General features: G+C 44.7%; 1 protein-coding gene across 1 annotated transcript; it reads left to right on the top strand.

The window, feature by feature from the left end:
* Nucleotides 1-35,920: 35,920 nt before the first annotated feature.
* Nucleotides 35,921-43,571, top strand: btbd10b (BTB (POZ) domain containing 10b). The gene is given in 11 exon segments (XM_030095460.1): nucleotides 35,921-36,195; nucleotides 38,216-38,280; nucleotides 38,283-38,339; nucleotides 38,342-38,410; nucleotides 38,824-39,105; nucleotides 39,108-39,138; nucleotides 39,314-39,416; nucleotides 40,130-40,250; nucleotides 41,200-41,397; nucleotides 41,491-41,601; nucleotides 42,526-43,571. Coding segments are annotated over 10 exon segments (1,323 nt in total). The 5' UTR covers nucleotides 35,921-36,195; nucleotides 38,216-38,261; the 3' UTR covers nucleotides 42,858-43,571.
* Nucleotides 43,572-72,089: the final 28,518 nt, after the last annotated feature.

The following is a 72,089-nucleotide window of genomic DNA, read 5'->3' as shown; positions in this document are numbered from 1 at the left end:
TGGAAGGGAAATCCCTCCATGCCTCAGAATCAGAATAATATTCAGTCAAGCAGACCAAATTTGAGGGTTTATGCTGTGATTGCTACAATCCCTACAACGTGAACCCAGAACCACCTAGCTGCCTCTTACTATCAGCAACTCCAAATTTATCAAATGTGGCAGCAGTAATGTTCGGGAAAAATATACAGTCATTTATATTGCTTGTTGTGGGATTCATCATGATTTTGTGCGTCAGTCCATCCAACAAACTCACATTCTGTGATCCGGCTGCAAAACTGGTGCAATCGAGAAATGGAGAATGTGTTTTATTGCCATTTACACCAGTGAATCAGCCGTAGTTTCCTTGATAGCAAAAAGTGATCGGGGTTCAAAATGAGTGCAATACAACTGTTTCCATGTATCTACGGTTTCTTGTTTCCATCAATATGTTTTGCTTTTGTTTTTTTAAGATAAAGACATTTGCTGCAATGCTGCCGTCAAAGTTTAAAGCACCATGCCAAGACATGTGAAACTCTGTCAGAGTAACAGTCTGCCATCTGTTTAATCTGCATGTGTACATGTAAGAGAGCAGGGTGCTCCGAATCTCTTAATCACATTGATTCATATTATTCATACTGAACAAGTAGCTCATGCTCTCACAGTTTTACTTTCTGTGGCTTTTCATGATGAAAAACCTTGTCCAGGTGTAGGGTGCAATTCCTGTCCTGCATCCCCATTTCTAACCTCATTTTCCGGAAAAAAAAAGAAAAAAAAGAAAAAAAAGATGGAGGGGCTCTACCCTGCATGTTTGCGTAGTTTACCTGAGAGGAAGGCTGAAAATAGCCTCACAATATTAATGAGTAGTTTGATGGGCATTATATATGAGTGTGTGTACCTGCACACACAGCACTTTCAGTCCAGTAATGGCAGTCATATCCCCCCAGTGGGATAAATGACCGCCTCTGATTAGATTTTATACTGTGGAAGTGATGTAAGAGAGGATGGCCTGGCCGGGGACCGAGAATGAGCGATGGGGCCGTTTGAACCTCCACGGGGCGCACATAAGTTATTTGAAATTATTAGCCTTTGAATCAGCGGCATTTGTTAAGGAGCTTGGTTGTACCTCAGAGACACCGCAGGAACGACGACACTTCCCGGCTTTCATTTGAAAGTTCAATAAGGAGATTATTCATTAAATAGCTCAGCATAAAACATGACCCTGCTAAGAAAAAGTTGGAGATGTTACAGAGTGTCCTTCATGCCCTCCTTCAAACCTTTGTCTAGCTTTAAATAAAACAAGATCTCAAGAAATATCACAATTCTTTCTTCTCTCTTTGTTTTGTATGTGTGCGTGTGCATTTGTGTGTGTGTTCTGGACTTTGTTACTATAATATAATTTAAAAAATATTGGAAAGCCTGGCATTCACTCAAACGTGAAAATGTCAGACACTGCATGTTTACAGCATTTCAGCCATACAGGGAGGATTTTTTTTTCCCCTGTGTTTTTTCATTTTAGTATTCACTAAAGCAAACCATTTCATGTTTCACACAAGTGGTACAGTGTGTGGTGCTTTCACTTCACAGTGACAGAACCTCTGGTTCAATTGAAGGCTTGAAAAACTTTCAGGTATAGCGCCCAACAGTGTAAAACTTTCCAACAATATGTATCCATCTAAATGTAATCAAGCCAAAAAACATAATAACTTGTCAATTTGACAAAAAACATTTTGCCAAGTTATATTGGCTGGTTAGTACTTTATTAAAATTGCTTTGAAAAAAACCTTCAAAATGTCACAACTGCAGCCAACAATGTAGGGTGATAATAAATAAACCGAACTGCTTTTGTTGGAAATACTTTTTTTTTTTTTGTGAGTCATAAAAATGCATAGTGGAAGACAGAATGGTCATATTCATTCATTGAGGATATGAAGTACTGTATGCAGCACTCTTTCTCAGTTATGGATGTATTTGTTTTTTTTATTATTATTACATTCATTCGATTTAAAATGGCAAAAGTGATGTGATTGCCTCAGTGGCAGGTATTACATTCTGGTTTCTGCAATAAAAAATATTACACTCGTGTGTGTGTGTGTGTGTGTGTGTGTGTGTGTGTGTGTGTGTGTGTGTGTGTGTGTGTGTGTGTGTGTGTGTGCTAGCCCTGCGGTGCCCTTGTGACCTGTCCATGGTGTAGCCTACCTTTCAGCTGGGTGAAACTCCATCTGCCCTCAGCAATTATTCAGATCAGGGATCTGAGTGAGGCTCACTAACATTTCATCATTAGTACCAGAGGACCAAATTATTAACCATCTTCAAGTATGTATGAGAATTATGAATGCACATTTGATGAAAATAATTAATTATAAATGTCTTAATAGAGTCATTTAGAGTCCATTTAGAAACCGGACTCAAATGTGCTTAAAATAACTATCATCCTGATTCCTGTGACTACATGTGAAAACAATGATCTGTTCGTTTTTGGAGTCCGGTTTGTCGGCTGCATGTGGATGCGGGACATGTGCTTCCCACAGGCTGCAGGTCACCTGTGTCTGACTTAGATAAATTATACAGAAGATGGATGGCTTATATAGTTCATACTAAATAGCTTATATATATTCTAGCTCAGTAATAATTGCCCTTTAAAAATGCATGGATTTTCATGATACAGCACAGAAAGTATTTTGGAGTTTGTGCAAAAGAAATAAGATTTTTTGGGTTTTTTTTTTTTTAATGTTTGTCTTTTCATTTCATTTAATTGGCTCTCGCTCACCTTCCCTATGACCTCCAATGACACCCTTGAATAATTCCAATTAAAGCAAATGCTCTCTGGGGAAGGACTAATTACTTTTCTGTTGCCACTGCTCTGATGACGGGTCTGGAACTTTCCCTCGGGCTTTGAAAGAAGAGCATCAACCATTGTCTTAACTTCCTCTTTCAGTCATCTCGCTTTGCTCCCGCATGTTCTGTAGTTTTCATTTCCCCGGTGAGTAGCTTGTTTGCAGCCAGCGTCTCCACCCCGAGGCGCAACTTATTTGTTTCCCATACGAAATGTCTGGTGTGGCGTCTTCCACACTGCAGAATGGCGTTCATCTGGAGTCGTGCTTATTATCTCTTTCCTGTATTCACCCCAGTGTCTTCATCGTCTGCATCACATCCCTGTTGTTACATCCTCATCCTCAGGCGCAGCGGTTCAAAACGGAGGGAGTCCGAGGCGAGTCCTCGCCAGCCAAACTATGTGCTGAACTTCTGCGTTGAGAATCTGTGTCACTAAATGGTTCTTACCATGATAAAATATATGCTGGATTTTTTTGGCATTGCTTGAAAGGAATGTGTAGGACAAGAAAACAATTCCCTTTCGTCTCTTACAGAGCAGCATGCACTTCTTAAACTCTCCATTTGACACAGAGATTGTTAAAGCATTAGTCAAGGCAGTAAACGCCACAAATCGAAATGCTATTTTTGGTTATTTGAATTACAACTGAAACACGGTTTTACAAGTTGATATCGAAGACAAGAACATGAATAACATTTGTATTACTGCTAAAAATCAGTTTATCTCCATAATGTCAACCTGAATCTTACAGGAATGCCGCAGAGATGTTTAGATATGACACACGGCTTGCTCTCTGTGAAACTCTGCTTTAGCTGACTTTTGCAATGGGAGAAAGACAGTAACTTCTAAAGAGCGCAATGAATATCAACTAACCAGTGTCTGCTGTGAGTTCAGGTATAAACTTAACCGTGAGACAATGGGATCTGTTCTCAAGGTCCTCCTATGAGCTTTCTCTAAAGCTCTGAACACCATTCCCGTATATGAAGGCAATTTATATAGTTTTTCTGGCCGATGTTGACATTCCCCTGGATAAATGTTTTACAGGATATTCACAGGATGTAAAACACAAAATGTGGTTTGAAATTAAACTTTATCTTTCTCTTGCTAAAATGAAAAATAAAAGCAACTCTCTGAGTCGGTTAGATTATTCCACATAAGCATAATAGTAAACAGGATCATGATGATGAGGGTTGGAGACTGCTTTCCCGTTTTTCAAATGAGAGCTACGTATATGCATCACATCAATGATTCAAGGCGGCGAGACAATGTCACGGTGATATATTAAGGTTTTGGTTGAATCTGACGTTTCAGAAGAACAGGAGGACAAGATCCTCATCAAGCTGTCCTCTTTAATCCATCTTAAGGCACTATATGGTGCATTCCTGTATAAAAGTTAGGATAAGTTTCCAAGTGGAATCCTCTGGCTGTGTGTTTGCAGCTCCAGACTTTGTGTCTTTCAGACTTCTGTCTCTTCCTAATCAGCTTGTGCAGAAGGCCTGGAGACAGAAGGGAACCTCTGACCCCTTCTTTTTTGGCCACAGTTGTTGTGTCTGCAAGGCACATGGAAAGATGAAAGCATGTGTGTGTGTTTTGTTTTTTTTTTGTCTTCCGTGTGTCTGTTCATCCAGTTCAGGGTTTCTCTCAAAGCAGCTGGAAGACCAAAAAGGGAAAGATTAAAAAACAAATCATGGTGTTATTATTGAAGGTGCAATTTGTTGTTGGAGGGGGAAAAACCCCCTCAATATTAATTTTTGAAGTTTTTTTTAAGTACACTCATTCAGGTTCATCACTTTAGAGGGGGAGGCTTGCAAGAGGAAAACAAAACTCAGTCTCAGAACAGTAGTACAACACTACAAGCCTGAATGTTACAGAGTTCCGGCCGTCTGAATGGAACTGCCTCACAAAGGAAGCATTCACTGTATCCACAAGCTCTCGTACTCATATTGTCTGTCTATACTCCACAGATGTGGTGATAGCAGTTACTGATAGGACAAATCATGAAGAGAAGTCTAATCACCATCTCTGTTTGCAGCGATTCAGGTTTGTATGAAGCTTAAATTTGCTTTGAATTTCACAACCGGCTGAGAGTCTGACTGCTTAGCCCACGCTTAAATCTTACAATCTGCTTTTCTATACTATTTTGAGAAAGATTGTCTTGTAGTCCTGATTTGCTTTGCAATTCGAAAATGTTTTCTGTCCTTTTCAACTTGTGTGTGTGCTTGTAGTATTTGAAAAAAGGTCGTGTGCTCAGATTCGGGGGAATCCCACGGTGGGTCCTCCAAGCAGCCCACTGCTCCCACCATGTATGGAGGATGAGGACAGGTTAAATACCAAGAAGTAATTTACCCAAGGGGATCAGTGAGGTGTGCTTTCTTTCTTCCATCATTGCATATTGGTTTGCTTCCTGCAATCGGCATCATGATGCCCAAACACGAGGTGCACGTCTGATATCCACAGTATTCTTGTCAAAAATGGAACTTAATGTATTCAGGATTTTGAAAATGTTTCATGCAGTATTCTTGACACCTTTGATGAGGAACTTGTTTTCTATTTAGTTGATTCTTCGGTTCCTCACTCATCTTTCCCACAGAGTCACAACCTTTGACAAAGACTTCCATTTTCATTTTTAGAGAAAATATTCTGGACATCACAGCCAGAATTTGATGAATTTAGACCAACAGTACGTAATACTATCACGTAATAACTGCTGGGGTTTTATTTGCTTTCAGTCATGGCGTATTTACATGCATTACACTGAATAGTTTTTTTTTTTTTTTTTGACGAATTGCCATTGTTAGTGGACGAGTTTCAGCTGAGCTCTGCACTTACAAGAGGAATTTCCATTTATTAAGATAACTGCTTTGAACAGCTTTGAATAGTTTTGTGTCCACCTCTGTATATGCATGTATAATTTGAATTTGGGATGGAGCTGAGTTGCTTGACAAAAATGGACTGGGAACTTTGAAACAAACAATTACTTTCAAACGAGCAAATTTATGTTTTACACCTCCGTCCCAACCAATGTAATGAAAAGTTGCAGGCAGAATCATTGCTGTCTTGGCTCTCTTTTGTTTCCTTCCGACGCAGTGGTGTCAGTGAAGTACACCATGTCTGTGATTCATGGATAGTGCAAGTTGCCACACTGCATTAAAAAATGACTCCCTATCTGCAAATTTTAACCAGCAGGCAATTTGTCGTCTAACTTTTAATTGCTGATTGTTCAAGCTGTAGTGTGGAGTCATTTTTTAAACAGAGGTGAAATGGGCTCATAAAACTGCCCTGCAGATTTTACAATGTTTTGCTATTATTCAAGTGATAATTCTCAGCCCGAGAGAAATGGGAACCACAAAGTAACCATAGATTCTCAAATGTTTAGTTACTGCGATAAAGCTTGGATGAACTCTTTTCATTCAACTCACTAAATGAAAAACCAAAGGAAAGTTGAAATACCTCAGGTGATGTTTGTAATTTCCCAAATACCTTGCTTTGACAATCTAACTTAATCATCTTAACTATTTTGTGTGCTTTCTTTCTTTCTTTCTTTCTTTTTTTTTTTGTTAGGGTCCATATGAAATATTAACTGGAAATGCAGCAACTTCAGCAGCACTGATTAGATACATTGATTTTCCTCGAATTAACAGGCTAATAGCACAGTGTTAGTGAGTTAAAAAGGTATTTATAAAATACATAATCATTTTTTCAAGTACAAATATTGATAAACTTTTAAAAAAAAACAGAGAGATACTTTGGGAGTTTTACAGCACAACAAAAACCATTGAAGCTTTTTTTTTTTTTTGAATTATTGCTGCTGCCCAGTTAGGCTCCAATAACTCTGTGCACATAATAAAGCAGTTAGAATAAATGCAGTGGTTTAGTCTGTGCTGTTTCTAAATCCTTCCGGGTTTTGCATTTATACTTTTCAGCATTATGCTTCAAGCAGTGTTTAGTAAATGCTGGCAAGAACTCCAGGTTTATTGTGCCTTATTGCTCATGCCTGCACAAACTGTTTTTTGGACTATCATCATGTTGCTATTACGCTCAGCACTGCAGGGAGGTGAGCTCGGCTGCACAGCCTGTCACTGTGCAGTAACTCCAGGCTGCAAACAGGCAAAAAAGTACTCTCAGAAAAGAGCAAGAGGAACTTTATCCTATATACAGGTCGATGTTTTGGCACAAGAGTGGAAAAAAAAAATCAGAGCAGCACCGGATATTTAAGAGGCCGTATGCATGACTCTATATAGTGCAGACTAAAGGCATAAACAGAATTCATAAATGTTATAACAGCACAGCTGCTCTTGTGAGAGCAAACATCTAAATAACCCTCCTCTGGGAGGCCGGAAACATAAACACGTCCATAACGTATCACAGAAATCACATTTCAGAACAACATCATAAGCTGGAAAAGATCAATGCTGTGCAGGACACACAAATGACTGACATAAAGAAAAACTATCAACCACTTTGAGCCATTCAGAGCAATGAGGTTTTCACCACCTGAGGTTATGGACAAGTGTTTTATGCAATACTTGTTCAGCTCCCCTCACTTCTCAGCCATTTTTTTTAATACTTTAAAGAATTTGAATACTGTTTGTACATTAAATAAAAGTCGATTCACTTTATTTTTCCATTACTTACTTTTTTGTTAAATACTGGAGTTTAGCCACTATGAATTATGTGGTGATTGGATTTAATGATATTTCTATGATTGTGTGTCCTAAGCTGGAAGATGAACTCAATGACCTGCTGTCAGAGGGAAGAAATCTGTGTACAACTGCAGCAATTAAAATCCATGGTCCATGTATCCTGCTGTATGAAGCAGACATGAGCATCATTTTACAAGGACAGCCATTACAGTTTTCTGCATCATTGAAAGGATGAATTCATAGGTTGACAAATTCAACGAGATGCACAACTTATTAACTGAAACCCGACATATTTTAGAGGCAACAGAACCACAGCTGCAAGTGAGTTAAAAGGAGAAATCACAAACGATAGAGATAAGAAGGACTGGATTTGTATTTTTAAAAATGCAATGTTACAGTAACTTCTGTCATATTAGTCATAGAAATGAGAACAACATGGCATAATTGATGTAGTGCTGAAAAGGTAAATGCTATATGGGTTTTACTAATATAGTGCTTTCTCGTCCCATGAGCACACACACACAAACTTAAATCTTTTGATGGTATAATACACAAGATTTACTGTAAGTATGTGTGTGTCACTGTTCTTACAGATGCTGCAGTTTTCTGTTGGATGCTGCCAAGACTTTCAACTATTTTTTTATCTTCCATTTTTTTGAGTGAACTTCTCTAGCTTGTGAAATAGGAACGGCTGTCTTATTAGTGATTCTTAAAAACGTCACATTCATTTTGTTGTGTATTTCATGTGGTGTACGGTGTGTGTTTTATCTGTGGCGAAGCCAAATGCAAAGACTCAGGTTAATGTCGAAGTATTTCCTATCTGTGTTTACTGATATTTGTCGGCTATGTTTTGTAACTCTGTGCGTTCCAAGTATTTGCCTGTGACTTCAGAGAACGTATAGATACGCTTGGTGATGAATTGCTGTAGTTCACAATTTGCTGTTCATTGCCGATAGAAACAACAAGAAGTAAAAAATCTTTTCCCATAATGAGGTTTCTCTACTACTGAACGGGACACTGGCTGCATCCTCGAGTTGTTGCGGGAAGATTATTGATTTCACGTCGCACCAAAGGACCAACAATCAATAGTTAACAGTAAGGAGTACAAAGCCATTGAAAAATGCCAGGAATCTGTTGCACACAGTATATATTTAAGTAAGATTGTACAAGATGTAGGTCTTCTCTGTAATTTCTCACTTGTGGGAGTAATAAAGGTTCATCTTTTCTTATCATAACTTATAACCTTGAAACCCAGCACCTCTCTTCATGTAGTGAACTGCGCTGAATGTAAGTCAACCTGAAAACGACCGCAGTGACATAAAACATCTGCACATCATCGCTCAGTGGTCTCAGCTGCCTTCACCTCCAGTTTGTCATGATGGATGTTTGTTAGCGGTCTGTGCACAGATGACAGAGGGAAGGTCATGCTAAAGCAGCTGCTCTTATTACAACAAGCACAGAGAGGTTAGCATACAACTTTCCACACCGTTAGAACCACTTATTCTGACCTCCTAGCTTGTTGTTTTGGTTCAACTTTTGGCCATTTGATGTACTTTCGGTCAGCTATTAATAGTTTTCACTACTTTTATTTTCCCTCACACATTGTGTTGCAGTGTTGCAGCGCTCTTGACTCCCTCCGATCTGCCTGGAGTCTGCATGATCTGCTCATGTGTGCACGGGCTTCATCTGCTAGCGTGGCCACACAGTGTGTGTTCTCCTTTTGTGTGTTTGGGGTTCCTCCAGACACCTCACTGTCCAAAAATCCCAAAGCAAAATATAAGATGGATTGATGGGCTCCGACTTCCTCCTACAGTACAGAGACAGACATGTTAGGTCTCTAAATGGCCTGTAGGTGATCGTAGTTGTTGAGCTGCGTTGGTCCTGTTGTGGGCTTGTCAGCTCGCGTTGTCAGCTGTGAAAGGCTCTCGCTTCCTGTGCTCCAAGGCTGCATGAAGTGTGGAGAGAACATAGATGAGCTGTTGAATTGTGTTCAAGGTTCAGAAATTTAAAACCAGTTTAAAAAAAAAAAAAAAAACTATAATTAAAATATAGAAATGGATGTAAGTATTCATGAGAATTAACATTCACTTTGCAGAAGAGTAGCTCTGTTGTCACTTAAACTCTCTGCTCGGCTACATTTTATCTGTTCATTCACATTTGGTGTGTGCGTACTGTGAACCTTTTCTGACATTGCCTTGGACGCTAAACTCATTTTAATGAATTGCTATCATCTAACCCTCCTTGCTGCTTTGCACTGTGAGAGTTCCTCTGCCTCAAATCAATATCTGCATTATTTTCGTGCTCTGACTGGAGAATGATAATTTTTATGAGACAAAGCTTTGGAAACACTGTTGTTAAGTCTCAACAAGCTCACAGGTCGTTTTCACAGATTTAAGCTACAGTTTGAATATAAATCATGCAGTTTGACATGTCTGTAAATCATTAAATGAGGAGCAGCATCTAGAAAACTAAATAACTTTTTTACTAACTTTTGATCTATGAGCAGAACTGTCTTGATTTCACTGAAGTATTTCAGCATATTTTGTTTTCGATCTATTTCTTTAATATTACAAACTGTTGTTGTCAGTTATAGGATTCATAATTCAGAGCCAATTTGTTGAAAAGTATATTCATCTATACTTATTAAGACTCTTTTTCATTAACTGGTGTAGCGTAGCTCGGGGGTGAGCTCCCTGTGGCACTGCTGAGGTATTATGACTTCGGGGTAGCATAGACAGTGGCCTTCTATTTGTTATTTTAAATTGTGAATCTCTCATAATTCTTTCAACACATTCAGATTCTCTTTAAATTTCGCATATAATTGGAGTTGTTAAGTCAATCAAGCACATTGATCCTCAGCAGACCGATTGGAAATAGTTGTGGCGCTACGAGCAGCTGTACAGTCGAGCATGCCTGACAAGAAAATTACTGTATCACGAAAAGCTTTTCTGCAGACAGAAGCCCAAAGTGCCTGAAAACCTCCATGTAGGTGGAGGTGGTGCTTTGTACTTGAGAAAACACAGCGGACCAGTCAGAGCAGATGACATGGCGTCGCTGACTGACACATCTCGCAACTTGAATTCTGAAATTCTCGACTCACCCTTCAGGCTTTTTGACTGTGTTTTTTTCTTTTTCAGCTAATTCAGTATATTCTCACCTTTTATGCTGTGCAGCTCTGACAGAAAGCGTTCAGCAGCTTCGGGGCCCCGACCTGCAGTCTTGACACTCTGCACGCAACCTTTTCAAAAAATGTTTTTTACTGCATAGCACCAGATTTACTAAAAATAGTCAACATCCCTCTTGAGACAGATACATTCCCAAAGGCTCTAAACACAGCAGTAATTAAACCTGCTTTAAAAAGAGTAATCTGAATTCATCAGTAATTAACTAGTCCAGCCAGGCCCATATAAAAACTGCCATAAGTAAGTTTATACAAAAGGCAGTTTTCACATTATGTACTACTTTTAGAACACAAAACAATTCCTTTAATGTTTTTCAGATTGGATTTAGGTGAATTAAACTGCATTAAGCTGCTTCAAATCTTACTTTAGGACTGTTCTGTATCAGTAGCTAATTATGTATTTGACCATTTGAAAATCACTTGTGGCATTCCTCAGGGCTCCATCCTTGAACATCTTTTATTTAGCATCTACACGCTCCCACTGGCTCAGACCATGAAATATTACTCTCATAATTATGCATATGAAATACAAGTGTCATTATCAGTGAAGGAGCACAGCCCCGGCACTGCTGAGTGGATGTGTCAGATTTCAACAAATTAACCCAGAAAAGTTTGATGCAGGTTAAAGCTCAACACTCATCTCGACTTCTGCTTTGTATCTTTCAAATGATTGTCACTACAGAAAGGTTATGTTTGTGCTATCCTACTTTTTCTAAAAATTCCCCCCCCCCTTTTTTTTTTTTTACCAGTTTCAACAGAGCTCTTCAGAAAACCGTCCTGTCTTTGTTGACTTCAGGCCAGACTCCCTCAGCTCAGACTCCTCTGAGAAAATAAGAATGATCAGAGAGGGCAGTCACTTAATGTGTGCAGGTATCTCAAATTTAAAATACTTTTGGAGCCGTGGAGGGCCTAATTTAAAAGCCAGGATCCTCTCCAAAGAAAATTATTCACCTTCACTGTTTGAAGATTAAAATAAAATACTGTAAAGACACGCATAATTAACTGGATTTAAGTGCGTGGCGGTCAAACCAGAGACTATGACAAATTAACTCTAACCAAAGAATTTGTGGTTCCAGTCATGACTGCATTAACGTAAGAAGTTTTTTTTTTTGTTTTTTTTTGGGGGGGGGGGGTTTTGCTCTTGGAGTGACTCTCAATGTATTGTGCATTCTGAAGGTGAGTGTTGTGCTCTAATATCACACACAACTGATAAATAATTAAATCTATTTTTTTGTACATTGTAATTAAGTAATGTTTCATTCTTCTTTAATAATTACAATCAAGAGTTAAGCTTAGCCTCAATCACAAAAATTCTAAATATTTTGTACTATTCACGCCATGCTAAATGCCAACATTTCTCTACATCTCCTGATCTTTAGCTGCTGTGATAATCTGTTTTTTTTTTTTTTTAATAACATGCTTCACTCATCTTTAAGACATAATTCTTCTACCAACGGCATGACTGCAGATTTTGAGTATGCAGAAAAAAGTGGTTAACAGGAATTGTGTAGAGAAGAAGATCACCTTTGTTTACCGGGAAGTCTCTTTTGAAAGAGTCAGGACTGGTTCACACACAGAGATCCTGAAACGAAAGAAAAGCCAGCGGATTTACTGTCTCAGACAGCTCAGCTGCCCAGACCACTGGATCCCCATTTTGCAGCGCTTACATAACAGCAGGTGCAGAGCCGGAGTTAGTCGGATTATGAAGGATCCTCACCACCTCAGCAGTAGACTGTTTCAAATTCTGTTCTCCTTCTGTGCTCCTTTTAGTCCAGTTCATAGGCACAGATAAAGAGGGCAAACTCTAACTCATCAGACGGGACACCCATACTGAAATTTGAAATTTCTTTTCTGTTTAGAATTTGCATGAGTTCTAAGAAATGCAAAAAAGAAAACCAAACAAAACAAAACAAAAGCCCATCAAATTAAAAATGTGAACCATGCTCCATTTTCCCAAAATATGTCCAATGGTGCTATTTATCCACTGTATTGTACACAGACAACCTAGAAACATAGATAAAACACAATGTAAAACACCTGTGTGAGTTCGACAGTGAACATAATGTTTCAGCTGAATGCTTTGGTCGGACTCATTCAAAGTGATGAGGAGGAGGACGACAGAGGAGGTGAAGGCCTTGTGGAATAGCGCACCGGGAGCATTTTGACCCTGAATATGGAAAAAAAAAAAAAAAAAAAAAAAAAAAAAAAAAGAATTAGTCACTGGCTTCAGGCAGAAACAGCCAGTGCACACTCTGGTCTACAGCACAGACACTGAAGTCGACATAGTGCAGGTAACCAAATTCCCGGGGGTGCATGTAGCTGACAACCTCACCCGGTGTCTGCACACTTCCTCCATCGCCAAGAAGGCTCCTCGGTGCCTGATCTTCCTGCAGAAGCTGCAGAGAACTCATGTGAGCACGTCACGCTAACCAGCAGCAACTCTCTGAGGCATGGCGGCAGCAGTGCCTCTGACCAGAAGGCATGAAGAGAGTCATGAAGGCTGCTGACACGATCGTTCTGGTGCCACCTGTAAGGGGCTTTGCACAACAATGTTGGCCGCCAAGGTCATTGAGGATCACTGAGGACTCCACTCAGCCTGCCCGTGGACTGCTTTTTCTCCTCCCCTCAGGCAGGGAGAATGGCAGACTGAGATGGAAAACTGTTAGTTTCAGGAACAGTTTCTCTCCCATCACCATTCCTCTTTTAAACAGACACTAAATATCAACACAGGCACTCTGTACTGCCTTTCACATGTAAAATTACCCTGGGACATGTGGAAAAACTCATGTATACTGTTATTCACATTTTTTTTCCAATCACTGCATGTATCAGGTATTTTTTTAATTGTTTTTTTTTCTAATCACTGACCCTGCATCGTCATTTTGTTCTCACAGTGCATCTCTGATATAATTTTCCTGTATGACAATAAAGAAATCTGAATCTTTATGTTGGTTTTCCATTGTTTCAGATGGGAGAATCTCCTTGAATATGGCTTGAAATCTGTTGTCTTAGTGGTGAGACAGACTCACAGACGGCCGATGTTACGGTGGTGTGACCACAGACAGCCTGAGATTCTCTTCTGACAACGTCAGAAATTTCTCTATCGCCGTCTCACTACGCTGCACAGTGTGACTGCTGCTCCGAGCTACGGCTGCCAACAATGTGGCAATCAAAGAGAAACCAGGATTTCCCAAAAACAGTAGTTTACACATCCCCAAGAAGGTAAAAACACTTTCTGTGTTTGCCACACCAAAATTTTACCCAACATATAAATGCTACTAGTACATCAACAGTTTGATTCTTGGCTTGTTTCTGCATTTCCTGAAGGCGTAGTTGCCAGACGTAGATGTTATTGAAGTATTAATCATCACCTCAGTAGTTAAGTGGAGAGCAACAATATTGCACAGTCAAACGCAGTGTTGTAAGCAAGTTTATGAGATCCCCAATGTACACTACGGAAAGTAATAATCTAAAAAAGACAGCTACAATCAGTAGAAAATCTCATATTTCATTTTCAGTGTTTACTGTGATTCTCAGGGCGTTGGGGGGGAAATTTGCCGGCACATTCTATCCTACAGTATTTCACGTCATCCATATATATATATATATATATATATATATATATATATATATATATATATATATATATATATATATATATATATATATGAGAGATTTTTGGGGGCATGTAATGTCATTTTCTTTTAATCAATGACTGTACAAGAGAGTCAAATTTTTCAATTTTTCATGGTTTATGATCCTCCAGGATACAAAATGTTCTCACTGGTTTTAAATGGCACATAAATCCTGTGAAGTAAAACCATTCTATGTCCTGCAGACATCATTCACCACTTCTACATGATGTTCAGATCACAGTCTGTTCAAACAATTTATCATAGCTTTCATTTTCCAACAAAATCAAAGACTTTCAAACTATGCTGCATACTGCCATTCAGCGGGAAATTACTGGTGGATTGCAGCCTTTTGCTGAGTATAAGTGGCTGCCTTGCCTTCTTTAAAACGCTGTTGCCACAATTTTGCATGTCCCACTGTCTGATAAGAAGAGGACACTTTCCCACAATAGCTCGAGTGTTGGGATTTATGTCTCATATTGAACTATAAATCCAAATTTTCTAGGAAATAGTAAAGCTCTCAGCGTTAATTCAAGAAAAAAAAAGCAGATCGTGAAAACATAATACTGAAAAATCACTCAGACAGACATTTATATTTTTATCCGTGGTGATGTAATTCTCATGCACAGAGCAGCTTCTGTACTCAAAGTGCTGGGGACAGTTTGCCAGTAAGCTCTGTGGTTTATTCAAGTTGACAGCTCTGCAATTTATTTCAGCCACAGCGCTCATCTCTGTCACCTGCTCGAGTCGGCAGGTTGGGAATCAGTAGTGGTTTGAGGAGTGCAGCACAGGCAGCATTTTTTTTTTCCCTCATTGCTTTTCTCAAACATAAGCTGCAAATAACCTCTGCTCAGTCTTGATTTCTGCTTCACCCGTTAAGAGGAGCAAACTAAAACCCCTGCAGTTGGACTGAACTGCACTTTTAAAGGCCAATGACTGTTGGATGAATTCTTACATTTCTTTCCATTTCGGAGAAAAAGGAAGTCATTGTATTGAATTCAACAAAAACAAACTCCAGTTTTATGCAAGAATGTAACCGGGTAAAGGTGACTCTGTTGCTTGCTCACAGCTCAGATAGTAATTACAAACCATGGTTACAGGGCTCTTGTAGTCACCATGGAGACAGTAAGCCGTTTTTCATCATGTTTTTCTTGAATATCTCCGGAAACATGTCAAACAAAACTGTCCATGGCAGAAAACTGAGCTCCACACTCGTACACATTGTGAACATGGGTCAATAATCTGAAGTAGGTCACAGTCCTGCTGTATGACATTCAACTGTATTCCTCTCATGAATATCTGGAAGTCTATAATAAGCATATACTTCTAAATCTGTCAGTGATTATAAACCTCCAGATGCATAAGCAAAATTAATGACTGGGCATTTTATATATGAAATTTATCTTTAGTAATCATCTGCAATTGTTCACATATTTATTACTGAACAGTGATAAATTATTCTGTCTTTGAAAGGATCTCAAAAAGTGGTTGGATAAATCTGTAGGTCTGAGACAGAGATGAGTTCCGCCCACCTAGAAGAATATAATATGAGGACACACACGTACAATTCTGTTTGCCTCCACCGGCAGGAGATTCCAGCAGCACTCAGTGGCAGCCTCATACATACAGCAAACTGCTGTAGCATTGGACCCATTTACACCTGGCATTAACATGCGTTTCGGGTGATCAGATCACATGTGGCGAACCCCGACTGTTTACACTTGTCGCCTTTCGTACATTTAGGGCAAAACACAGATGGTTCAAACTGAGTAAAATAAAGGAAGATGTCAGATTATCGATTATCAAGAGGAGCCTTACACTCATAAGATTCCTCTAGAAAAGCAAATTTGTTTACCACAGTACAGCAGCCATAACCCTCATTCTGTTTGCTTTGATGCTGGACTGGACAAAAAAAGTTATTTTCCATAACTTTCTTTGGAAGGTTGGAAAATTGGAAGGTCAGAAAGTCAGACCAGCACATTCTCTTAAACAGAAGCAACAATGCACTACGTTTGATGTGTTTTCCTATTATGCCACTATCCCGCAGCACATTCGCAGTGCAACTGTTTGTACCACAAAGCCTATGTAGTCAGATGTCTCCCAGTCAAGGAAACAACCAATGATTGTTTCTTTAAAGATGTAGGACAAATCGAAAGTTACAAATGTAACTACGGTTCTGTGAATCCCGGATGACTGCCAGAGGCGGTGCTTAAAGCACTGGAATGTTCCCTTCGCGCATGCGTAGTTCGAGTATGTATAACAACAAAGTCACTCGTGACCCCTGGGTGACCCAGGAACTGTATAAGTTCGGGGCTCCACCCACAATTGTCTCCTACGGAATCTTCTCGCGTGACCACGAGTATTCCGAATGACAGAGTGCTCTGGCAGTCATTCGGGATTCATAGAACTGTAGTTACATTCGTAACTTCCGTTCTATTTCATCCCTACTGACCGCCAGAGGCGGTGCTTAAAGCACTGGAATGACGTATGCCAACTTGGTCACGAGGAATCCCAGAGACCAATCCCACTGAAAAGCCTCTGCAGGGCCCAGTACCAAACACAGTGGATGCGGAGGCACTATGGCCAACCTGTAGGACCTGGAAAAGGTGTCAGGCATCGCCCTGACGGTGACAGCCATAGCTTGCCCAGGGGCACCAGGGTGACCCATGGCGCGGACACTGCCCTGGTGGAGTGGCAATGCACACCCTCAGGCAGCGGCCGCCCTGCGGCCTGATAGGGATGGCAAATGGTGTCCACAACCCAGTGGGACAGGCACTACCTGGAAAGAGCAGAGCCCCAACTAGGGCCTCCGTAGTAGACAACAGGCTGGTCAGATGTCCGCACATCCGCCGCAGCGGCCATGTAGCTTCTCAGAGCTACAACTGGACACAAGAACTCTGGCCGGCGTGCCGCCCGCCCCATCCAGGTGCCACCGGAGGCATGCCGGGCGAATAGACAGAGCGCGGAGGCCCCCACACGCTACGCCGTGGTAACGGCCAGGGTCTTACGTAACACATACTGCAGCTCTGCTGCTGTCAAAGGTTCAAAGGGAGGCTGACACAAGCTCTCCAGCACCAGATGTAGATCCGAGGTGGGTGCCCGCGGGCTCCAGCGGGGGTGAGCCTTGTGCCCCCCTGAGGAAAGCCCACACCAGCGTGTGGTCTCCAATCGCACCGCCTGCAACCATTCATGGCGGGCTGGCACTGCCACCACATCCACTCCCAGGGTGAACGGGGACCGGGCTACGTTCAAAGACTGCAAAAATCCAGGACCACAGGGAACCGGGCAGGGCACCGGGTCCTCCCCACGGCTGTTGCACCACTGTGAAACCAACCTCCACCACTATCATACAGCTGCTGGTAGATGGCGTCCCAGCATCTGAGGCGGCTCGCCCGACAGGCTCCGAACAGCTGCTCAGCAGCGAGTCGAGCCCCTCAGTTGCCAGGCACAAGACAGAAACAGTGAGGACGGGGGTGCCACACCCAGCCACCGCGCTGAGACAGCAGAACCCTCCTGCTGGGCAGGTGCCATGGTCTGCCGCAGAACAACTGGCAAAGCAGAGGAAACCAAGCCCGCACCGGCCAGTAGGGGGCCACCAGCAGCAGTGTGTGTGTGCCCCTCCAAAGCCCCCTGATGGGCGTCAACCAAGGAGAGGGCCAGCAGGAACGTCCACTGAAGGACTTGTGGCCAAGAGTGCTTGAGTGCCTCTCGGCCCAAAGGCCAGCGGCTCTTGGGGGGTTAGATGGAAAGTGGCCACCTCCTAAGCAACCCCCAGTGCACATATCCCCCATGGAGGCACCACCCCTCTGGTGGAGGATTCCAACAGGAGAGGGAGTCCGTCAGCGCGGTGAGGCCCCTGCAGGCACACAACCTGCAGGCCAGCCAGACAGGACGCCAACCGTCCACAATGCCACTGGGAGGCCTGCCATCACCAGACGGGCTTGCCCATGAAGCCCGGCTGAAGCTATGCAGAGCAAGGTAATGGACCCCCCCCCCGGTGGGAACCGCGGCCACCGCCCTAAGCTGGCCTCGTAACACCACAAGCAGGGTCCGTACAAGCCTGGGAAAAGGCGAAGCACAGCCGTCACCAGCTAGAGGCTCCGGGCCGACACCAAGAGTGCGGCTCAGTAGGACAAGACGGGGTCAGGGCGTTAAGCTGCAGGAAGGGGGCACACACCACCTGCACAGCTGATGCAATATCGCCACGTCAGCAAAGTAGCGGAGCCACATCTGGGAGAGGGAGCGGCTGCATGGCGGCCCCCACTCCCCTCCGTCTTATACGACGGCACCTGCTGGGAATGAGGCGGGGGCAGATACTGCCGAACCGACACCCACAGTGTCGGTAAAAGGGTCAGGAGACAAGGTCAGTGCAATACGCTGAAGAAGGGGGCATACGCCACCCATCCAACCGGCGCACGACAGCAAGGCCAACAAGGGGTAGCTGCACTACACTCAGGGGAGGGAACGGTGGCACAGCAGTGCCCTCTCCCTCCTGCCCCCTCGCCAGAGGCACCCTGCTCCAAAGCAGGCACCAATAAGCCAGAAGAACACAACAGTGCTTCCACTGGCAGCGCCCAAACCAACACTCATTGCGTGGCGACCGCCACTGCGGGGTCCAACAGCGGGGCAAGCAGCACATGTGGCCTATAACCCTGCACACCCAACCTCAACCTCAATCACCAGCCAGCAAGCCGGCAGAGTCACACCCCAGAGAGGGACGGCTGCCCCTGGCAGACCCGCTCCATCAGCTGCCACTAGTTCCACTGCCAGGGGCGGGGGGGGGGGGGGGGGGGGGGGGGGTTGGGGTGGTCACAGCACCCAGAAGGCAACAGGACAACAATGAGGGAAGCTGAGGGAAGGCAGCCCACGCCACCTGCACAGCAAACGCTAACCACCAGCCAGGGTCCCAGCCAAGGCCACGTCGAGGGGAGGGAATGGCTGCCGGGACACCTGCTTCTCACTGCTCTGCAGTGGTGCCATCAGTCAGAGTATCAGATGCCCGGGACGGTGGTGCGGTAAGTCGAGGGAAGGGGCGTATACGCAGCCTGCATGGCAAACCAAGTGGGTGCGGGGGGAAAACGATCGCCCCGCTGCTCCTGCGGGACCGGCTCCACACACCGAGCAACAGGTGTGGGGAAAAGGACAGGACGGCAGGCAGGAACGCCGGCCGCACAGCAACTACTTAGCACCAAGAACAGAAGGCTGTGCTGCCGCTCGCGCAGAACACGGAGCGATCAGCCGCACAAATAGTGTAGACAGCACAATAGTGTAACACTGCACCAGCGGACACGCTGCAACCTGGTGGCAATCCGACGAAAACACTGCAACCTGGTGTTGCGGAAACACCGCAACCTGGCGCTGCGTAAACACCGCAACCTGGCGGAATCACCGCAACCTGGTGGTGCGGAAACACCGCAACCTGGCGGAAACCCCGCAACCTGGTGGTGCGGAAACACCGCAACCCGCGTAAGCGCCGCCACAGCGGAAACACCGCAACCAGCGTAAGCGCCGCTACAGCAGAAACACCGCAACCAGCGCAAGCACCACTACAGCGGAAACAGCGCAACCAGCGTAAGCGCCACTACAGCGGAAACACCGCAACCAGCGTAAGCGCCGCTAAGGCGGAAACACCACGACCGTATAAGTACCGCTAACAGCGTCCTCGCACGGAGTACCCGCAGGAATGGCGACACCACCATACACCAAGGCATGTATGTGTGTAGAATCACAGCAGGCTAGCATCACAGCAGGCTAGAGAGAATCACAGCAGGCCAGTGTGGGGTGGTGGGGGGGTGCCCACGGCCGCACGCCAGTTACATGCATGTAGCGAACCACCCACAGTCCCTCCAGGGGGTTGCATGCAGGCTCGAAAACAGAGATACACCCCTGGCCTGCACAACAACGTAGACACCAGAGAATGCTACTAGCGGAGAAGGAGCGTGGGGGCTCCCTCCGCCTGCTAGTGGTGCCGTCGGTCCACCAGCGGCGTCGTCATCCGCTGAAGCAGGGGTGACACACAGCAGACACACAGACATTTTGCAGCCGGTTGTAAGAGGCGGCTGGGCCTCCTACACCATAACACACATCACAGGCTAGCTGCTCAGCCGAGCTAGCGGCCGTAAGCCGCCACCCGCCGTGCCCCGCAAGCCACGCCCGTCAGCGCAATAACAAGCCCATGCCAGCCGCCACGGTAAGCCTCGCATGGCGTGGGAGCTCAAATGCGGCTGCACAACAGTCAGAAGCACAGTAGCACACCAGCCAGACTGCTGTTTTGCTACCTGAAGCTGGGTGAGGAACGCCAGCGGCGTCTCTGAGCCCAAAGTAACACTGACCACGCCGCAACAGCCGTGGTCATCATGTAAACAAGCCTGGGGGGAGCAGCCGCTCCCCTCATCACTTACCATGAGGAATAGTAGATTCAGCAACCTTACCGTCTGCTGGTGGTATGAATGAATCTCTCACCACAGGCGACGCGCAGCGCCGCCGAGTCAGGTGAACGGGACCGCAACACGTCACAGCCTTTGGAGAGCATAAAGCAACTCCGACCGAGGTCACAAGGCTCCCAGCAACGGTGCATCACGACGCCGTACAGGCTCGTTCCGTCAGGTGTACACAAACTGAACGCGAGAAGAAAATAGGAGACGATTGTGGGTGGAGCCCCGAACTTATACAGTTCCTGGGACACCCAGCGGTCACGAGTGACTTTGTTGGTATACATACTCAAACTACGCATGCGCGAAGGGAACATTCCAGTGCTTTAAGCACCGCCTCTGGTGGTCAGTAGGGATGAAATAGAACTTCACTTCCTATCTGTTTCAATACAAGAGACAGGAAGTGATGTAAAACAGACAGAAGGTGAACATTTGTCCTTAACATTGTTTTGTTGTTAACTATAATGTTTAGGAATAAAGAAACAATATAGAATTTGAGCAACTTTTTCAGGGTTCAAATTGTGATGCAGCAAGTCTGGATCAGAGCGTCTCTAGAGCAGCTCAGGTGGAGCGCTCCCTGTCTGCAGTAGTCAGTATCCAACAGAAATGATCCAAGGAAGGAACAGAGGTGAATGGCAACAGCAACATAAGTGGCCATGGCTGGAAGTTCCATGTGGGGCGGCTGTGGCTCAGCTGGTAGAGTGGTCATCTCTCAATTTTAAAGCTAAAAGTTTGATCCGTCTTCTGTCCACGTGTAAAAGTGTCCTTGAGCAAGGTACCAAACTCATATTGCACCCAATGGATGGATTGAATGCCTTGCTTGGTATCTACTTCCAATGCTGGGTAAATGTAAAGTGTAAAGTACTTTGTTGACAGCTCAAGCAGTATATACATAAACTATACAAACCCTTTTACCATAGAAACCTTCTTAAACTGCCAGGATACCATAGAACACCTTCAGGTTTTTAGTGGAGTCCATACCTCAGGAGGTCAGGGTTACCCGCACAATGTCAGGGATATGTTACAGCACTGCTACGGCTGATCAGTGTTATGGACTGTTATGGACTACAGCTGATTTACTCTATTATTGTACACTCTGCAACAGAAAACAGACTTCTACATACCCGTGCAAAAAAACATTCCATGTCTCAATAAATAAAGAGTTTCTATTGATTTTTTTTTTATCCTTTAACATATACTAGTTGAAATTGTGCTCAATGTTCTCAGAACATACTATTCATTGAACTACTGTACTTGGTATCTTAGAATGTATCTTTTGTTCCAAGCACCTTGAAAAAGACACACACACACACACACACACACACACACACACACACACGGTTACATACGCTTCTCACTTTGATGGTGAGTGCAGCTACTTGTTCTTTTAATCAACTGAACACAAACTGTACAGTTAAAAATAAGTGCAGACTTGCCACTTCCTTTACCCATGACAGATTACTACAGTGCAGAATGTGACATCGTTTATGATCCCTCCAGTAAAGAAAAGGACATTGATTACAATCTCCCCACAACTTCCACGTGCTACAGTGCACATCATATGATACTTTTTATTGCTAAACACGTTACTATGATTACGATTAATGATCTAATGAGTGAAAACAGTGAGAAACAACCATCATGGCTTTATTTATAGGCACCAAAATCCACCTCTGCTGCTCACTAATTACCATGCTGTCAACAATTAATGCATTTAAGCTCTTCAGAATAATGCATTTCGGTTTTATAGAGATGTTGCGTGGCTGAGTGCATTAACCTCCTTAGGTATTTTCATCCCTGTGAGGTTGCCAAGCAGCTAATATGTGACGGTTGGAGAAGCTGGAAGCATTTTTTTTTTTTTTTGCTCTATTTTTCACCTATAACCACAGTTCTTGCTTCCTTTGTATCCACGGTGTTCTTTGGGGGTAGATCTCAGTATGTTAGCCAGTTTGAGGAACTCCTTGGCGCTGAACTTCCAAGTAAATCTGCAAAGACACCATTTAGTCGATATATCTTTCTCTTGAAATGATCTTAAATTCATATCTTCATACAAGATACTTAAGTAGCTTTTGTTTAAAAGAAGATACATTGATTTTTTTTTCAAGCATTGAAACATTACCTACTGAACTAAATCACTGGGGTTTTTTTCTGTCATGAAAAGAAAAAGATGGAGAAAATGTATTAATTGCTCAAAGAAAGCAGATTTAAACAATTTTGATGCTTTTCAAAATAAAGAAGTGATTTAGCTTTCCATCACAAGTAAATCCAAATCTCAAACTTTAAATGCTATAAAATTAACTATTTCCATTAACTGAAAAAATGATGCAATAATATCTTTCAACAGGTTACAATTAGAGTTTTTACTGGGAATGATTGTGATGAAATGTAATTTAAACATATGCTACACAGTAATAGTTGAAACAAATGTGTGAACATATTAATTACATATATGCAACATTGTTCTTGTAAATTTTCTCTCATTTTCAGGCAGATTGAACAAAAGGGTTTGTTTGTTTGTTATTTTCTCTGAAACTAATGTAAGTGCTGCTTTGCTTTTTATTTAATGAACCAAACATGATGAAAACATGATGTTGACAGAAGGGGAACAAATTCATAATGATGTTACTTTTAGTTTTACCAGAATTCAGATCTCATTTCTATTCCATTTTCTGAGAAAATCATTTTCACAAAAGTCTTTGATTATGAAAAGATTTGTCAGTCCTTCACAGAATGTGGAAAAGTAATTCATCCTCACCTTCTATTGTTTCTGACTCATTTTTCTTCTCTTAGAAAGCAGCAATTGTGGGATTTTGTTGTTAGCATTGGATTGAACAGTCATGTAAGCCTGGTCATTGTAATAAATTTCCTCCCGGCATTAATAAAGTGTTTTCCATTCTATTTTAAAATCAATTTCCTGATAGTACATGCTCATCATCTCTTGTTGTTGCTGTTCTTTCCAATATTGAACACAGCAATAATGAAATCATATCTCTTGACGGGTGAAGGTCCTTAGTGTCACATCGTACTTGACTCTGATGAAACTGCTGTGTGTTGTTACAAAACTCATTTATGTGTAAAATTCAGTGTGTCACATGAACAGTCAAAATATAGCAGATGTGATTTAGTCTCAGCATATCCGTCAACTTCTTGAAGTTTTAAAAAAAAAAGTTAAGAGAATGGATGTCTTGGGGCTCATCATGATGAACTGTGCTTTCTTCTCAAACCCGATGGGACAGGAGCTTATCAGGGTAAACAATGGCAAATTGTCTCGAGTGTGACTAGCATCACTAGCAGCAGCTGTCATTGTGTGCAGAGGTTAACGTCCAAACGCTTGAGGCAGACGTGGTTCCACATTGCTCCTGGTTCCTCTTTTATTTTCCCTGACACTTTTTTTCACTTTCCAGAGGGAGCTGCTGTTAGAACAGGCAATTTTACAAAAAAAAAAATTAAAGTGGATGTGTTTTTGTTACCTTTATATCTTGCACAGTCACTCTATCGAATGTTGTTCAAATATTTAAAATCAGGAGGTTGGATAACAAAGCATATTTTAAGGATACACAGGAAATTGCAAATGACGTTGTGGTTGAGTGGAGTGCAGACAGCCTGTAGCCTTCTACCCCTGTTTTGACCTCCTGTGTGTCGGAGACAGCTTGCAGACAGGTCCATGGTTCACCGTGTGATTTACATATTCAGCTCCAGTTCAGCAGCTACTGTCTGCTGCTGTTAACTTCACAAACAATGCAGGTTTTCTTGCACAGTCTCTCCTCTTCCTAGCGGCACAGTGCAGCAGACTATCAAGATCACTTGTTTCTTCATTTTTTTAAGTACTTGCAAGTAGTTGAGTTGAAATCCGAAAGAATAGGCATTTATAATTCCTGAGAGACTCAAAAGGCGTTATTTTTTGTCTCCAGGTTGCTGTTCCCAAGGTGACTTTTGCATCATGAGTAACAGTGTGTAGTGCCAAGTTTATTTTTTCTTTGTTGTTTTTTAAATGTGGCATCCTGTCACACCTGCAGTAAGCTCTCACTGAAGTAAGTCTGTTATAGGGCTTTAGAGAAAGGATTTTAACTCAGCCAGTCTTGTTTTTGTATGTCCGTTTACTCTTCTGAGTTGGGCTCCACACCCCCACTGATGAAAATAATTTTATTGAGCTCATCTCCAAAAGCTGCTGACTCTAGTTAAATAGCTTGTTGTTTATTTCTGACATGAAAATCAAGTAAAGTAATAAAGTTGACAGTCTCAGTCCACTAAAAACAAAATGAATGCTTAAATAATGCGAGTCAGCCAAAAAAATCAGCTTCCGTAAGCAATTTCACTTTATTTTGTAACATACATGTGCAGATAAATTTGCCCTGTACTCTCTTTTTCTCACTATTTTCCTTCCCGCTTTATTTAACTGTGCTTTTGTTTCTTATAGTTTTCATGGACTGATATTTTCCCTCGAAAGCAACAGAAACCCCTGAAGAACCTGCTGGTACCGGCCTGTCTTCGAGGGACCTGCACTCCATTTTATTACAGAAACCTTTTTCGAAATTAAATATCTATTGGCTTGAAAGAAAATGTTTCAATTGTCATTAAAAAAAAGATGTGGCAAGTTTTCAATCTCCTATTTGAAGGAGTGACAAATATTTAAGTGAGGCATTCTCCGTGGGTTACTTTCGGGAGAAACAGTTTATTGAGGCTGAAAACTGACTGAGAGCATCATTTATGTGCACTTCAAAATTCATAAACATTCAGATGATCAAAAACTCAAGGTTTTCAAATGATGAACCATACACTAGACGCATCTGCTTTCAGCTTTGTTCACTGTAGGAGTGCAAGCGGATGAGAATGCCACCCAAGCATCACCAAACAACTACAGAAAAATGAAAGTTACAAGTCAAATATTTATACATGTTAGTGTCTATATGGATATAACATGTACACACAATGTACCAGCTGATTAGGCATGTTAAACAAGGACGCTAACGGGTTGACATCTCACCTGAAGGTTGCAACACTTCATCATAGAATAGTAGCCATACCTCCGATGTTGAACATACTGATCACAAGTGATTACACTCCCCGGCGTGAATTACTGTCATAACAACATACAGTCGCTCCCGAGTGCTGCAGTAAGACACGGCTACTGCGGTCAGCTGAAGACTGGTGACTTGACAGCTGGTGAAAAATGATGTTATTTAATGTTCACTTAATTTTGTCATTGACAATTGTGCAACCTCACTCTGTTTATGTTTCAGGGATATTATCAAGAGTACGCCCATGTCTTGGAATTGACAGTTATAGTCCAACACACAGCAGGTAAATGGATTTCACAAATTTAACTGCATCACCAGCCTCAAGTCGTTTTACTTTTTTTTAAGAACTGAAAGGGGAGATTGAGTAATCAACCTTTGGATTGGAAGAGGACCCCTCTTCCAACTCAGCAGTTGACCCAGATAAAAGACATGTTTCTGTGGAGTTACAATACATCACAGTCTTTGTTGTTATTTTACTTCTACTTTTTTGCTCTGATCTTGGCATAAACACATTTGAAAAGATGGATCTGGAAGTATGTGAGTGCATTTAGTGTTTGAAATAAACTTTTGTGTATGTCAGAATGTTTTAATGTGCAGTGTCAAATTTGTCCAGTATGTAATGGAACTTTTAAAAATGTAGAAGTTGACCTGCTGGATACCAGCGCTGCTCCTGTACATTAAAGCCATGTTAAAAAAAAAAAATGGTTGTAAAACTTGCTGGTTGAAGACTCCCGTGGCTGTTTTGTGACCTTTAGTGTAACTCCAGATCTGAGGAAAACTTCCAGCCACAGTTATCACTCTAGAAGTTGAGACCATAAAAGGAGAAATCCTGAGATTTTGTGAGTCAAACACTGATTCTGAACAACAATCTTTCATTAACTCCTGATGAATCAGGCTATTAAAACCGAGGCTACAATAGCAACGCATTATAGTAAGGTGGATGGTGTGATTTAAATGCAATCATTTATGTCTCATTTCACTACATTTTTCTTACTTTTAAGCCACCATTATTTCATGTATGCAAAACCTACATGACTATGAAGATTAATTCAAACTTTCAATACTCAGATCTCCTACTCTATATGTGCTGGAAAACCACAAAAAAACATACAAAGTTTTCCGCATTATCCAATATCTACAATTCATTTTAAAAACAATAGTCATCTATCTGTGGAGAGAGATTTGCTGGAGTTCAGAAGTACTTTTTCCTTCGACTGTACATATATGTAACATCCTATAGGAGGTGGCATTACTCAGAATAACAAGCCACCATAATCTCTGCTGCTCTGCCAGGGAATATTTTTACCCCGTAGGTTACAGCATCTGTCTGCAACGTGGAGCTGTTACATGCATGCACAACACAGTAAAACGGTGCAAGAAATGAGCAGCATGGTCGACTGGAAGCGTACTAGGCTCCAATGGATATTTTCTAAAAGTCTAGCAACGAGTTTGTGCCTTAAGCCATGACGTTTACGGTAAAGTACTGCGGCCGGCAGTTGCAGGTTGAGCAGAAAAACTCTCATAATGCAGTGAAGTCAACAACTACACCCCAATCACGCACTCATGTTATCCTCCTTAAGCATGTGCAGTCAACTGTGCACAGCCCACATGGCTACAGAGTCTGAGCTGCATGTAAATTTTCGTAGTGAAGATCTTGGAAAATGGACCCTTATCAATGCTGAAACCACAGTGTGGTGTTTGCTGCTTAACGTCATCGGGAATGTTATTCATTATGACAGTTTAGTGAGATGTAACCAATTTTATGCCATATTTTGAATCAACTTATGTAAATTGTAAGCAGACAATTACAATGTTTTACAAGTGTGATCTGGTTTCTGCAAACATCATCTTCTGTGAATTGGTTGTCTTTGTATCTAATTTGACTGCACTATATTTTTAATGATTTTATACACACTTTTTCTGACATACAAGCTGGAGATACTGCTGCATGGGATTGCAGCTAAACAACATTCAGCTGTGTCCTGTGCAACAAAAATAAAGCTTCTTTTTGTCTTTCTGCTCATTATTTGCTGCTACACAGTTGTAAATCAAGCAATCCGGCCAAAATTTTCAGGCGAGAGTGTTCATGATAACAAAAACAAGCTGAAAATTCATATAGTGCCAACATATGTAGCCATAAATATTAAATATCAAGCACAGAAGCATTTTCTGAATAGATTCAGTCTCTACAGGTAGTTTTTCTGAGCAATGAATAAGCTCCACCGCCTCCTTCGCACACAGTGGGAAATGTGGGTTAGTGAGCCAACGCTGGCATTTTGCTTGCACAGCAGTGGCTCAGTTTGAGTCAGTATACATTATTAGCAGCAAGATAACATTCAGATGGCAGAGGTCCCAATGGAAGTATGAGTCAGATATCTGGAAGAGTGGCAGCTGTCAGATTACCTTTGTATTAAAAAGATATTTATTTAATTCTACAGAAAGCGTCATTGATGTCCTGTATCTATACAACCTTCTGTTTATATACATTGACTATAGTTTGAATGTCTTGAAGGTAATTTGTTTATCTTACCTCCATATAATCAATTTTCATGGTTCCTAAAGTGAGCCGCTGCACAAATTGCATTTCTCACTGACATGCATTGAAACGGAGTGGACTTTGTCAAGAGATTGTGAGTGGAGTGTGCATTTGCAGCCTCAGTGATCATTCTCATCACATTAACCTTAATGAAGGGAAGTTTTAAGTACCTTCTTATTTAAATTGCATTTTCAGCAACCTTTGTGTCCTTGGCAGCAACAACCGTGATACATTCAGCTATTGTTAGGTTTTGTATTGCAGTCGCACTTTTTTCCCTGCGATAGTTTGTTAAAGCAATGAAAAGATTTTCAAAGCATTTTTTTAATGCCACCTCCATGTTTTGCATCACAAAGCTTTCTACACTGCAATGTCAAGGATACAATGCCACAACCAGCATTTTAATAACTAAAGACAGGCTAAACACACCGTATAACACAAATTGTAAGAAATAAAGTGTCCAAAAAAAACTGCACAAGAGCATTTGGAGATATCAATACATTAAATATAAAAGTTTTGTTTGTAAGAAGGAAAATGCCTTGTGGCTTACGGAAACCACACATGCTGTATATTTCTATTACTATGCCTCTAGTTCTGCGTTTGCCCTGAAATTTGCATCAAACCACACGGGACAAGCTTGTCAACTTGCTACTGAGAACCTGGATCTGCTTCAGAAGCTCAGCAGGAGATGTTTTTGTTTTCATCTGAAAGTAGGAGCCGGCATTGTGCATTCTGTTTTCGCTCAGTTCTTACCCTGGATAAATCTGCTCTGATGTTTTATTTCATTTTAAAGCACGCTGTTCCACGTGGGACACAATCCCCTGAGACTCTCACTTACATTTCCAACCTGACCCTTTTCACTTCCCAGTTTACCCACATGGGATTTCTTTGGTGTTGAAGAAAAAAAGAGATTTGCTTTTTATCTGCCATGTATATTCATCAGGTAACTCTGTAGCGCAAAGAAATATTGAAGAAACACAGTGTGTCTGTACATTTGTGTCATTTGGGACCGGACAGTGATCCAGTTTGCAGTAGTCTTGCCTGACAGCCAGTGTCTGCAGCATCCAGGCTTACCAGCAGCTCTGTGTGCAGTTTGTATGTTCTCTGTGCATGTTTAGTTTCAGTTTACTTGCACAATCTAATAACGTGTAGAAGAGTTTTTCATCCCACCACTGCAGGATAAAGTGGCAAGGAAGGATGAGAGAAGAAACGGATGTATGATCTTCATAGCTTACACTGTAACGTTTAAGGCTAAATCACTTGTGTAGCCTTTTTTGTGTGTTTAAATGTGAAAATTGTTTTTGCATGCATGGTACACCAAAGCGCTAATTTACAAATGCATGACCAATGAATGCACCACGCAGTAAATATAAACCTGAGCCAACAGCCAAGGAGCAATCAAAAATATTTCCTTGTCTAATTTTTCATTTTTATTTTTTGCTCTTCTTTTCATTCATTCCATATTCGTTTGCAGTCTGTTGGGATTCAATGCCAGAGCATTTCTTTCTTTTTTTCTTTTTTCCTTTATTACAACTTGCTAGGGGAATTTTCTGCAAATTGAGCCTGCTTAACTGAGCGGCTAGGTCACAGTGACCTCTTGTGGATAAAATGTAGAGCTCTTATGAAAACGTCTGGGGAAACCCCCACATCACAGAGGACATGTTTAAATCCCAAATAACAAAGAATCCATTATCATTCATTAATATTTCAGTCATGCCATGTTTATTATATTGAATAGACATTGTCTCAAACCTGAACAACTGGAAAAGCACAGGCATTGTTAAGACGGTAAATCCTGGAGCCGTGGGGCTGACAGGAGCTCCCAGCTCTGAGGACATAAGCATGTGATGACCAGCAGAGCGTGAAGCTTGTTCACACACCTAACATTCCAGGGATGAATGAAGGTTCAGCTAAACGATCCTCCTGTGTTCTGGTATTCACTCCTCACATGAGAACGCCTGGGTACTTTTTCATCCCTCAGATATCTTTCTTTAATTGTCATCGTCATAATAAATGCAACAATGTTGTAACATTTCAGATGGGATTGGTGAGGCCTGTTTTTTATGCAGTACAGAGTCTTTCTGTAGCAACTTCCTTATAAGTTAACATTCTCAATATGTTGATAAAAGCCGAGGCTGCGTTGTTTTCTGTGGCTGAATTCACAAACTTCTTTTAAAAGCAAATGTGACAAAATACCTGGTTCGTTAAATTTCTTTATCTGAGTTTTACAGCTGCTGGTTGATGATAAAAAATCCACCTTCATCATCACTGAGGACCCCTCTCATCCTCTCCATGTCTGTTTCTCATTACAGCCATCAACAAAATGTCACAAAGCACAGGTGGCCCAGGAAAAACAACACACGAAATTATACTTCATTCTCGCTCTCTGCCACAACAGATGTGCAGAACTGAAGTCTGTTTGTAATTCCAGTTCTTTCATGATGTGTGTTTTAGAAATGTTCTTTTTCTATTTAGTCTATGAATGCATGTATGTGACCAGTTGGGGGGAAAAAAAACAATGTTTATGTAAGTCAATTTTATTTTTTTTAACCATCTAAGATTTTTCAATAGATACATTTGTGCAGTGTAAATTATTTGGCGTACATCTCATTTACAGAAAAATGAACATTAAAACAAGTCCTCGAGAAATTGGACACAGGGTGGCCATGAGAGCAATATTGATGATTATTCTGATAATGGAGAAAAAAAAAAACTGACCAGTTCCAGTTGGCTCTTTCTTCTTCTTAGTCTGTGTGCAGCCGCTGGGAGACACTGGCGACTAATCTGACACCGCCAGCACCTGTGCCCGGGAGTCAGATGGGAATTGCAACAACTGTGTGATAGATTGATGTGGGTGTGAGTATTCACATAAAATGGCACTGACAAGACTGGCATATCCCCGCAACCCCTGTTTCACGGGGGAATAAAACATTTGGTTTGGCAAATGAACTGTTGAGAAGCTCCAAGAAGACTTGGATCAACGGACATGGGAAAGATTTATTGCAGCGCTGAACTCCAGCTGCTTCATAAGCAATAAATTCTCATCCAATTGGTATGATTTAGATATGTGCTATGTGTTTGTTTGGTTTTAAAAGCAAAGGTAGCATGATGTCAACCAGCTAAATATAACCTGTGTCATTACATGATACCTTCAAGCGAGGTGACCTCATTTCATGAAAAAAGTAACTCCATTTATAGATTTCAGGGAAAGCATTATATGGTACTGGTGTCCTTTCATACCTTCAAACATACAATACAGAGGCTAGAGAAATGGATCCATCACAAACATGACAAAATCAGGGGCTTAAAATGAATTCAACTGACATATTTTGATTGTCAATAACTATTGATAATGTACAGACAAAGAATACTATCCATTATTAAAAAAATGACTCAATTACTTTGAATAACAGCATTTAAAAATTTGAATGAAAAAAATAACTATAATTCAAAAAGAACCCTAAAATGTGCAGAGGTGGCCTATTTACAGCCAACAGATTTAAAAATAGTTCAAAGGGATGAGTCATTTTATGTGCGTTACTTTCGTTGTGACATGGGGGTGACCCGAGTTAAAGATTTACATGCAATTCTTCCCATCAGTCGCTGTCAAGCCCTCTTGCACACCAGCGGCATACCATAACTTAGATGGCTCACATTGTGACCGCATGAGGTAATGAGAGCTGCTTGGTCGAGTATACTACACGTGTGCAAAGAAATCTAGCCCAGTTGAAGCCACAGGTGGTGGTGCTGAGTCCTGTTTATGCGCAGGGTGGAGAGGGCTGATGAAGTGACAGGCTGCCTATATGGCCCTACATGTATTATGGTTCTTCTTTCTCCTGGAGATGGATGGAGCCCCTGCTAGGATACATCTCTAAGAGGATCATCAGAACTGGTGTGGTTAATGTTCCCACGGCATTCTCTCATGGTTTTACATTACTAAAAATTGAATAAGCCTGCAATTGTATGCAAGTGGACATTAGAAGCATTGTCGCCACATGTAAGAATGCATATCACATCAAGAAAAAAAGAATAAAAGATCAAGGCTGAAGAAGTACATGAAGGTGTCTATCGTGACCCTTAAATGACAGTGAGATATAGGTCCTTCAGTGGCACCTATTCCTTCAGTCATAGCATAGCCATTCCTCCTCCACATTTAGAAAACGTCTTTCATGGTTACCTAATGCACCTTGTGACACTGTGACAAGGTGATCCATAACCCGTGCCCCACACAACTGAGATACTATACATTTATAAAGGAGCTCAATGTATGTTTTTCAAATGCTTGAGTCGTCGCTGCAGAATTGAAGACTTGAGAGAATCTGCTGCTGGGACGGCTGTGTAAATCCATTTACAGTCTTCTACAGCTGATGTACTGTAAATACAGAAACATTTCACTCTGTTTTATTTATGCTAAAGGAATTGTTATATAGACGTACATTAAGTGTGAGTGTACGGGTTTCTGTCCTTAATATTCAGCACATTTATATGATCTACAAGTAAAGTAACATTTTAAAATTGTGTTGGTCATCGTGTGTACATTGACATCTAATTTTTAAAATCCCTGGAAACTCATTGGAGTCACCGGCCTCCATAAACTTTATGCATCAAGTTTTACTGGATTAGCTCGTCTGAGAGTTTCTCTGGTTGATCTTAGCCGTTAACCTGCGCGGGATTAGTCTGCTTCATACCCTTTGGACTCATCCAGTTGCCCCTCTCGCTGACCTTTACATGCTTGCATGAGATGAACCGTAAAATAAATTGCATTGCTGATAAATTGAGCATGACAGTCATGGCCATTTCAAAGAGTATATGTTTTCACTGCGGTCCCATTGCATGAGGCAAAGCCAATTACAAATACTTTGACCAATACAGGGATTTGTTTCTCCAAGACTACCACACTTGAAGAAAACATTTATGTGTTATGGCAGAAGTCTCATTATTCAGCAAGAAAGACAAAAATGGAATGGGCTCAAAAACAGTGGGACAAACGGGGGCCTTTCCAAAGGTGTTGAAAGATGAGTTAGTGGTGAATTGTGGTGGAGGTGGTGTCATGCAGATGCCTGTTCCCATTGATGCATTGGAAAAGTGACATCAACATCAACAGTGAAAATGGCTCATTGATGACCAGGGGAGGGCTGCTGTATATAAAGGAGAGAGCCGTCCCCGCACGAACGACTGATCAACAAGTTTGACTTCTTTCCCTGACTGATTGGGTCCTGTCACAAGCAGCTGCTGGACTACTTTTTCTTGGATATAAGGACAACGGATCTGGTAAGAATGGAGTAACAGTGTTTGCATATTCCATTGTGAATATAAAGGGATTTTCTTTTCCAAGAAGACTTGTACTTGATCAATAATCTTTTTTGTTCTTCTTCTCCAATTAGCCAACATGTTTCCTTTGAGGCACTTGGAAATACTGGTTCTGATTGTCTTTTTCCTCAGTTTCCACACAGAGGCCAGACCCCTGAGGTAACGCTTGTTTTTAACTTGGCCTTCATGATGTGAAATAAGTTAATTAAAAAAAAATATATCTATTTGATGTTGAATAATTATCATAGCTAAAATAAATGATGGATTTAATCCTTGAGGTAACTTTGGTGTTTGATGTTTCTGCAGAAAAAGAACCATCAGTGAAGTGCAGCTTATGCACAACGTTCAGGAACACAAACAAGTGGGAGAACGACAGGACTGGCTTCAGGAAAAGTTAAAGGATGTAATCGTTTCCAGCTCCAAATCACAAGGTGGACAATCAGGACATATTAAATATATTTCCCCAAAGATGTTTTAGGATCAAGTATAAAAAAAGGTTGAAAACAATCTCAGAGATATTGAGTGTGCTGTGTGAAATAGAAAATCTAATAATTCTTATTGTTATTGTTTTTGAATTACTTTTGTTTATTTAATAGTTTATATAATTTGCATCACATTTTATTTCTTATTTATTTAATGTATTTATATTTTCCTGACTCTTACTTGTTGGGTAATAATATAGATTTTCTTCAGTTTATGAAATTTGTTTACAATGTTTTCATTTTGATTGGAATCAACAACCACCCATCAAGCAAACATACAGAAGAAGAATTAACTAGTTGACTTTCCTCATTTTGCACATATCAAAGATTGTATAAATGTTGTTTACAACTTTTCATTTTATAAGAAAATGGACCAATGAAAAAGGATTGCATGCATTATGTGTACTGCATCACTTGCACATTATCTTTCCATGTAGTCTTAACAATTGCCTCAGAAATTAATTATCGGAAAGGGTTGTTGTTTCTTTTTGTCATTGTTTATATATATATATATATATATATATATATATATATATATATATATATATATATATATATATATATATATATTATTCTAATTTGACTTCTTTCATATTATTGTTTGTACTTTCCATGGGAGCAGGTCAGGGGTTTTTTTTTTCCTTTCTGATACAATTTCCTAATATAAATGTCAGTAAACATTACACTGTAAACCATTTCAAAAATATTTCTTTTGTACGTAAAAGCCATGTGACGCAGATGTTTTCTTGTTTCAAACTTCTTCAAATTAGGAAATACAAAAAGAAACAGCTTACAGTAACAGTGATTACTGAAAAAATGAAGAGTAAACACATCCACACATTTTTTATTGCTTCATGTGGCAATTCATCAAAAATAAAGTTTTCTGGTAAAGAAAAAGACATGGCCTGGTTTCATGTGATGAATATCTAGCTGGAGCTCTCTTTTGTGTCAGGATCTAAAGTCTGTTTTTATTGTTTCAGTCTACTTCTCATAAATTGTATTTCACATTTCTGGAGCAGCGTACATCACCTCTTGTTGAAAATCACTGCAAACAAAGTACTTGTTCAAGTGCCATGCTCAAATTCTTCACAATTCTCAACAAACCAGCTTGACGTCTTTCCAATAAAAGCTGGTGTCAAGCTTTGTTCCCGCTCTGTCTTTCTCTGAAACAACTTTCATCGCTCTTCTTGAATGTACTCTTGCTGTCTTGTCTCTGATACAAAAGGAAGGTTTTTGGTAATCTTTGCATATTTTTTTTTTACCATATTGCAACAATATCCAAGTCAAATTTCCCATCATGTTATAGTTGGATGGCTGAATCTAGTACTCAGTATCCCCTTGGGACTAGATGAAGGATATCTTTCTGTAAAGACTAATGCAGTTAGTTCCATGTCTTCTGGGAGCAGTTGATCATACAAATAAGAGGTTTGAAGCGTTTCATCTACCTGGTATCAAAGCACTGGAGCATATTAGTGGGATCTTTATTTACAGTCAATTTAAAATTCTATGTCATTCAAAAAATATATATACATCAATTTAGCCATAAAGAAAACTGACTTGGTGGTTTTGGGGAGAGTGGTGGTTAACTATCTTCTGCATCTGTGTATCACAGTTTTCAGGATTGTTTTTATCCTTATTCGGAAACCCTATTTAAAGCTGTTTATGAGGTTTTTTTTTTTTTTTTTTTTTTTTTTTGCTTTCAAATCATCTTATCTATGTGAATACAGCCTGACTGTAGGCTAAGCTCAGAGAGGATTTCATGTGGGTTTCTGAATATGGCCAGAAAAAAAAAAAGAAAGGAAAAAAAGACGCGTGGTTCTCGCGTGATATCGCGAGATCTGCGAGGTTCCCTCGTCATGTTTTTCCTTTTTAGGGAAAAAAAGTAGTCATCCTCGCGTAGTTCTGAGGAATAAATCTTTCATATCCTGTTCCTTTACAACATTTTTCTATTTTCATTTCGCTCATAAGACAGACGGCTGGAGAACAAACAGCGCATGTGGCAGCAGCTTTATATCCAAGCTTCGTTTGCGTCAGCACGTCGGAACCTTTAACGGTCGTCACGTCGTGCGTCAGCTGGCTGGGTGTTTTGAAAGGAGATGGCTGGTTAGTAGGAGAGACACTGGGATTATACCACAGCGGAAACCGTAGCCAGACAGGTATTCATCTCCTTTCTTCTTCTGTAATAACTCCACAAACCCTTTACGCCATTATGTGTTGCTACTAATCGAGCTATTTCACTAGCCCTGGTACCGTCTGGGATTTTTATGTAAATTCTGTTGTACCGAACCGCTAGCACAGCTAGCTAATGTTAGCCAGCTAGTATGCTAACACAGAAAAGTATGGAGACTAATCGTAGGCTGACTCAATCTGAGAGCAGTATTATATTGTGAGGTTATTGATGCTCACACAGCCTTTTAACAATAACTGTTGTTTTGTGGTATCTATTGTAAATTGAAGTCGGTAGCACGTGTATGTAGAGTATCGGTATTTTGTTAGCAGTCAGCAGCTAGCCTAGTGGTCTGCTGGGGGCTGTTCAGGGATCCGTGTGACTTGTTGATTCCATCGTTAGCTGTCGACCAGATTATGAACAGTGAAAGATCCAGATCAGATTCTGTCATATGACTGTAACTCCAGTAACTCTGTCACCTCTGAAATGGGTACGAGCTGACCTCGTAGACTTGGAAAGCTTTTGCGGTGAGCTAGATGAAAATCTGTAAGACTTCATAAGTAAGATGTGATATGATAGTTACTGCTGGTGAGAACATATGCTGCAAAGAAGTTGAAATGTAACAGGTGATACCCATCTAGTGTCTGTTTCTTATCTTATGTTAAATTGATCCAATCATGAATAAACATTTTGTGCATTTTTTTAAGGCAGTCATCTTTGTCTAATTGTCTGGCGTGGACGCCAAAGTTATTCTGTTATCAATTTCTATTCAAAGCTGTATTATATTTCATGTCTTTGCAAATATTCATATATTTTGCCAAGATGGACTAAATTTATTTTTTCTGCTTAACTTAAAACGTATAACACTCTTACAGAACACTACAATGCTATTTGATACACTAGACTCTTAAGTGCAGATACAACACCCCTCCTGCCACTGTATGGTTGAACTGCCCCAATAACTAATTCACACAGACTTAGCTGATGTACAAACTCTTTTGGTAAAATATTTCACTTCCCTTCACTGAGGTTTCCCTGAAACATGGCCCCATTTTAAGAAAATAAAATTGAAACCTCTGCAGTGGAACTATGTCTCTATGTCTACATCTACATCTGTCATTAAAATAAGTAGTGATTCATTGTGAGACCGTATCAACTGTGATTTAGTTGACTTTTCAATCATTTGTGTTAGATGATTTTTAGTGTACAGGTCTATATCATCTTAAAAGTACTCTTATGTAGAAGCCCAATGAGGCTGAGCGAGTTGTTTTATCATAATGTATAATGTACAAGTCTTTTTTATATATTTGTGGCATTTAACTTACTGTACTGGACAAAGCCACAGAGTCTTACATGATTTCCTTTGCATATATTTATCAGTTTTTTCACTCATTGTAATGTTTTTCAGTGGTCACAAGGGTTTATTCACACAAAGGTTTACCTTTTTATGTGTTCACATTATTTTTTTGACAAGATGAGCATTTTTCCTTGTCACCTTATGTGATAATAACTTTTATCTGGTCCATAGATCAATCACTCTCATTCTTTTCTTTGTCATTTCACGTATCAGATGAATTGTCTTTCTCCTCTTGTGTACTCCTTTCAGGTCATAGGTTATTGATATAATGCAAAATAAAGTGTCTTAATTCTGTTTTCATTTGTGTTGGATTATACATCAGTGGTGATGGCACCAAGGCTGCATGCTTATCGTGTGTGTCATTCTGTTTTCTTAAAGCTTGCAGAATGTGGTACATCTGGTTCAACTTGTTATCAGATATGTTTCTGGGGCCTTTTTTTCAAGCTTGTTGTCATGACCACCTTTGAGACTTACGTGTTTTACAGGTACTTCTAACTGTAAGAAAACGCTGGATTTTGCGCTTGTCGATTGAAATCCGTCCCATGATCTGGTACTCATTTCTATGCAAAATTTTTTAACAACCCGCTCTGAAAATAGAATGACCTTCTGGTGTTGCAATATTATTGACCATTACTTGTTTTAATCCTGATACCAGCAGTCAGGCCCAAGCATCTCGAGCGGAGGCAGAGCAGAGGAAGATGAGCCTGCATGGTGCCAGTGGGGCTGTGACCGTTCACGTGACCGCCGCCGCTCAAGTGACCGCTCCAGGGACTCTTCACAGAGAGAGAAGGCCAGCTAACTCCCTGCATTCGTAACGTCACTTCACCCACCCGCCAATACAACAGTGGTGAGTATGCATGGAAAGAATAGAGGCTTATTTGGATGTCAGCAGCCAACACTGAGAACAGCTGTGTGCATTTATCAACCTACAGATCACCGTGGGTTATCGCTTTGATGTTTTTGTTTGTGAGTGGGATCAAAAGAAGAGGTGATTCATCTGTTTAAAGAGCAGAATTGCTTGGACTTTGACTGGCATACAGGATACGTGTTCAGAGTGAGGTGGATGTTTCAGATGGGTTATTTGAAAGAATCGATTAGAAGCTCAAACACAAAGCCACCAAAGAATGTTTCACCATACAGCCAATTCCAAATTAACAAGCAATTGCTGATGTTTAGCAGTAATTGTTTCCGTTGAGTTTAATATTTTTCCATCTAATGTGATGAATGGAAACTGTCATCGTTCTGACTTTCTGTGTTTAGACCGTGAACGGGATGGTGGGCCGTCCTCGAGGCCCAGCAGTCCCCGGCCTCAGAGGATCTCACCCAGCGGCTCCAGCAGCAGCGGGGTGGTGAGCAGTCGCAACAGTAGCTTGTCAAGTACTGAAGGCACTTTCAAAAGCTTGGGAGTTGGAGAGATGGTTTTCGTCTACGAGAACGCTAAAGAAGGAGGCGCAAGTGCCACCGTTGGAAACCGAAACATGAGGACTTCAGAGAGAGTCACTCTAATCGTTGACAACACGCGCTTTGTCGTAGACCCTTCCATCTCACCGCACAGCCCAATACCATGTTGGGCAGGTAAAGTACACGTTAATCCTCCTCATACTATGTCCCTTAATAGTTTTCATATTTATTCATTTTTTTAGTTATAAATTACATCTCTACATATGTGTTTGTGAAGGTTTGCGTTGTGAAAATAAATATCTTCCTTTTTTTTTTTTTTTTTTTTTTTTTTTTTTTTTCCCCCAACCAGAATGTTTGGATCCGGCAGAGAACACAATTTTACACGGCCCAATGACAAGGGCGAGTATGAGGTGGCGGAGGGCATTAGCTCAACGGTTTTCCGAGCAATTCTGGTAATTTCTTTTCTCTCGACGTCTGAATATATTTTAATGGTAGTTGAGCTCACATTAAAAATAGCGTATTGATAAATACAGCAAGCTTTCAGATTAACCATTAAAACAGGACCATTTCCATTGAAGCCCAATTTAAAGAAATCAGTCAATGTTTCAATATGCACACACTCTTAGTAGAGTATAAAGAAATCATTTACTTTGTTTCTGAGGGAAGAAACGAGTGATGCATTGTTTCAACAACAACAAAAAGATTATTTGACTGATGATAACTGAAGGAATCTGAACACTTGTAAAAGTTTATAGTCATAGTACTTTGGGTGTCGTGACACTGACACCCTATGAAAAATGCCTTTTTATCCTGCTCAGGATGTGAAATTTACAGTATTAGGCAGTGACAAAACTTGGACGTGAAGTTGTTTGCTTTGGCATTTCCTGACGCACGCAGATAACGCAACATATCAGGCAACTGTTTGATATAAATTCCTTACTAACTGAAGTTACCTTTGTCCTGTGTTTTTATAACAGTTTAACAGTTGAATGAATGCGTGCTGCTTGTTCAGCAACTTCAGATCTATTAAACGACCAAAAGCTCACAGTGAGATCCTGTTACAGAGATATGTTTATGTCTCACTCATGAGGTGTGTGTTCACATGTGCAGTCTTTGTGACATCTGAAATGACTGCTTTCTTTGTGATTTCTTTCTTAATTTGCAGGATTACTACAAATCTGGGATTATCCGTTGCCCTGATGGAATCTCTATCCCTGAGTTGCGGGAGGCTTGTGACTATCTATGCATCTCCTTCGACTACAGCACCATCAAATGCAGAGACCTCAGTGAGTAGTGCTGAAGCGGTCAGTGTAACACGTGACGAGTGACGGTTTGAGTCCAGGAGAGCAGCGCTGCCCTGTCACGTCTGCCCTCTGCTGTCTTACACAGCGTGGCAGATGACTTGTACTTTCTGGAGCACATGATCGCTGAGTCATGATCGGTGTTGATTTAGGTCAGCGTTCTCTTATTTATCGTCGATAAAGAGCCACAAAAAAGTCAGTCATCATAGTGGGTATAATTGCCTGTATTTACATGTCATTAATACGGTTGTTATTGTTTTGTACTGTACATGTGTTCATTATTATAATACAGTTAGGAGGCCGTAGGAAACCCTTCGCCTCGGGTGCAGTGACTGGACCATTACTGATATGATTCTGTCTGGCACTTCAGCTTCTAAATGTGTTTATTTTGTGAAAAGATGCCTTACAGCCTGTGAGTTTACTGCAGTGACTTTTAAGTTACTGCTTGTGTTTGGTTTTTATTAGTTTTTCTTTTTTTTTTTGTGCGTCTGTGGAAGAAAGCTGCCTGGAAGTGGCAGCATTTGTTTGGACAGGATTCAGACTCTTTGGACAGGATTTCTCCTTCAGTGCCCTGAACTCTTTAATGGTGCAGGCAGCACTGCAGTATAGGGAAAGCTATCAATTTCTGTTTACCTAGGGCGTTTTGGCGCTGCACCATTATTTCTTTGCTTGCATGCAGGGATTATAAAATGTTTATATACCATCAACACCAATCTAGAGATCTAGACACTAAGCAGTAAAATTCATAAATTTCCTTCTAAAGCATTGGGGAAAAGGTGAAAGTTTCTGATGCATGAATGGCAGAGCGTGTGATTGATTATACGTATGAGCTTCCTGCGTCAGTGTTTACGCCTCTCCGCTTTTATTTTGATTCGGTGTTCCTTGCACACAGCTCAAATTGCTGCAGCAAATTCACATTTCCTCTCCTCAACAGGTGCCCTGATTCATGAGCTGTCCAACGACGGAGCTCGGCGTCATTTGAGTTTTAACCTTGAGGAAATGGTCCTGCCGTTGATGGTGACCAGCGCTCAGAGTGGAGAGAGGGAGTGTCACATTGTAGTCCTTACTGATGACGACGTGGTGGACTGGGACGAAGAGTATCCACCTCAAATGGGGGAAGAGTATTCACAGAGTACGTAACCACTGATAGAAAACAGATTCATGCAGCGGCAAAAACACGGACCTACCATAACATACCATAAACATCTTGTTTTTTTCTCTGCAGTTATTTACAGCACAAAACTGTACAGATTTTTCAAGTACATTGAAAACCGAGATGTTGCCAAATCAGTTTTAAAGGAGAGAGGATTGAAGAAAATAAGACTGGGCATTGAAGGTAAGCTGAACTCTCCAATGACAAATACATCTGTGTAAGACAACATTAGTAAAATATATTTAATGATAGTTATAAATAAATATATCCTTTGTTTTAAACAGAAGACAGTTGTTGTGAAGAGAGGCAGAAATTACAATTGTCTCACTATGTTATTGTATTGAAGTGGCAGATTGGAGCAAAACAGTTAAAATTAATGAAAAAGACCTCACTTTGTAGACATCTGTCATCAAATGTTTGACCACAGTGAAAAATAGACATTGTGATTTGACCCAAAGTTAGAATCTCAAAAATTTTTTTACTGCGAATACAGGAAAAAGTACAGAAAAACATGTTTCACAACTATCATCAAATGGGTGACTTTCCATTTGCACACAACACATTGTTAAGTGTTACAGGCAGAATTTCATGTTGATTTCATTGAAATTGAAGCATGTCGCATGATTACATTCAGCCCATGAATGATGGATGTACAAAAGCATGCAACAAACTGCAGATATAAAACCTTGCCTGCAGTATTTATATCATATTTCATTGTACCAGATCACAGGGATTGAAGTCTCTGCATTCAGTCTGGACCCCTGAGTTTACCTGCAGGTGTTGTAACATCAGGTCGAAACGCTGTTTATAGAAGATGGAGATGTGTGTTATGTCTACACACTTGACAGATGCGTCAGGGTGAGATGAATGACACTTTCTCTTGCCGTGCAACTGAGAAGAGAAAGTTTCATTGTGGGTTTAGATAAAGTGTACACTACTTCCAGCTGATGAGAGAAATGAGGCCAGTCCTTGTCGGAGTTGAAGTGGTCATCCACTTCACCTGCAGCTTGAAGCACTCTCAGCCCAGGATTGTTGAATACATAGCAAGCAACACTCAACCTGAACCGAGCTGACGGCTTTGTCGGCGTGCCGCCTGTCTGTCAACAGGTTACCCGACGTATAAAGAGAAGGTGAAGAAACGGCCGGGCGGTCGTCCGGAGGTCATTTACAATTACGTCCAGAGGCCCTTCATCCGCATGTCCTGGGAAAAGGAGGAGGGCAAAAGCCGCCACGTAGACTTTCAGTGCGTGAAGTCGAAGTCCATCACCAACTTGGCAGCAGCCGCTGCGGACATCCCCCAAGACCAGCTGGTCGTGATGCACCCTGGGCCCCAGGTGGACGAACTGGACATCCTCCCCAATCACCCACCGAGTGGGATTCACTACAGCAACAACTACAGCAACGAGCCCGATCCTGATGCACCTTCACCTGCTGTCTGAGGACGCTCCTCTCTCAATGCCTCTGCCCCCCCCCCCCCCCCCCCCCCTTCTCGTCCCACTCCCAGCATGCTGCAGCATGGAGCGCCAGGGGCACCATAACCATATTGCCTTGACACCTCCTTTGCAGCCTTAGAGCCTCAAGAACCTTGGATGACTGTAGAAAAAGAAACGAGGAACACAAGACTGGTGAAAGGAAGACTTCACTGTTGTTTTCATTTTGTTTTTTACTTGACCAAAGGAATTTATTTTTATTTGGTGGAAAAATTGTTCAAACACATAGTATTAACATTATTATTTACATGCGTTATTGTATACTTTCATTTGACGGGTTTGGCCGAGCACTCTTGCGGTGTGATTATTTTTATCACAAATTTTTACTTTGCGCATAATTTTAATTTTTATCATGGGTGGCCTAACTACTAAAATGTGCTTTGGGAAGGAGATACAAGATTTACAAGGAAACATTGTGGTCATGAAGAAAATCAGCTATCACCTCTTAAGTGTCATGATCTGGTGCCGAACTCCTCTCAGACGTCTGTGAATCTTGTGACGGCGACATGTAGTCACCGGGCGGATCTGATACGTGAAGTTACGCTCCTCCCACAGCCAAGTCATTAAGCAGAGCACAGGCTGATGTGGTCGAAGTCTTTTTGTTCAAAGCTTGAAATTGTTGTTTGAAAATAAAACATAAAATCATCAAATAAAGAGGAAAAATAAGTAATTGCTGTATATTTAATCTATTATTGAAACCCATTGATCGTTTCACTGTCGGTAAAAAGAGGAGGGGTTGGTCTGAAAGTGATGAAGTTGTCGACATTGTTCTGCCTTCGTTCAACCAGGTAGGTCTGAGTAGCAGGGAGGACCGAGCCCAGAGGCAGACACAAAGCAGCGAGGATGTGAACATTTTCACTCTTCACTGGTTAATTATGAAAGTTCCTTTAAAACCTTCCTAATGAGGTTTTTAAACATCTGCCTCGTTGGATTGAACTGCCGGAGGAGAGTTGAGTTTTCTTCATATGATTCAGTCTATAGACATCATTTAAAGAATACGTGGTGTGATTATGCATCATTGACCATTTTCTCAAAAAATTAATTTACTCTCCATTGAAAACCATGATGAATGTGAATTTTGGATTATAACACAGTAACAAAGCAGGTTGTCAGTCTTGCAAATCCTATTACTTGAATTCATTTTGTCTGAAACCTCTGATGACGAAGGGGTTCAATGGTAAAGGATCAATTAATCTGGAAAAAAAAAAAAAGATTTAGCTTAGCCATCTGTGCCTTAAGTAAAAATTGGAATTGTGTAGTTTTTAGAAACCTGGAAAACCTGGATATAAAATGTCTCAATAGTAGCTCTGTAGCTGCATTTTCCCACCATGTGAATTACCGCCACCTGAATAGACAAACTAAGAAATGACTTTATAATGAGCCTTTTATGTGGTGGGGTGTGTTTCCCTGTTGTGTTAAGGTGACGTGACAGAGGAAATACAGGCAGTGTAACGGGCAAATGCACAATTTGTTAATAGGTTTTGAAATCAGCCTCATCTTGAAAATAGAGGCAGTGTCCTCCGTCAGCCACGGGTGAAGTTTCTTGTAAAACACCGTATTTAGCCTTAAGATACTGTGAAATCTGGGGTATGAGAGTTTTTCTGCTTTTGTTGATTTGATTTTTTTTCCTGCGCTTCTTCTCTATATTTTGTCATTTAATTGAGTTTAATTTAAATAGTGCCAATTACAACTGCCATCTCAAGGCACATTCTAAAATCAATAAGTGTTGACAGTGGGGGGGGGCTTTTTCTGATCCAGGCTGAAAGGTTTCTGCTGCACCGTTTGAGGGTTAGAGGGCACAAGAGAAAAAGAGAACAGCTACAGAAAGCATCAAGCAGCGAGCTAGGCAATAAACTGCAGAGCTGATGGGGCTGAGAGGCTCGGATCACACACTTCCAGTTGCACTGGAAAGAGCAGCGAGCGATCAGAGAGGAGGAACAGACCCACATAACATGTCACTGTGTGAGCTGAACGTATACAGACATAAAAATGACAGTTTCAGTGCATTAGAGATCATCTCCTAGTTTTCTAAACCTGCAGCAGCTGGACTAGAAAACCCCCCCCCGGGTGACTTGAACCAGCATAATCTAATCAGTTTTCGCCAAAGTAAAGACAGTCTGTTCCCTCCCAACTGAAACTAGATCAGTGAGAGCTCTGCCTCATGTTCTACTTTTAGAAACTCCAGGAGCCTCCAATAGCAGCTCTCTGAGAACGTGGTGTCCTGGTGTGATGGTCGCCGTGTGTGAGACCACATCCTGATCATGCGGGTCGTGTCAAGTACAATCTGACACAGCGACAGGTTTAAGACCTGGCAAATGGAAAGACACTTGTTCCATATCAATTCATCCAACTGACGGTCACAGGAGCAGACCCCAGCTGGCTAGTGCATTACGGAGCCATCATTCAGTGTCCACTCTAGGTCACAGGTGACCCAATAGTTGCCAAAAACAAGAGGCTAGAAACAATTTATTACCATTTTTTTTGGTTAATTATACCACCATAGACACTCCTGACAAGATGGTTTTATATTATAAGCAGTACAAATGCAGTTTTTGAATGAGTGCTCCAACAGTGGAGACAGTCCTCTTTGGTTTGAGGGTTTATAAAGCCCAACCAGCCTCTTCTTATTGTGATGAATGAGCCATCTTTTATTTTTAACTCGTAGCAGTTTGAATCGATCGTCACTGTCATCAGCAGCACTTTACAGCAGACTGATAATGGATGAAGTGTCCACTGTTAAAATGAGCTCCACCACCGTTCTCACTCAGAAATGGAATCGAAGAACCGTAATTCAAGCAGAGCACACCGGGGTCGCCACGCGGGCGTCAGCCCTCATCTTCAAGACGGCCTCACATGGTCTAGATACTCTATGTGCCGTAGTTAAGACCCATACTTCACCTGTGACAAAGGTTGTGAGTCACTGACCTCTGGAATAATACCGGTAATCATTATATTTAAGGCTTGTACCTGCAGTTCAGTCCCACCCGTGCTGCTCCTCAGTCCGTCCCTCCACCTTACGCGGTGCGGCTTTAATATCTGACTTAAATCAATAATAATTGAGAGGAGATGTGAGCAGGAAGATTTCACAGGAGGAGGACCTCTCTGCGGTGCTCCTTCGCTTGTTTGAGGGTCAGTGCAGACGTCTGAACAAGGCAACTGAGAATCACATTTGACGGGTTAATAAGAGAGATTAGAGCAGAGGGAGAGCTCACCTCGGTTAATGAGACTTGTAAGAGACAGGCTCAGCTCTCATGGCAGTGCAAACACTGGGAAATTCAAAATCAGTGCCGAAATATTGTAAATGAATAAATCTTGTGCCACTTTTATTGTTAAGTTGAAATAAAATGGTAAATGCCGTTAAATTTACTAAAATCACAGTTTATACTTTATGAAATGGATAACAGCCCTGTTAACAGTATGGCAGAGGTTCCGCCACTCAACTGTGTCTCATCAATTTACATCTAAAACCTTGGAGGAATTACCAAATATTGTCCAAGAAAGCTCTTTAACACCTTACGTTACAGAGTTGGCTGTTTTTCCAGCGGTCTCTAAATTGTTTTGAATAATTTAGAAATCCTGATATGGTGCAAAATCATGGTTGTAGTAGAAGTGACAGAGAGGTCACAGAGAGGTCACAGAGAGGTCACACACATCCTCTGATCCTGTTTAATCTGTAATGTGAGCTCTGGAGGATAAAGTCATTTTTCATTTAGAGATCTAGTTTCCAAAAAATGTCCTTATATATGACATTGTTTTTTTTGTTTTTTTTTTTTTTAATCAGTACTGTTAGCTTGATTTAATCTATTACATGCAGGAATAGAGGCAACAAAATGGAAATCTATTTTGAGAATTAAATTTCATGAAAAACTCAACTCTATCTAACTTACATCACTACTTTTAGAATCAAGCTGCTGCTGATCACATTCAGTCTGCATCAATATACAAACCTTCTGATTTTGGTGGCCAATAAAATATTTCATCAGATGAAATCCCAGCTTTACGAGTAGATGTTGTTTTCTGAACAGATTTCCACAGTGGAATTTTTACAGACTTCAGTGTTTATCAGATAAATTGAATCCAGTGTCTGCTGTTGAGAATGAATGAAGAGGTATTGAGATCTGTACTTTCATTTGGGTATTTTATTTACCAAGAGCATTTTTACATGAAGTTCAGTAAAACCTAAGCAGTACATTTGCTGTTGGAGTCAAGTAAAAATCTTCCTTTTATCTGGTTATTTACATTAACCTCCTGTATGGAGCTAAATCAAGGCCAGAAGATTTGTTCATTTGAAAGGGAACATAAATTCATTAGAAAAGGCCCCAAAATGTTTATTATACTGAACAAAACTGAAAGTATATTTTGAATTCCGTGTGTGTGTGTGTGTGTGTGTGTGTGTGTGTGTGTGTGTGTGTGTGTGTGTGTGTGTGTGTGTGTCTGTATGTGTGTTGTTTCATGATATTGATAAGTTTATGAATTTATGAATTTGCCTCACTGAAAAAAAATATCCAGCTGACAGTTCAATATAGATTACAAATTTTAAAACCAAGAAATTCAAGCTGAACGGTGAATTATTTCCTGGTAAGTCTGAACGTCACTTCTTTTCACCACAGGCTGGCAGCAGAGCACCACTAACAGCAGACATTTATTTCTCATGTAGACGCCAGTGAAGCCTACAGATGCTTGGTGACTGTAAAGACCAAACATGTTTGGTCTTTGATCTGAACTCATTTCAGCATCAACTTTCCAGCTTGCCTTGAGTCTTTTCAGTTAAGTCGTTAGGTCTTTCATATAACCGATCCAATCCGTCCCTTTAAGTCTGGTTTTGTGGATATAGTGTCAATTATAGTCAAGACAAATCCAATGTCCATTCCTTTAAGAATTAATAATCTATTTACTATTCTATTCTATTCTATTCTATTCTATTCTATTCTATTCTATTCTATGTTTCAGATGTTCAGTGTGAACTCTTCTTTACAGTCCTGCTGTGTATTCACAGATTAACACGTCACGTAACACACATAGCAACACCTCAGCAACACAAACACCATTAATTTGAAGCCAAACTGAAAAACAAACATCTCTCTTCTGACTCTTGTTTGTTTTGCTCTTATGACGTACTGTATTTCATCCTAATATCTTAATCAACTTACATTTGCCTGATGAATCAGACGCTGTAATGCTTTCACACGGTTACAGTTTCAGGATCAGACGTCAGCCGCTCTGAAAGTCACTCCAGTTCACAGACTCGGGTCCTGGAGTTCAGACTCTTACTGAGTTTCCCTCGCAGGTCCTTTTACATCACATTACATTGCAAACGGGTGTTCTGGCAGATTCCCTCCACCGTAAGTGCTCCCTCGTGCTTAGTGTAGGAGATAACATCTTGGGTGGCGGCTGTGATTGAGCCAAACCAACTTCAGACGTTTCTTTATATTTAGAATATATTAAACAGAACAACCGGCTGAAAAACGGACTGTATCTCGAGCTTTAAGGTGCATCGTTACATTATTGTGTTAGTTTTACCCAAACACCTAAAAATAAAGGTGCAGCATATTACAAGCAACCATGTACACCAAATTTCATTTGATTCCTAATAGCTCGTGCACGCGGCCATAAAGAGCTGAGGTCTGCTCCAGTGTAATGCAGGGACATGCCTCATTAGATTGTTTGGAGAGATTAAGCAGTATAAATACACAAAACAAAGCAAAAGCAACTTGAAAAGGCTTTTAATGTAATAGATTCAAAGTTGTGCCATAAGAGGATTGGTTTGGATTTTCTTGTTTTTGTGCTGTTCTCGGTCCTATTTTTTCTTTTTCTTTTAACAGCTGCTGGAGAGCAGGCTCTGGTGTCTGCTAATCTAATATAATTCAGCCACAGAGATGTGAAGCTGAAACATTATACTTCATTTAACTCCCCCATCTGCTCTCTTAGCGGGATAGAGTGTCAGACACCAACAGGATAAAACTATTTAATGAGAAAATGTGCTTAGTTACAAAGCAGCATTTCTAAATCCTAAAAATAACAGGATTCTCTGTGATTGCATCAAACCTGTGTTACGTATTTTTATGTATCACTTTTTACACAGAAATTGATTAACAGGTTAAAAAACACGAATCCAGCAAAACCTGAGACGTTCAAAGCCATGTTTTCTTTCACTGAATACAATGGAAGACTTTATTTTATTCAATTAGAATCCATAATTATCAACATCAACTTTTCAAAAATGTTTGAAACTGCAGTTTGCATGCTGTGATTATAGAAATAACAAAACAATTAATTTTTTGAATGGTATTCTGCTTTAAGATGCATGTGTTGACACTTTTCAGGTTCATATCCTACAAAGGAAAAATCATACCAGAAATATTTGAAATACAATTTAAAGTTTTAAATTATAAAGGTATAGGTCAATATAGATAAATAACAATTTTTTTTCCCAGTTCCAATCAAAAACTATTACTTCATCTGTATATATTTGGCAGCTGAAGTCATCCACAATGTTTATCTGGCACTTTTTTTTTAAAGATTATTATTATCATAAGTCCTTTCTTACATTTCTTACAGTTGTACACTCGGTCCGTCGGGATGTGTTGATTGCTGACTATCTTCAAAGACGCAGCGTTCCTAAACAAGATCTGGCAGCTCTGTCATTATCTCTCTTATTTTGTGCTTCTCAAGGATCGTCCGTTCGAGGCGTTTGTGCCATAATGTCTCCGTGTTTGTCTGTTCTGTCTGTAACCAAAACAGTGTGAGAAACACACCGCTGTGATTTTTAAGGAGAGGAGAAGAGGGAAGACACCAAGGCTCCACAATGTGAAACCAGAGAGGAGGCAACCACACAAAAGGTCAAGTGTTTCAGGCAGACAAAAGTAACGTGAGACGGAACCGCATTAACAGCAGTTTGGTGTCGATCCGCTGAGTTACAACCCGCCTCAACATAAAGGAATCATCGTCAGTCTATTGGGGAGAAAACTAATTCTTCATATTTCATCAAGTGGAGTTACATTAAAGGGATACTTCAACATTTTGGCAAATTGGCCCATTTAGCGCAATTCCTTAGTCATTTCGAACAGCATACTTACTTTTTTTGTGAGGGCGAGCTGTTGTTTATTCAGAGGTGAGTCGGGGAAGGTTTTCGGGACGGACACAATGGAAGTGGATGGTATTTTTGGTTCCCCTCATCAAACTCATCAAATACACAATCCAACAACCCCAAAACACTTTGGTGGACACGTTATAATCCGCACATTCACTACGCTGTGGAACACCAACAAATAATATTGTAGCGTTATGACACTGAAGCAAATACTGGGAACTACTTTTTCTTTTGAGATCACTACGCCCAGACGCCATGTTTAGTAAGTAGTTCCATCTTAGCAATCTTCGCATAAACAACTCGATCTCGTAATTTTGCATTAATATTTCACAGCGTAGTGAATGTGCGGATTATAACGTGTCCACCAAAGTGTTTGGGGATTGTTGGATTTTGTATTTGATGAGTTTGACGAGGGGGAACAAAAATACCATCACTTCCATTGTGTCCGTCCCGAAAACCTTCCCCAACTTACCTCTGAATAAACAACAGCTCGCCCTCACCAAAAAAAGTAAGTATGCTGTTTGAAAATGACTAAGGAATTGCGCTAAATGGGCCAATTTGCCAAAATGTTGAAGTATCACTTTAAGTTTGAGACGCCTCCACGGTGTAACCGGAGCGTCTGTCAGGACTGAGGGAAAGAACAGAGGAATGGAGACGTGTCTGAGAAACATGCTGGCTCTGTGATGTTTGGGTTTAGCTGAGAAATTCAGCTCATCAGCATCTTTAATCAGAAGGTGACTAAACCGGGATGTTGAAACGTCACGAGTCAAAGAAAATGAATCAGTATTTACTTCAAGGAAGACTAGTCAAAACAGATTGCAAAGACTACATATTTACCCGGTGAGGTGTTGCAGTGGTTAGTTCCTGAATGAACTCGTTCATTGTGATGGAAACTTGGGTTCATTAATGCCATCCAAAGAAGAGGCAGAAGAAGCAGGTCGTCCATGTTAATTTATCGGTGTTCATGGCAAAATCTAATAACAGAAGGTGATTTGTACTGAATTGTGTTCAGGGTTTAATAATCCAGCTGCAAAACTCAAAATGTAGTTAATCCAAATTCTCCCCTGGTGCACACTACTGTATTTTTAGTTTTGTAATTGGTTTAGACTGAAGGCTTAAGATTGCAGTGTCTTAATTGTGTGAGTCTGAGCTTGTTTACTATATTTATGGTGTTTTTTGTTTTTTTTAATTTTCTCTCTGGAATGTAAAGTGAATTGAATTTCTCTTCATGGATTTCTAACCATCTGCCTGTTTCCTACCCGCCAATTCCACATCCGTCAGTGATCCGCTGCCTGTCTTTGTAATATAATGTGTGATTTTTATCTTGTGCCCATGATGCTTTTTTTTTTTTCAACTGGCGGAATACAAGAGGAAATCATCTGGAGATTAATGAGCGCCGACGATGATCGCATCAGGCGAGATCAGTGTCTGTCTGAGAAATAAAGAGCCGGAGTGTCAGTGAGATCAGTCTGACAGAAAACACAAAAGCCAAAATGAATGACCCATTCGCCTGGATTCGAGCTCCTTCTCTCAGCACTTTTCGGCACGAGCTTCCTCGTAGTGTTTGGGCTCCCGCAGATGCCTGGTCTCCATGGCAACAATGCTTTTAACCTGAATGCAGGCCCCCACCTTTTATAATATTAGGGAGGTTCACACTTGAGTGTGAAGAGTGCTCTCTTGCTTACACACATCGATCCTGCAGAAATAATTTCTTTGAGTAGATTTTAGCTGCTCGCTGAATGAGGAATGGTCTGAAAGCAGTTCTTCAGCTTTTAAACAAAACACCGCATATGAACAGAAAATCATTTAAAGGGGAGTTTAGGGCATTTTTTCAACAAAACCACAAGGTTTGTCCCAACGTTAAGGAAAAGAGCTGATGAAAATCTCAGGTTTGTTGAGCTTGGGTTGTTTGGTGAAACCAGCATCTTTGATCAGACGTGTGCAGCTATTTGCTGAAAAAGCGGGATGATAAAGACAAACTGCAGGATAAGTGTCGGCCTCGGCTCTTCAGAGGGATATTTGAGGGTCTGAGTTTCCTCTCAGGATCAAACTCACAGGAAATGGCTGATGGCTGTATCGGCGCAGGGAAGGAGAAGGCTCTGAGAGAAAATCGCACTTTGAAGTCCAATGGGCGGCTCAGTCCATTTCACATCCACTTAGACTTTAGGTGTACTTGGACTTTTTTGGTTTTGAAACAGCTGTTTTTCAAATTGTTCCCCCCCTAAAGTTTTTACAGTTTGCTGGTCGTCACATGACACTGTCTGCATTAAAATACAGGAATTTTACGTTATGGACAATAAACCAACACATGCAATAAAATTCTAAATTACAAAATAAAGAAAACTAACAGGAACAATTATTACAGCAGACCATCAAAACATCAGTGTTCCTTAATCCCTCCTTCCCTACTTGTGTCACTATACAGTAAATTCACTCATTAAATCAAACAGACATAAGAAAAATAAATAAGTGGATATATAAGTGAATTAAATGAAACAAAGCGTCATGATGTGTCAAATCAGCACGTCATCCACTGAGCTTTCCTTCTATTATCTGGGTCCAAAGTGGTCCACTTCCTGTATTTTAAAATGAAACGTGTCCTGTCATTCTGCCCTCCAGATGCACAAAACACACCTCCTCCTCAGGACCACCTCAACAGCCACACTGGTCGGGGGGGGCTTTTTCCTCTGGCCATATATTAGACAACTTAGCACAACAGCATGGCTCTAATACACTCAAATTAGGGCGATGACTGATGAGTGAGACTCTCTGAGGGTTGGGTTAGGGTACCAATGATTATGGGTTTTGCTTTTGTTTACTTTAGTTTTGCTTTTTTTATGTTTTTTTTGTTTGTCTATTTGTGTTTTATGTTCCTTATGGGAGGGATGGGAATTATTATAAAAACTGAGCCTTGTATGCCTGTCGCAAATGTATATTTAATTTGAATTGCTCAGTAAAAAAAAAAAAAAAAAACAACTGGACATGTATGATGCATTCCGGTGTTTGCCGTATCTCAGCAATGCCTAAATACATCACACATGTCCAGAGTGAATCTCAATGCTGTCATTGTGGAAAAAACAAATTTCCCAAAGAGAATTACGGTAACACTTTACTTGAAGCCCCCCTGTATAACATTAAAAGTACATTATAGCACTGTATAACTATAGTTATAAACACTCATAAATGATCACAATGCTTTATAACATCAGGACCTAACCCTAACCCTAACCCTAACCCTAACCCTGTATAGTGGGCTACAAAGCATTATGATCATTTATGAGTGTTTATAACTACTTATAATGTGCTATACCAGGTGCTTCAAGTAAAGTGTTACCAGAATTACTAAAGTATTAAATTAGTTAGTTATATTCTCGCTGAACAGGTTTGGTTTTCTCTCATGTACTGTTTTTTCTCCCCTTGCTCAAAAATATGTGTTTGAGGTAAAGTGACTCTAAATCGCTGGTAGGTGTGAATGTGAGTTTGAATCTCTCTCTCTCTCTCTCTCTCTCTCTCTCTCTCTCTCTCTCTCTCTCTCTCTCTCTCTCTCTGTGTTTTTACCCAGGTATGGGCTGGCAGTCTGTCCAGTGTGTAACCTGCCCGGCTCCAGCCAGCCTGAGTGGGTTAAAGTGGGATAGTGGATAAATCCGTTTCAGTAAAAGGTCGTGTTGATCAGGCTGAAAGCAACCACGTATTCAGCCTGAGACCTTCAGCGAGTGTTCAGTCATTGTGTTTTTGTAAAAGTCACCTTTCCAGGTCATCTAACATCACAGAGTGTCAGGCACTGCCTGCTCTGTTTTACTTCACCGATAAGGCTCGTTTAAATAAACACTGTGAAAGACAGTCACTCCGGGTCTCTGTATCTTTCGGAGAAGAAAAATGATATTCTCATCTTTCAAATGCTTCGTTTATTTTCAGGCTTGTTTTTCATAAATTATTTATTGTTTGCTCACATATTTGAACAAATGATCCTTTGTTATTGTTCTTGATTTCATTTAAATTAAAGAAAAAAAGAAAAGAAAGCATCAAATGAATGCATATTGACTAGAATTCAAGACATACATTTAGTCCTTTTCATGGAATTAGCATCAACATTTCCAGTAGATCCAGATATTCGAAGCGTCCTGTGACAATTTTGCTGTTTTGAAGACAAAATCAAACCTCGGCGACCATCACAATGAGCAAGTTGTTTCTCCCTGCTTTACACCAACAACACCTACAACTTCATGACCATACTGGTAACAGGTCTGACACACTGAAGCAGGCCGTTTTGGTTTTAACAGCTAGTGCAAGCTGACTAAATAATGTTGTCCTGACAACACTTTGGTTCGAGCCAGTTCATGTGAGAGCAGCTGGACTCCATGAATATGAAGAGTCTAACTAGGGTCAGATGTTCATCACTATGTAGAACAAGAGGCTCCGATCACTCCCACACATCTCAGATGTGACCCCGCTGCATTTAAAGCATTTTGCCCTCCTGTCCAAAGATGCACAGTGTTTTGTTTTGTTTTTTTGTTGTTGCTTTTTTTTCTATTGCCAGAGGTTTTTTTTATTTTTTTTTGTGTGGGTTCAGAGTCAGTAGTGTCTAAATCCTGATCAGTTTGCTGGTGATTCAGGACCACAGCATCTGTGGTGCACAACAAATCACACCATAATAACAGCCATGCTTCATCTGTCTCACTCTCACTGCTTGGCCATGCAACGTTGAGCTACGTGTTTGCTCTAAAGACAAAACACAATGCTTGTATGTTTTTCCTCTCATAGATGAATGACATGAGCGTAACTGAAATTGTACCCATTTCGGAAGGGCCTGAAAAGGGGAAAAACAACCTCCCATCGCTTCAAATGAAATACATCATTATGACAGCAAAATAGAACAGAACCAGTCCCGTTGTTTTTATGTCTATTCAGGTTATGATCCACATTGATTTAGACTCGGGTCAATCAATAGTTGTACAAATTCCCATCATTTCCCATCATGATGATGTTACGCTGTTCTGATTTATTGACTTCGACCCACATTAAACAAGAATAATGACATCTGGACTTTAATTTACTGCACAGCCTTGATGGATGTTTCCTGTTCACAGAGGCATGTCTGCCTTGAACCCTCAGCCAGAGGTGAAAATGTGTCTCAGTCACCAGGCTGGTTTACACTCTGCTCTGCTACCTCCAACATGTTTTATAGCTGCAATAGGTACAGTGTTTTTTTTCATTTATTAATATAATAAAATTTCGCATTGTTGTTTCAGAAGCATTGAGTAAATCTCAGCTCTCACTGGTCTTAACTGTGATGAACAGCTGTTGAATAAGAGTACATAGTCACATAGTGTTTGGTGAATTTATGTCGAAATTGCGTTGTGAGAAATTCTCAGTGTTAACTGGAGAAATATTGTGACCTACAAAAACACTGCAACACAATCCATTCCTATTGTCCGTGAAGCCAAACTTTCCCATTTAGATGATAAGGAGGGGTTGCAGCAATTGTTCTGAGGAAAAGATCTCATGATTTTTGCCCTGAGGAGAATCCCTTCACCTTTATGGAGAGGAAGATGATTCGGGGAAACAGAGAAACACCCGGACGTCTTCAAGGGTTTCTGTAACTGATACAAGGATCATTAAATGTTTTATGTACAGTAAAGGTCTGTGTGTAGTTATAGGAGTGAACTGTGCCATCATAACTCAGCTTTGGTTTGAATATGGGCGTGGAGCCGTGTGCCTCAGACCACCCAGAGGTGTGCAACACTTAAAACTGACGACCGATCATTTTTCTGTCCTCACAGAACATGCAGCACAATGGAAACAGTATTGAGACAAAACTCCAACATACAAAAAAAAAAGAGTCAAACGTTCGGCATTTTCAAAGACATCAAAACAATTGCAAAAATCGGTTATTGAAAATTAACCCTATCCAGAAAAAGAGTACTTTGCAAAGTGGTGGGAAAGACATATGGGAAAATGTTGTAGTATTTTATTGTGACAGTCAAGAAATGCAGTCTTTTTTCAAATATCCTTGAAATCAAAGCCTTTTACTTTTCCTTTCTTTTCCTTTCTTGAAACATCTCTTCTCTGACCTCCATGTCAACCTGCTTTCCTGATGACTCTATCTCTCTCATGGTCACAGAGAGCTGCTGCTCCCAGCCGACAATAGGAAAAATGCTGGGTAGAGCCAGGACACGTCACCAGTCCATCATAAAGCAAAGAGAGGGAATGACTTTTAACCTGCCATGCATGCTGTGAACTGTGAAAGGAAAACATAGTACCTGGATAAAGTACACAGGGAGAACATGCAGATTTCACATAGGAAAAAGGCCCTGAATATAACATCAGACTTATTTGGATGATGAAACAGAAACGAACAATGGATCATTTTACTGATAGGCACAAATCATGAAGCTCCTTCACCTGCAGGAAAATGGCCCTGCTCTCTGCTTCTCTGCGCTCGCTGTGATTCCGGAGTTTACTGGGGGGTAAGGAGCCTGCTGGTGACAGATCTGGGCTACGTCTGCTTCGACCGGAGGTGACAGGCCATGAGTGGCCCAGGAAGAAACTGTACAGTATCCCACAGGCGAGGTCCCAGGGGTCACCTCCCAACCTTACAGGATTAACACACCTGCCACCCGCACAATGAGGCCCTAATGAGCGCACGCCGCCGGCCCCGGTCTGCCAGCAGCAGGCCGAGTGCTCTTGTGGAGGCTCATACCTTCAGCGCCGGTATTGAAGACCAGGCTCTCAAGTCAATTCCTTCATTAGTGACTTCATGGCGGATCACTCTCTGAGGCCGAACAAAGGCTGCTGGGAGCACAAAGTGACACATTCCAGGGATTAGAGAGCACCAGCAGCTTCGTGTCATTAAAGGAAGTTCATTTTTTCCTCATGAATGCCAGGAATTTGCTTTGACACAGAAAACATAATACATGTGAATGTAATCAGTCTGACAGGGGGACTTTTCAACAACTCAACACTTTGATGTAGCCTGCGATAGTGAAAACTGTGATTTGCGATTGATTATCTGTAATTGAATGATTCGTCTTGCAGCCAATATAGAGAAAGAGCTTTGAGAAGGATTTCTTGCCTTCATTCATTCATGCTGCATTAAAGATCACTATTTTCAGCCTCTAATGCTTTCCGCCCTGCTTCACTTCCTCTCCCCTCTTTATGCACTGCTAACAGGCCTTTACATTCAAATTGTTTGTTCACGTCTTTACACTGGATTCCTGCTAAACAGAGAATATTTTTTCAAAATGTCACTACTGGTCTACAAGCTCTGAATGGTTTAGGTCCAAAATATAGGCGACAAGTTTGAGTTCTTTAAAAATGAGTCTGAAGAACTTCTTATTATATGTCACTGCTTCTCCATAAATCAAATATTTATTATATATTGCACTTTGAATTACAATGTTGCTGAGATGGGCTATAAAAATAAAGCTGCCTTGAATTGAAACCTGCATGTATGACTTGTTCTTTGACTGACTTCCTGCCTGTAATCTCCACAGACAATTGAACTGCTGGTATAGCGTAGCCTTGGGAATAAAACAGCAGTTTGTTGTAATTAAGCAAAGTTTCAAGAGCCAATATGAGCATTTCTCTTAAAATGTTAATTTCTTCAATGTTGCTGATTTTTCATCATGTACTCCAAAAAACGTGTAAAATAAATATGAATTTCAGTGTAAATGAAATTTGTGAAAAGTAGACGTCCATGCTTTGTTATGCTTGAGATAATTTTTTAAAATCTATCATTAAAAAAGACATTGTCCTTTTCTTTTCTATGATATTTGCTCATGGGACATTTGTTCTTTCTGCATTTTATTAAACTTTTGAATCTCAGCCGTCACATGGACTTATCATGTGGCGCTGTATACATTTAACTCAACTCAACTGAACTAAACTGATGCAAACAATGGTGAGCAGATCTTACTGTATACTGGTTGTATGTTCTTCCTCTCTGTGTATGGCTTTGCTCCAGGTAATCAGGGTTCTTCTCATAGTCTAAATCACTGTATTTGAGTTGAACTGGTGACTCTAACCTGTGTGTGTAGCAGTGAGTGTGTGTGCTTGTCTGTCCCTCTGTTTGCCCTGTGATGGACTGATGGCCTGTCCACAGTATCTTCAGCCACAGTCGGCTGGGACCGGTTCCAGCTCCCCGCAACCCTGAGCTGCACAAAGAAGAACAAGATGAATGGGCTGGAATGACCGTGTTCATTGGTGGCTGTCTGTCTCCATCCGAAGCAACCCTGAATTGGATAAAGTGGATATGGACGGATGATTCTCCAGTTCAGTAAAACACGTTTGCTTTTGCCTGCAATCCTGGTAATTTACACCTGTTTTGTTGCTCAAACTATATCAGTATTTGTAACCACCCTGCTGACATGTGAAGGTCTCCTGTGAGGAGAAAATTCTTCAAGATGTCAGTTCTTCATTGAGACAGAACTGCTGCTTCGAGAGCATCTTGCAGCTCTCCGTCCACCAGTGATGGCAAGTAACGAAGTATAAATACTTCGTTACTGTACTTAAGTAAAATTTTCAGGTACTTTTTACTTTTAGAAGTATTTATTTTTCTGACAACTTTTTACTTTTACTCCCTACATTTTGAATCTAAATATTGGTACTTTCTACTCCTTAAATTTTCCCAAAAAGCTTGTTACTTCTTTAAATACATATTATTTATTTTAGGGCTGGACACGTTAACGCACTACTCCATAAACGCCGGCAAACACACCGCGCTCCAGCTGAGTGTCAAAAAAGCACACAGGCCACTGTGCTTTTAGCGGTGAAACATGGTCCATTCCTCATTATTTGCCATATTGAACCAGGACGAATTATCAGAGAAATCACGGGGAAAAGGCTGGTATAAGGCACAAATTGAAATAAGGAGCGCAAATATGGCAAAAATGAAAGTGAAAGTCAAATCGAGTGTTTTGCCGCCTGACGTTTCTGCCCCCTGGGCAGTCTTCAGGCGCTAAAAACATGCAAAACAAAGTACATTTCCCTTCAACACATAATTTGGCTTAATAGAGGGAAGTATGAGGCAAAATTCGGCATAACTTACGGAATGTCTTACAGAATTCTTGCAAAAAAAAACCAAAAAACATAATCCCATCCCTGGCTGGGGGCAGGATGATGACTACAGAGTACTTTTTATTTTTTAATCAACTATCTTTATTGGAAGCAATTTCAATACAACATATGATACAGTGTGATGGACAGAACTTCCAGAATATTATTTTTTACAATATTGTTAAACATCCACTCACCCCCTACCCCACCCCAAAGGAGACAGGTTCTCAATGAATGTGTATTGTCCCGATGTAAACAACACAGTATACAACAAATACAAAAACAAAAGAAAAACAACAAAAATAGCTAAATGACATTAAAAAAATCAAATTAATTAATCGAAATAAATAAGAACTAAAATAGATAAATAAAACATAAAATGAAGGGAGCGCTCAGTCCTCACGATCAGGCATGGATGTCAATGATTCAATGTAATTTAAGAGAGGTCTTCAAGTCTTCTCAAACAAATTTGGGGAACCATGAAGAGAAAATCTAAGCTTTTCAAGCCTGATGGTCAGTAACACCTCCTGTTGGAAATATTCTGTTTGATTATCATTGCTAAAGGCATTCATTGTTAAATGTTGTCTTGAACTGCACAAGAAGCTTAAGTTGACTCAGCAAGATGAGGGACTTGCCTGCATTCTCCAGAATGCTGACTGAGAGTATCTTATCTATGCTGACGGAGTGTGTCTTACCCTTTTCCTGTTGCCAGTGCCACATTTTACCTAAACTACAAGAATTGTATATTAATCCATCACCGCAAGTGAAAAATCTGGGTGTGATCTTCGATTCTGAGCTGAATTTTATCCAACATATTAAGAACATCAGCAGAGTTGGTTTTTATCACTTAAAAAACATACACTGTAAAAAAAAAAATCCGCAGAATTCACAGTAAAATACTGGCAGCTGTGGTTGCCAGAAATTCCCCGTAAAAATTACGATAACCATGTAGATGACTTTACAGTATAGTGACTGTAAATTTTGCAGTATAAAACTGTTATTTGTTTAAAATTACAATAATCTCCTGTCAAAATTACAGTCTATCTTAGTAATAAACACAACACTTCAAAAATTAATTGAATTAATATTTGTTCATTTCTCAAGCCACTTTGTCCTTTTCAGGGTCACAGGGGGCTGGAGCCAATCCCAACTACTTCAGGCAAGGACAGGGTCACTGGACAGTTCACCAGTTTGTCACAGGGCAGACACACATTCACTGGGGGCAATTAACCTGATTTTGGACTGCGGGAGGAAGCCAGAATACCGAGAGGGAACCCACACACACGGGGAGAACATGCAAACTCCACAGAGGCCTCAAGCCCCTACCGGTATTTTAAACTGGGACCTTCTGGCTGTGAGGCAAGAGCGCTAACCACTGCGCCACTGTGCAGCCCATACCTGCAATTTGTTCTAGGATATGCTCATGAATTGTATGCGCTCAACTTGCGCTCCAAACAGTCAATCGATAACACTGAATAACAACAGCTGATATTATGTCATTGTGAAATATTGTTTTTCTTGAAATCAGCAATATATGGACCACATTTTGAACATGTTTTTTCTGTAGAAATGACAGCGTATATCAGTGGTCGTCAATGAGATTTGGCTTCGGGCCACTGTTTTTTGGGCACTTTGGGGGGGTATGCATGCGTGCGGACTGGACTGGGTGCGTGTACGGTCGGGCCCGGGGCGTGCGTGCGTGCGTGCGTGCGTGCGTGCCTGCCTGCTTGCGCGCTCCCGTTGCAATCCAGTCGTGGGTCGGATTGGGCGGTTCGGCCCGCGGCCTGCCATTTGACTATCACTGGTGCATAACATGCTGAATGATTAACGGTTTTCTCCTGTAAATTTAAACGTACACATCTGTGGAATCCGTGATTTATCCTGAATAATACTGCAGATTATATAGACTTATTATCCACTTTTGTCATCATGATATTTTCTCATAAATTTTACAATTCTTTGAAAAGATCACAGTAAAATTGTATGTCTTTTATATATTGGAAAATTACAGTTATGCACTGTATCTTGATTTACAGAAATTCAGTGTATTTACTACGGTGATACACAATTTTGGAATTGACGGTGCTTTGCTGTTGCTGTTTGACAGTTTTTTACTGTATTTTTTACAAACTTTTTTTACAGTGTAGCCAGAGTCCGCCCTATTCTCTCTCGGGCCAACACGGAGACACTAATGCATGCTTTTATCACCAGTCATATTGACTATTGCAATGGCTTCTTTCTGGTCTTCCGAAGCAGAGCATTAAAGGTTTACAACTTTTGCAAAATTCAGCAGCTCGTGTCCTGACGAGGACTAGAAAGCGGGCCCACAATTACACCAGTTTTAAAATCTCTGCATTGGCTCCCCGTGTCTCTCAGGATCGATTTTAAGGTTCTCTTAATGGCTTTTAAGTGTCTTAATTGTCTTGGGCCTTCTTAGCTTTCAGATCTGCTTTTACCCTATCAGCCTCCGCGGACCCTGTTCTCCTGTGGCAAGCGTCTCCTCCAAATACCTCATGTTAACTTATAGACTCAGGGTGAGGTATCTTTTAAGTTCTATGGTCCTAAACTCTGGAACGACTTGCCGCGAAAGCTCAGGGACGTGGAGAATGTTCACATTTTTAAGAGCAGGCTCAAGACCCACCTTTTTGGTCTAGCTTTTAACTGATATTTATTTTTAGTTTAGTCTTGATTTGGTATCATTTGTTACTTATTCATCTGTTTTATTTGTCTCATTTATGTTGTATTTATTCATTATCCTATTATTTTATAATGCTTGTGCTCTACTCTATATTTTAGCCTCATTTAGCCTTTTTTAGTCTTAAGTTTTTATGTTTTTACCTATTGTTATTTTCAAGAGTTTCCTCTGAGGGAGCCCTCTGCATTGGCAGTGGGGCTCGCTTGTGGCTGCCAGACTGCTGTGCTGTGGGTTCTTGGTGGAGATTTGGGGATCAAATCAAACCAAATCAAATCAAATTTTATTTATATAGCACTTTTCATATTAATAAAAACAACGCAAAGTGCTGAACAGTAAAAACAATCATAAAAACAAAAAGAATAAAAACCGCGCCATCAAACAGTATGCACCACACACGCCCACACACGCACACACACACGCACACACACACACACGCACACACCCACACTCTCCCATTAATTTGCACAGAACAGAGGAGACATGGCATGGCACTGAGCATCTTGGGAAAACACCACCAGTGGGGCCGCCCACACCAGGAGAAATCGAGGGTCAATTAATACTGGGGCTCCAGCGCCCGACCCTGACAGACCAAGGGAACCCGCACACCAAAGTGTGGAGCCCCCCAGGTCAGCCAGGACCCGAGGACCCGGGCACAGTAACCCCAGCGTTGGACCAGAAACCAACTCCCGGTGTGAAGGACCCCCCTGAGGAAACACTGGAATTAAACAGCTATAACATGAATAAAATATGACACGAAATTAAAATAAGATAATAAGATAGGATTACAAAGTAAAAAAGTAAAACAAGTTGAAAGTACATAATAAAATAGAATAAAATTACATAAATAACAATGGAATAAGAGGACTATAAAAGGTCAGTTAAAAGCCTGATTAAAAAGGTGTGTTTTCAACCTCCCTTTAAAAATATCAACAGTCTCTGCGGCCCTGAGGTTCTCCAGCAGGCTGTTCCACAGGCGGGGGCCGTAATGGCTAAAAGCCGCCTCGCCATGAGTCTTGGTTCTAGCTTTAGGAACACACAATAAGGCACTGCCAGAGGACCTCAGGGCCTGCGAGGGTCGATACGGTAAAAACAGATCAGCTAAATAAGAAGGCGCAAGGCCGTTAAGACATTTAAAAACTAATAAGAGAACTTTAAAATCAATCCTGAAGCAATCAGGGAGCCAATGCAGCTACTGTAAAACCGGTGTATTGTGGGCCCAGTGTAAAGTGGGCCCGCCCCCTGGTCCTCGTCAGCACGCGTGCGGCTGAGTTTTGTAATAGCTGTAGGTTTGAAATATTCTTTTTGGGAAGACCAGAGAGCGAGGCATTACAGTAGTCTAATCTACAGGAGATAAAAGCATGCATTAGCACCTCTGTACTGGCCTGAGAGAGAAACGGGCGGACTCTGGCTATATTCTTAAGATGATAAAATCCAATCTTAATTATGTTTTTTATGTGTGGAATACAACTTCACTCCACCATCTCCTCTGGGTGTCCTGTGCAGGAGCCCTGGTTGCCATGGGCGACCTGCTGCTCTCGATGTAGATGGCTCCTGGGTGTGTTTCCTCTTCTAACTCATCTGTGTCCAGCCTTATATTCTATTTTAATACTCACTTCATTAGTTTATGGTGGAGGAAGTGGGGGTGGAGGGATGGTCTGTGTTCTTGTGCTGTATCTTTGGTTTTGGGGAAGACGGATTGGTGGGTGGAGTGGTTGGACCAGGTTTGCTTTTAATCTGTGAAGCACTTTGTGTTGCAATTTTTATGTCTAGATTCAGGGTTGTGAAGCTGGGTTGTTGGGTGATGTAGGTTGAACCGACGGCAGGGATGAGTCATTGTATTTCATGTATCTACACGCACGCACACACACACACACACACACACACACACACACACACACACACACACACACACACACAGTTGTAGAACCCCGACCCGCCAATTTTCAAAACAAATTGACAGTCTTCCTATTAAGGTGTGGGCTGAAAAGGTTCTTAAGACTCCTTTTCCATCATGTGAACATGCAAAGCACAAAGATTCATCAACATTTGTTTTTTTTATTTTTTTATTTTATTTATTATTTTTTTGCATTTTCATAACGAAGATATCAGTAAATTAATCAATATTTACAGAGGAGGGCTGGTGCTGGGGGACTGAGGGGCCTGAGGAGGGCTGCTGCTGGGGGCCTGAGGAGGGCCTGAGGAGGGCTGCTGCTGGGGACCTGAGGGGCCTGAGGAGGGCTGCTGGTGGGGGCCTGAGGAGGGCCGGAGAAGGGCTGCTGCTGAGGGCCTGAGGGGGGCCAGAAGAGGGCTGCTGCTGGGGGCCTGAGGTGGGCCTGAGGACGGCTGCTGCTGGGGGCCTGAGGGGGGCCTGAGGAGGGCTGCTGTTGGGGGCCTGAGGGGGGCCTGAGGAGGGCGGCTGCTGGGGGCCTGAGGGGCCTGAGGAGGGCTGCTGATGGGGGCCTGAGGGGCCTGAGGACGGCTGTTGCTGGGGGCCTGAGGGGGGCCTGGAGGGCCTGAGGGGGGCCTGAGGAGGGCTGCTGCTGGGGGCCTGAGGGGCCTGAGGAGGGCTGCTGCTGGGGGCCTGAGGAGGGCCTGAGGAGGGCTGCTGCTGGGGACCTGAGGGGCCTGAGGAGGGCTGCTGCTGGGGGCCTGAGGGGCCTGAAGAGGGTTGCTGCTGGGGGCCTGAAGGGGGCCTGAGGAGGGCTGCTACCGGGGGCCTGAGGGGGGCCTGAGGAGGACTGCTGCTGGGGGCCTGAGGGGGGCCTGAGGAGGGCTGCTGCTGGAGGCCTGAGGGGGGCCTGAGGAGGGCTGCTGCTGGGGGCCTGAGGGGGGCTGCTGCTGGAGGCCTGAGGGGGGCCTGGGGGGCCTGAGGAGGGCTGCTGGAGTGGGCCTGAGAAGGGCCTGGGGGGCCTGAGGGGCCTAAGGAGGGCTGCTGCTGGAGACCTGAGGGGCCTGAGTGGGGCTGCTACTGGGGGCCTGATGGGGTCTGAGGAGGGCTGCTGCTGGAGGCCTAAGGGGCCTGAGTGGGACTGCTACTGGGGGTCTGAGGGGGGCCTGAGTGGTGCTGCTGCTGAAGGCCTGAGAGGGGCCTGAGGGGGGCTGCTGCTGGGGGCCTGAGGAGGGCTGCTAGTGGGGGCCTGAGGAGGGCCGGAGAAGGGCTGCTGCTGAGGGCCTGAGGGGGGCCAGAAGAGGGCTGCTGCTGGGGGCCTGAGGGGCCTGAAGAGGGTTGCTGCTGGGGGCCTGAAGGGGGCCTGAGGAGGGCTGCTACCGGGGGCCTGAGGGCCCTGAGGAGGGCTGCTGCTGGGGGCCTGAGGAGGGCTGCTGGTGGGGGCCTGAGGAGGGCCGGAGAAGGGCTGCTGCTGAGGGCCTGAGGGGGGCCAGAAGAGGGCTGCTGCTGGGGGCCTGAGGTGGGCCTGAGGAGGGCTGCTGCTGGGGGCCTGAGGGGCCTGAGGAGGGCTGCTGCTGGGGGCCTGAGGGGCCTGAGGACGGCTGCTGCTGGGGGCCTGAGGGGGGCCTGGGGGGCCTGAGGGGGGCCTGAGGAGGGCTGCTGCTAGGGGCCTGAGGGGGGCCTGAGGAGGGCTGCTGCTGGAGGCCTGAGGGCGGCCTGAGGAGGGCGGCTGCTGGGGGCCTGAGGGGCCTGAGGAGGGCTGCTGCTGGGGGCCTGAGGGGCCTGAGGACGGCTGTTGCTGGGGGCCTGAGGGGGGCCTGGAGGGCCTGAGGGGGGCCTGAGGAGGGCTGCTGCTGGGGGCCTGAGGGGCCTGAGGAGGGCTGCTGCTGAGGGTCTGAGGGGGGCCTGAGGAATGGTTGCTGCTGGGGGCCTGAGGGGGGCCTGAGGAGGGTTGCTGCTGGTGCCTGAGGGGGGCCTGAGGGGGGCTGCTGCTGAAGGCCTGAGGGGGGCCTGAGGGGGGCTGCTGCTGGGGGCCTGAGGGGCCTGAGGACGGCTGCTGCTGGGGGCCTGAGGGGGGCCTGAGGAGGGCTGCTGCTGGGGGCCTGAGGGGGGCCTGAGGAGGGCGGCTGCTGGGGGCCTGAGGGGCCTGAGGAGGGCTGCTGCTGGGGGCCTGAGGAGGGCTGCTGGTGGGGGCCTGAGGAGGGCCGGAGAAGGGCTGCTGCTGAGGGCCTGAGGGGGGCCTGAAGAGGGCTGCTGCTGGGGGCCTGAGGTGGGCATGAGGACGGCTGCTGCTGGGGGCCGGAGGGGGGCCTGAGGAGGGCTGCTGCTGGGGGCCTGAGGGGGGCCTGAGGGGGGCTGCTGCTGGGGGCCTGAGGGGCCTGAGGAGGGCTGCTGATGGGGGCCTGAGGGGCCTGAGGACGGCTGTTGCTGGGGGCCTGAGGGGGGCCTGGAGGGCCTGAGGGGGGCCTGAGGAAGGCTGCTGCTGGGGGCCTGAGGGGCCTGAGGAGGGCTGCTGCTGGGGGCCTGAGGAGGGCCTGAGGGGGGCTGCTGCTGGGGACCGGAGGGGCCTGAGGAGGGCTGCTGCTGGGGGCCTGAGGGGCCTGAGGAGGGCTGCTGCTGGGGACCTGAGGGGGGCCTGAGGAGGGTTGCTGCTGAAGGCCTGAGGGGGGCCTGAGGGGGGCTGCTGCTGAAGGCCTGAGGGGGGCCTGAGGGGGGCTGCTGCTGGGGGCCTGAGGGGCCTGAGGACGGCTGCTGCTGGGGGCCTGAGGAGGGCCTGAGGAGGGCTGCTGCTGGGGACCTGAGGGGCCTGAGGAGGGCTGCTGCTGGGGGCCTGAGGAGGGCTGCTGGTGGGTGCCTGAGGAGGGCCGGAGAAGGGCTGCTGCTGAGGGCCTGAGGGGGGCCAGAAGAGGGCTGCTGCTGGGGGCCTGAGGTGGGCCTGAGGACGGCTGCTGCTGGGGGCCTGAGGGGGGCCTGAGGAGGGCTGCTGCTGGGGGCCTGAGGGGGGCCTGAGGGGGGCTGCTGCTGGGGGCCTGAGGGGCCTGAGGAGGGCTGCTGATGGGGGCCTGAGGGGCCTGAGGACGGCTGTTGCTGGGGGCCTGAGGGGGGCCTGGAGGGCCTGAGGGGGGCCTGAGGAAGGCTGCTGCTGGGGGCCTGAGGGGCCTGAGGAGGGCTGCTGCTGGGGGCCTGAGGAGGGCCTGAGGAGGGCTGCTGCTGGGGACCTGAGGGGCCTGAGGAGGGCTGCTGCTGGGGGCCTGAGGGGCCTGAGGAGGGCTGCTGCTGGGGGCCTGAGGGGGGCCTGAGGAGGGTTGCTGCTGGGGGCCTGAGGGGGGCCTGAGGAGGGTTGCTGCTGAAGGCCTGAGGGGGGCCTGAGGGGGGCTGCTGCTGAAGGCCTGAGGGGGGCCTGAGGGGGCTGCTGCTGGGGGCCTGAGGGGCCTGAGGACGGCTGCTGCTTGGGGCCTGAGGGGGGCCTGAGGAGGGCGGCTGCTGGGGGCCTGAGGGGCCTGAGGAGGGCTGCTGCTGGGGGCCTGAGGGGCCTGAGGACGGCTGTTGCTGGGGGCCTGAGGGGGGCCTGGAGGGCCTGAGGGGGGCCTGAGGAGGGCTGCTGCTGGGGGCCTGAGGGGCCTGAGGAGGGCTGCTGCTGGGGGCCTGAGGAGGGCCTGAGGAGGGCTGCTGCTGGGGACCTGAGGGGCCTGAGGAGGGCTGCTGCTGGGGGCCTGAGGAGGGCTGCTGGTGGGGGCCTGAGGAGGGCCGGAGAAGGGCTGCTGCTGAGGGCCTGAGGGGGGCCAGAAGAGGGCTGCTGCTGGGGGCCTGAGGTGGGCATGAGGACGGCTGCTGCTGGGGGCCTGAGGGGGGCCTGAGGAGGGCTGCTGCTGGGGGCCTGAGGGGGGCCTGAGGGGGGCTGCTGCTGGGGGCCTGAGGGGCCTGAGGAGGGCTGCTGATGGGGGCCTGAGGGGCCTGAGGACGGCTGTTGCTGGGGGCCTGAGGGGGGCCTGGAGGGCCTGAGGGGGGCCTGAGGAAGGCTGCTGCTGGGGGCCTGAGGGGCCTGAGGAGGGCTGCTGCTGGGGGCCTGAGGAGGGCCTGAGGAGGGCTGCTGCTGGGGACCTGAGGGGCCTGAGGAGGGCTGCTGCTGGGGGCCTGAGGGGCCTGAGGAGGGCTGCTGCTGGGGACCTGAGGGGGCCTGAGGAGGGTTGCTGCTGAAGGCCTGAGGGGGGCCTGAGGGGGGCTGCTGCTGAAGTCCTGAGGGGGGCCTGAGGGGCTGCTGCTGTGGGGCCTGAGGGCCTGAGGACGGCTGCTGCTGGGGCCTGAGGAGGGCCTGAGGCTGCTGCTGGGGACCTGAGGGGCCGGAGGAGGGCTGCTGCTGGGCCTGAGGAGGCTGCTGGTGTGGCCTGAGGAGGCCGGAGAAGGGGGCTCTTCTGCTGATGGGCCTGAGGGGCCAGAAGAGGGCTGCTGCTGGGGGCCTGAGTGGGCCTGAGGACGGCTGCTGCTGGGGGCCTGAGGGGGGCCTGAGGAGGCTGCTGCTGGGGGCCTGAGGGGGGCCTGAGGGGGCTGCTGCTGTGGGCCTGAGGGGCCTGAGGAGGGCTGCTGATGGGGGCCTGAGGCCTGAGGACGGCTGTTGCTGGGGGCCTGAGGGGGGCCTGGAGGGCCTGAGGGGGGCCTGAGAGGCTGCTGCTGGGGCCTGAGGGGCCTGAGGAGGGCTGCTGCTGGGGGCCTGAGGAGGGCCTGAGGAGGGCTGCTGCTGGGGACCTGAGGGGCCTGAGGAGGGCTGCTGCTGGGGGCCTGAGGGGCCTGAGGAGGGCTGCTGCTGGGGGCCTGAGGGGGGCCTGAGGAGGGTTGCTGCTGGGGGCCTGAGGGGGGCCTGAGGAGGGTTGCTGCTGAAGGCCTGAGGGGGGCCTGAGGGGGCTGCTGCTGAAGGCCTGAGGGGGGCCTGAGGGGGGCTGCTGCTGGGGGCCTGAGGGGCCTGAGGACGGCTGCTGCTTGGGGCCTGAGGGGGGCCTGAGGAGGGCGGCTGCTGGGGGCCTGAGGGGCCTGAGAAGGGCTGCTACTGGGGGCCTGAGGGGCCTGAGGACGGCTGTTGCTGGGGCCTGAGGGGGGCCTGGAGGGCCTGAGGGGGGCCTGAGGAGGGCTGCTGCTGGGGCCTGAGGGGCCTGAGGAGGGCTGCTGCTGGGGGCCTGAGGAGGGCCTGAGGAGGGCTGCTGCTGGGGACCTGAGGGGCCTGAGGGCTGAGTGGTGCTGCTGCTGAAGGCCTGAGAGGGGCCTGAGGAGGGCTGCTGCTGGGGGCCTGAGGGGCCTGAGGAGGGCTGCTGCTGAGGGTCTGAGGGGGGCCTGAGGAATGGTTGCTGCTAAGGGCCTGAGGGGGGCCTGAGGAGGACTGCTGCTGGGGGCCTGAGGGGGGCCTGAGGAGGGCTGCTGCTGGAGGCCTGAGGGGGGCCTGAGGAGGGCTGCTGCTGGGGGCCTGAGGGGGCTGAGGAGGGCTGCTGCTGGGGGCCTGAGGGGCCTGAGGACGGCTGTTGCTGGGGGCCTGAGGAGGGCCTGGAGGGCCTGAGGGGGGCCTGAGGATGGCTGCTGCTGGTGGCCTGACAGGGACCTGAGGGGGGCTGCTGCTGGAGACCTGAGGGGCCTGAGTGGGACTGCTACTGGGGGTCTGAGGGGGGCCTGAGTGGTGCTGCTGCTGAAGGCCTGAGAGGGGCCTGAGGGGGGCTGCTGCTGGGGGCCTGAGGGTTGCCTGAGGAGGGCTGCTGCTGAAGGCCTGAGGGGGGCCTGAGGGGGGCTGCTGCTGAAGTCCTGAGGGGGGCCTGAGGGGGGCTGCTGCTGAAGGCCTGAGGGGGGCCTGAGGGGGGCCTGAGGGGGGCCTGAGGGGGGCCTGAGGAGGGCTGCTGCTGAGTGCCTGAGGGGGCCTGAGGAGGACTGCTGCTGAGGACCTGAGGGGGGCCTGAGGAGGGCTGCTGCTGGGGGCCTGAGGAGGGCTGCTGCTGAGGGTCTGAGAGGGGCCTGAGGAATGGCTGCTGCTGAGGGCCTGAGGGGCCTGAGGAGGGCTGCTGCTGGGGGCCTGAGGGGCCTGGGGACGGCTGTTGCTGGGGGCCTGAGGGGGGCCTGGAGGGCCTGAGGTGGGCCTGAGGACGGCTGCTGCTGGGGACCTGAGGGGCCTGAGGAGGGCTGCTGGAGGGGGCCTGAGGAGGGCCGGAGAAGGGCTGCTGCTGAGGGCCTGAGGGGGGCCAGAAGAGGGCTGCTGCTGGGGGCCTGAGGTGGCCTGAGGACGGCTGCTGCTGGGGGCCTGAGGGGGGCCTGAGGACGGCTGCTGCTGGGGGCCTGAGGGGGCCTGAGGAGGGCGGCTGCTGGGGGCCTGAGGGCCTGAGGAGGGCTGCTGCTGGGGGCCTGAGGGGCCTGAGGACGGCTGTTGCTGGGGGCCTGAGGGGGGCCTGAGGAGGGCTGCTGCTGGGGGCCTGAGGGGCCTGAGGAGGGCTGCTGCTGGGGGCCTGAGGAGGGCCTGAGGAGGCTGCTGCTGGGGACCTGAGGGGCCTGAGGAGGGCTGCTGCTGGGGGTCCTGAGGGGCCTGAAGAGGGTTGCTGCTGGGGGCCTGAAGGGGGCCTGAGGAGGGCTGCTACCGGGGGCCTGAGGGCCCTGAGGAGGGCTGCTGCTGGGGGCCTGAGGAGGGCTGCTGCTGGGGGCCTGAGGGGCCTGAGGACGGCTGTTGCTGGGGGCCTGAGGGGGGCTGCTGCTGGAGGCCTGAGGGGGTCCTGGGGGGCCTGAGGAGGGCTGCTGCTGGGGGCCTGAGGGGCCTGAGGACGGCTGTTGCTGGGGGCCTGAGGGGGGCCTGAGGAGGGCTGCTGCTGGGGGCCTGAGGGGCCTGAGGAGGGCTGCTGCTGGGGGCCTGAGGAGGGCCTGAGGAGGGCTGCTGCTGGGGACCTGAGGGGCCTGAGGAGGGCTGCTGCTGGGGTCCTGAGGGGCCTGAAGAGGGTTGCTGCTGGGGGCCTGAAGGGGGCCTGAGGAGGGCTGCTACCGGGGGCCTGAGGGCCCTGAGGAGGGCTGCTGCTGGGGGCCTGAGGGGCCTGAGGAGGGCTGCTGCTGGGGGCCTGAGGGGGGCCTGAGGAGGGCGGCTGCTGGGGGCCTGAGGGGCCTGAGGAGGGCTGCTGCTGGGGGCCTGAGGGGCCTGAGGACGGCTGTTGCTGGGGGCCTGAGGGGCCTGAGGAGGGCTGCTGCTGGGGGCCTGAGGGGCCTGAGGAGGGCTGCTGCTGGGGGCCTGAGGGGGCTGAGGAGGGCTGCTGCTGGGGGCCTGAGGGGCCTGAGGACGGCTGTTGCTGGGGGCCTGAGGGGGGCCTGGAGGGCCTGAGGGGGGCCAGAAGAGGGCTGCTGCTGGGGGCCTGAGGTGGGCCTGGAGGGCCTGAGGGGGGCCTGAGGAGGGCTGCTGCTGGGGGCCTGAGGGGGGCCTGAGGAGGGCTGCTGCTGGGGGCCTGAGGGGGGCCTGAGGAGGGCGGCTGCTGGGGGCCTGAGGGGCCTGAGGAGGGCTGCTGCTGGGGGCCTGAGGGGCCTGAGGACGGCTGTTGCTGGGGGCCTGAGGGGGGCCTGAGGAGGGCTGCTGCTGGGGGCCTGAGGGGCCTGAGGAGGGCTGCTGCTGGGGGCCTGAGGAGGGCCTGAGGAGGGCTGCTGCTGGGGACCTGAGGGGCCTGAGGAGGGCTGCTGCTGGGGTCCTGAGGGGCCTGAAGAGGGTTGCTGCTGGGGGCCTGAAGGGGGCCTGAGGAGGGCTGCTACCGGGGGCCTGAGGGCCCTGAGGAGGGCTGCTGCTGGGGGCCTGAGGAGGGCTGCTGCTGGGGGCCTGAGGGGCCTGAGGACGGCTGTTGCTGGGGGCCTGAGGGGGGCTGCTGCTGGAGGCCTGAGGGGGTCCTGGGGGGCCTGAGGAGGGCTGCTGGAGGGGGCCTGAGGAGGGCCGGAGAAGGGCTGCTGCTGAGGGCCTGAGGGGGGCCTGAGGGGGGCTGCTGCTGAGGGCCTGAGGGGGGCCTGAGGATGGCTGCTGCTGGTGGCCTGACAGGGACCTGAGGGGGGCTGCTGCTGGAGACCTGAGGGGCCTGAGTGGGACTGCTGCTGGGGGCCTGAGGAGGGCTGCTAGTGGGGGCCTGAGGAGGGCCGGAGAAGGGCTGCTGCTGAGGGCCTGAGGGGGGCCCGAAGAGGGCTGCTGCTGGGGGCCTGAGGGGCCTGAAGAGGGTTGCTGCTGGGGGCCTGAAGGGGGCCTGAGGAGGGCTGCTACCGGGGGCCTGAGGGCCCTGAGGAGGGCTGCTGCTGGGGGCCTGAGGAGGGCTGCTGGTGGGGGCCTGAGGAGGGCCGGAGAAGGGCTGCTGCTGAGGGCCTGAGGGGGGCTGCTGCTGGAGGCCTGAGGGGGTCCTGGGGGGCCTGAGGAGGGCTGCTGCTACGGGCCTGAGGGGGGCCTGAGGAGGGCTGCTGCTGGGGGCCTGAGGGGCCTGA

Source organism: Salarias fasciatus, chromosome 1 (genome assembly GCF_902148845.1).
Source record: "Salarias fasciatus chromosome 1, fSalaFa1.1, whole genome shotgun sequence".
Lineage (NCBI taxonomy): Eukaryota > Metazoa > Chordata > Actinopteri > Blenniiformes > Blenniidae > Salarias > Salarias fasciatus.
The sequence above is the reverse complement of the archived record's forward strand: the minus strand, read 5'-3'. Positions and strand labels throughout refer to the sequence as shown.